Source organism: Dicentrarchus labrax, unplaced genomic scaffold (genome assembly GCF_905237075.1).
Source record: "Dicentrarchus labrax unplaced genomic scaffold, dlabrax2021, whole genome shotgun sequence".
NCBI lineage: Eukaryota > Metazoa > Chordata > Actinopteri > Moronidae > Dicentrarchus > Dicentrarchus labrax.
The window spans coordinates 23,877,207-23,949,295 of NW_026136721.1; the positions used below are offsets into that span (position 1 = coordinate 23,877,207).

General features: G+C 40.9%; 2 protein-coding genes across 6 annotated transcripts; one reads left to right on the top strand and one right to left on the bottom strand.

Moving 5' to 3' along the window:
• Positions 1-6,091: 6,091 nt before the first annotated feature.
• ndst3 (N-deacetylase/N-sulfotransferase (heparan glucosaminyl) 3) lies at positions 6,092-45,732 on the top strand. 4 transcript variants are annotated; one of them, XM_051384995.1, is made up of 16 exons: positions 6,092-6,548; positions 8,100-8,191; positions 8,313-9,601; positions 18,727-18,814; positions 20,391-20,545; positions 21,888-22,073; positions 27,760-27,888; positions 35,357-35,539; positions 36,169-36,265; positions 37,342-37,465; positions 38,028-38,202; positions 38,636-38,806; positions 39,502-39,611; positions 41,998-42,100; positions 43,246-43,356; positions 44,589-45,732. In XM_051384995.1, exons 3-16 carry the CDS (start codon positions 8,603-8,605, stop codon positions 44,616-44,618), a joined length of 2,661 nt encoding a protein of 886 aa, XP_051240955.1. In that variant the 5' UTR covers positions 6,092-6,548; positions 8,100-8,191; positions 8,313-8,602; the 3' UTR covers positions 44,619-45,732. The 4 variants fall into 4 exon arrangements, with proteins under 4 accessions (XP_051240955.1, XP_051240956.1, XP_051240954.1 ...); XM_051384996.1 differs by lacking the exon at positions 8,100-8,191 and having other exon boundaries at positions 8,313-8,437; positions 8,540-9,601; XM_051384994.1 differs by lacking the exon at positions 8,100-8,191.
• Positions 45,733-49,668: 3,936 nt separating this feature from the next.
• On the bottom strand, positions 49,669-70,819 carry prss12 (serine protease 12). Of its 2 annotated transcripts, none has more exons than XM_051385414.1 (13): positions 70,405-70,819; positions 68,745-68,883; positions 67,506-67,678; positions 67,143-67,293; positions 66,350-66,528; positions 65,706-65,847; positions 65,389-65,609; positions 62,158-62,299; positions 58,352-58,557; positions 57,646-57,724; positions 56,968-57,090; positions 52,949-53,244; positions 49,669-51,038 (listed from the first exon to the last, which is right to left on the bottom strand). In XM_051385414.1, the coding sequence occupies exons 1-13, from the start codon at positions 70,736-70,738 to the stop codon at positions 50,707-50,709; spliced, it is 2,517 nt and encodes an 838-aa protein (XP_051241374.1). In that variant the 5' UTR covers positions 70,739-70,819; the 3' UTR covers positions 49,669-50,706. The 2 variants fall into 2 exon arrangements, with proteins under 2 accessions (XP_051241374.1, XP_051241373.1); XM_051385413.1 differs by having other exon boundaries at positions 58,343-58,557.
• Positions 70,820-72,089: the final 1,270 nt, after the last annotated feature.

The following is a 72,089-nucleotide window of genomic DNA, read 5'->3' on the forward strand; positions in this document are numbered from 1 at the left end:
GAAATAAAAGGACAAATAATATTTAAAATGTATATATATATATATATATATATATATATATATATATATATATGTTTTGCTTTACTTCAGGCGACAGTGGCCTATTCCAGATGTATGCACAGCTGCAATAAACCATTCAAGAAAGCATGCACCTCTTCCTTTGCTTTGTTAAGTGTTGCTAAAGAACATGCTTTTTGCAGTAATGTTAATATTGATGATTATGTGGTTAGGCAGCAGAAACACGTGTTTAAGCTAGTTATGGTTAAAAAAACAGAAAACAGTTATTGAAAGTTTCTTCTCCCAAATGAGAGTCTACATTCTCATACGCCACAATGGCCTCCCCACCCTTACTTATCCCCCTCTCTAAACAAAAGCCGCTCTTTTTTCCACTTCAGCATTGAATGTTGGCACTGAAGGTAAATCGTAAGGTGCAGAATTGTCCAACATAGATTTAATTTCTAGGATACTAGAGTTTGTAGTGAACCATGCCTTTATTATGTTGCTTTGACTGGGTGCTTGTATTTCTTCTGCTAAATACAAATTGCCCATAGTATCAAGAGATCACAGCCTCCAGACATCAAGGACAGCGACAACATTTTAAAAGCCATAAACATTTCTACAGACCCAACCCACTCCTGCTAACTCATCTTTGTCTGCAGATTGAGATTCAGGAACCGTTTTGTCCCTGGAGCCATCACCTGTCTGAGCACTGCCCACCACCCGTTAACTCTCCCACCACATCTGCCACCCAGACAGACTAACTAAAGCACTACACACCCCACGCATACTGTGCTGGACTCAAGTACTACCTGTTATTGTTTCATATACAGCATTCATTTCTTTAGTTGCCAGCTATGCTAAATATTCTGTGTGTGATTTACATTTTGTTACACTATACAATACCACTTAATGTGATTTAACGATAAATATGACATTAGCAATAATTAGATGTGGTGCTTGTCTGTTTTGCATCACTTTCAGTTAATGTTCTGTATATGCAGTGTCTAGTTATTTCCCTACACATATTTATAAGATATAAGGCTATTTACATGCAAAAGATATTACTTTTACACAAAAAAAACAATAATTTTAGAATCTATTCATACCTACTCAGGACATTTTGAATCTTGACTGTTGTGAACACCTGTGTCAGTCCACCAAAAAGACAAATCCAAGACAAAAACGTCCAAGACATAGCTTTGCTGGAAATGATCTTTGTTTGGTCAGTTTTTAAACACACCACAAAGTTGTAATAGTTGATCATAATATGAAGACACTCAATTAGGTTGGGGCATATAACATGTGTGGGAGACAGTTTTAACAACAGTTAATGGAATCGATCACAAGACTAACTTGTAAAATTTGGATATATTCTTTTAAACTGAAAGGTGCAGATAAATGAATGTCAAATTAACCATTCTGTCTCCCTTATGCTGACATGATATGCCACTGGACACATACTCTGTCTCTCTCTCTTCTGTCACACACACACACACACACACACACACACACACACACACACACACACACACACACACACACACACACACACACACACTCATCAAGTGTGCATGGAAGTGTGGGGGTGTGAGTGAATATTACAAGTCAGCAATTTTGAGGTGTGAAAATTGCTCTTGCTCTCCAGGATATTTTTAATTTCCTATTAAACATCATTACACTCGCATGATTACGCATGAAAACCACACCCCTGCAAATACACACCCCACATACACACACACACACTCACATATATAGGCACCTTCCGTCTCTCGCTGTCAAAGGCAAACTTACCAAGTTCACACTGCGTGACTGCCCATGTGATGCTCATCCTTGTCCTCCATTTCATTAGACAGGGGCCCGAGTGAGCTATTCTGGGAGAGAACGGTAACTCTTTGTTGGTTGCTCAGCCGAAGAGACGTCTCCAATAGCAACTGAGACCTATGGCCTCCCCCCCTGTGGCGTCCAGCTCTCATACTTGTGGCTGTGAGTGTCCATATCTGTCTGACTGTGTGTGTGTGTGTGTGTGTGTGTGTGTGTGTGTGTGTGTGTGTGTGTTTGCATGGGGTTCAACCTTCTGTGTGTGCAGCCCTTAAGTGTGTACCTGTGTTTTGCATGTGTGTTTGTGTGTGCACAGACGAAACAGGATGTGATCTATCACTCACAGATCTATAACAGTGGCACACAGCGAGGGATGAACACGTTAGTGTCAGTTGCAGACGTTGGAGACGAGCAGAGGAGAGGAGTGATGTGACTGTTATTGATCCTGCCTGGTAATTACAGCGCGATTTATTACCAGAGAGAGAGGGAGGGGGAGACAGAGAGAGAAGGTATCATATTTAGTTTGGGGTTGTAAGTCAGGTTTTTGGCGAGAGTGAACAAGGTCAGAGGGAGACAGAGATAGATCACTTTACCCCTCCCTCCCTTGAGTGCCATGCGATCTGATCACTGGTGTGCTTTCTGACATCCTCCTCCGTCCTTTTCTCTCTCCACTCATTCCTATTTTTTTTTAAATTCTCATGTGACCATATGATGCTGTGAACACTTCGGTTCAACACAAGCAGACTCATGTTTGCTTTCTTTGACACTCATGCATACATTTAGCCTTTCCATGCATAGGGCCTTTTTGCCTCTCAGAGGCATCACTAGTAATCAGTGCTGAGACAGAAGTGTTGATATGATATGAAATGAAGGTGCACTCAGTCACTCTCACAACAAGCCTGACAGTGTCTGCGGCTTGTAAAAGTGTGGGAGTGTTGGGTTGTTTACAGAGATGTGTGGGCGTTAAGCATGATCTTGTGGGTATGTGTGTGCATTTATGTGTGTTTCTGTTTGTGCTGAGAGAATATTGTTCCTGAATATGTCAAAAACTATGTTCTTATTGGTGAACCACATCCTGTCTTTCAATGAGTCACACAGAAAAACACACATATACCAAAACACACTACTATGATCTTACTTGCGTATGTTTGGTGGAACTGTAGGTATGTGGTAATTATTTTTTTCTGACCACTAACTGTTTTATAAATATTTCTTGCATAAACACTGTTCATCTCTTTGATATTGTCCTGACTGAAATCCCTACATACTGATACTTGTTTTCTTACTTTGCTTTCATCATTGGACAAAAGCACACGATGCATGAAAGTGAGAGATTTCAGTGAAAAAAATAAAAATATATTGAAATTGTTTCTATTGCAGTTCTACTTATTTATAAACAGGAACACACGCATATGGATACTAAAATATAAGCACAAAGACAAGACATACAATATTAATAACTAACGGATGAAAAACTAAACACAAAGTGTGCAAAATAATTTGTTTCTAATATGTTTTGTTTATTCTGTTATATTTTTCAAACTTATTATTGTTACTGATGAGATTTTTATGTATGAATTTTCAGGGTCCATTTTCACTCTAAATGCTTTTATCTTTGTTTTTTTCAAAGCAATGCAGCCTGCTACAGGAGTATCATGTTATACTGAGGGATGGATTAGATTAAAATTAGAAGTTTATCTGGGACTGTTAAATAAAGAATACATTTGATATTATTCAGAGGAGAGTATGGTTTGCTGGTGTATGTTGCTATGGTAATCCTGCTACTGGCAGCATTCCAGTCATAGATTGATTTGGGTCTGGTTATCCTATACACTAGAACCCAAAATGGAGGAAGAAAATATATATTTATTTTTGTGTGTGTGTGTGTGTGTGTGTGTGTGTGTGTGTTGTGCATGTGCGTCTTTGCCTTATCAATCTATAGCTATATTGATTGGCCAAAAGATATTCCCTCTAATGTGCTTGGGGATGAGGAGTGGGAGGGAGGGTGTGTGTGTGTGTGTGGGGGGGCAGCTTTCACTTAGCCTCTGAGCTCTTAAGAGAACATCTATCTATCAACATTTCCAGGCATGGGGAAGGCGGGGTCAGGAGCGGGTAGGTGGTTCGATCACAAACGCACACACAGAAGAAGAAGCAGGAATCATTAAAATAGCAACAGCATCAAGCAGCCAACACACCTAAGCAAAGCTCGAGCTTGTTGTTGTTTACACTGTGGGAGGCAAAGAGCTGATGCATCTCAGAGAGCTGCTAGTTTGAGCCATAGATCCTGTGCTTTGTGGAGACAGCCAGGAGAGAAGAGTATCATTATAAGTGCCAGGGCTCAGGGTCTAGTATGTATTCAGTGCAAGCATGCAACAATCTGTCCAATGTTTTGTTTTGTTTTTAATTAGGAGTGGGGGTATAACGTGAACGTTGCACTGTCTGGCTGCCTCCTGCCCTGATTCCTGGAATGATGTGATGCATCATGATGATAATGTCTTTCCCTGTTTTTACACTCAAGCTCCATTTGCTCTCTTCAGGCCGCGCACAGGACTCACAGAGCCACCATTTAGCTCTCAGCAGGGAGAGAGAAGAGGGGGGAATCAGTCGCTCCTCCTCTCTTATCTCTCACTTAACAAAAGCCTCTGATGAAGACAACAGGCATTCTCCCTCTCCCGCTCTCTGTCTCTCTCTTGCTCTCTCTCATTTGTCTGTTGCTCGCCTCTGTTTAACTGTCAGAGTGCTAGTTGAACATGGCAGCTCCGACACTTTTCACATCTCTAGTCCTTTGTTGTATGCGCTCTCACATGTGCGTGAGTGTGTGTGAGTGGCTGCATCCTTGCGTGTATTGTTGTGTAGCGCACAGGTTTGAGCACTTGCTTGCCAATGTTTTTGTATCCTTGCACAAGGCCTGTGTGTCAGTACCTGAGTCTGTGTGTGTGTTAGCGTCACCATATGCTTACACATGTTTGTGCATTATTGATTTTTGTTTTTGCTTATTTGTTTATAGCAGTGGACATCTCTGTAATTATCATTAGGGCTAACACATATGTATGGAAACACATACAGATTGTAACCTACACAGTAGCCTGTGCGCAGCTGTCTAGTTTTCATTTCTGGCTTATTGTCTCCAACTAGCACCATAGCAGAAGTGGTTCTTAGCTTGTGATGTGGAGGAAATGGGTGAACAGCCTCTCTAATTACACTTCACCCACTGACACTAATTTACATACAAACACAATCGCACTCCAATCCAAACCTTCATTATCTCTGAATTCCATTCTGTAGGGCATGATATTCTGGCTGTTATATTTCATTCAAGCTCTGCTTCTCAGCGCCACTTCTTAGTCATTACACTGAGGGACACAAATAGGGACGCTTCCAACAAGAATGTGGCCCAAGAATGTCTAAGTGTCCCAAACTAACTAACAGGTAGCCTAAGTAAAAGGAACATGATACTTGTAAAATGGTCTCTTTCTTAGTGTTCAGTGTTCATCATGTGCAGTGTCGGATGGATCTGCATGCTTAATGCTGTATGCAGCCCTCAGTCAGCCCTAACATCACCCTTGGCGAGCGGACAGCACAACTCTGTGTCTGTCTTTCTCTGGGTTCATACATTTTCTTCACACTTTTGAGTGTATGTGCTCTCTCTCTCTCTCTCTCTCTCTCTCTCTCACACACACACACACACACACAAAACACTAAATAAGCTCTATTGTGAGGCCATTACAATGTGAATGAGGGGCCCACCAGCTCCATTGAGTCATGTGTGAGTGAGTGTGTGTCAGTGCAAATAGGTTAGAGAGATTGATGAACTAGTAGGAAGGGAGAAGGGAACACATAATCAAGTTAAAAACACTGTATGATTGACATGCTGTGCTTGGCTGATTGACATTCTACAGAAGTAGGTTTAATGGGGCTGATTCACATGTGCATGAATGGGTGTATTTTGAATAGTGAATATTAGAAATGTCTTTTATTCATTGCCCTAATTGATACCAAAATTCAGTTTTACACCAGCTATAGTGTTCCTGCTGTCATCTGCCTCCTTTTATCCTTGAGTACCACAACTTGTGCAGAGAGCGACAGAGAATCAGCAAGGCGCGCCATCAACTTGCACTGGTGCGTATCCGTGTGTGACATCTTTCATCCGACTAACTCCAACTAACGGGCCGTGAGCTTTTACCGGGCCCGTGATCGCTGATGCCCGAGAAAAGGGCTGTTTGTGTCAATCAAACCCAGCCCCCTCCCCTTCTCTCCTTTCTACCTCTCCCTCTCCCTCGATCGCTCGATCGCCTCCTCCACTTGTGTAGGCGCTCTTAAACCAGAGCATTTACGCACGGCAGTCAGTCGTTAACGGGCAGCCCGATATCGGTGCTCCTCCGTACTACTCGCTGCCTATCTCCACCTTGAAGAGCAGAGATTAAGTGGGCAAGTGGGCAGAGCGGGAGAGAGGAGAAGACAGCGGGGGAGACGAGAGTAAAGAGAAAGAGAAGAATGATGAAAGGGGGGAGGAGAGCGGATCATTCCGGCTGCCCGCATCTGCTGCTCTAGTGGAGGGTAGAGAGAGAGAGAGAGGGGGGAGATGGCACAACGCCTCAGCATCCAAAACACACGGGAGTGGTGCGCCACCGAGACCGGAGCCCCGGACCCACCCGAAGCAGCAGCATCACACTCACCGCTCTCCCGTCACGCCTCTTCCCCGCACGGCAGCGCCTCAGCCTCGGTTAGAGGTAAGTGGGCGAGTCGGTGCTCGTTCTTAACATAAACTTCAGCGGCAGAATGAAGCGGGGATGGAAAACTCTCTGGAATATACTCCTGTTAGTTTGAGTTCTCCTTTCAGCCTCTTAATGCTGCGGCTTGCTTTCTTTTTCGTTAGAGCATTAACAGAACTGCAGACTAGATTCATTTGCACTTTTCCTATTTTTTTTTTGTGTGTGTGTTTGTCGTATACTAAATACCACGACCATTTACTGTTAACCTAATTGAATTGATGCTGGGCGATCTGGTTGGCTTTCAAGAATGATGGTTATGAATAAAAACATATTATGATAACAGACTTCAACACAAAAAATGTTGGTTTGCAACTTTGTTCATGTAGCATTTCCTCAAATCCTCATAAAAGGCAGCGTATTTAGATTTATTTTATATCTCATGATTTAGAACACCACTGGGAGTTTTAGTTATGAAAATGACAGAGGAAAACTTCCCTGTGAGGTCTCTTGTGTTAAACCCATTCCAGCGCCCTCCTGTGGCTCCTTAGTGAGACACGTGCATAACTCTAGTAACAGGTTAAAGTAGCTCTCACACACAGTTGAGACACTCAGCTGTGTGTCTGATTTAATATTTTTCCAAATTTTAAACCTTAAAAACACCAGTTTGACTCAAGTCATGTCATGCTCCTCTTCTTTGTCTCTTTCTGGCTGCATTGAAACTGGCAGAAGGTATATATATATATATATATATATATATATATATATATATATATATATATATATATATATATGTGGTCATTCAAATACTAATTAAGATGACACACATTTTATTTAATAAAAAATGCTTCTTTCTCCTATGTGTTGGCTATAAGGACATCTATTTTCCTTCTCTTTTTCATTTTCTGGTATTATATTGAAGGAATATGACTACAATCCCTCCTCTATGACCTTCTCTTTGCGTGTGTTCTCTAAAGGCAAGGAACAAGGAGAGAAGGACGGGGAACGTGAGGAAAGACTATTGATATTCAAACAGACAGAAAGAGAGAAAGAGGGGGTGTAGAAAGAGAGAGAGAGAGAGGGGGAGAGTGAGGCGTAGAGAGAAAAGAGAGAGAAAGAGATGCTGTGGGATCTTTTCTTCTCCCTGGCTCCCGGCACATACATTAAGATGCTAATCCTGGTCTTTTTTGTCTCTTTCTATAATTCATTGCATTTTGTTCCTCTCTCTGCTCTTTTTTTCTCAGTCTTTCTTATTCTTGCACTTTTCTCTTGCTCTCCATTTCCTCTGTACTGTCATGGGCTCCCCCCAGATTAGTGCTCCTGGCAAAAGGATTCCAACTCTAATTTTGTGGTATTTCAGATGATTAGGTTCAGAAATAGGACAGAAGTGCACAGAGTTTGGCGCAATTAGAGGAATTCTCTGCAGAGCTTTATGGGACTGATTAGTTGAGCTCCCATCCACCTCCCCTCATTGCCATATTAACACACAACCAGCTGTTGTTTATTTGTGAGGATTGACTTTTGCGTTGTGTTTGTGCTTTTAACTGTGGTGTCACTTTGTGTGTGTGCCAGAGGTTGGATAAGCCCTAAGGATGCAAGTTGTTTTCAATCAGCTCTGTAGTTACCAGCTGTGCCCTAACATTCCCCAGGGTGGCACAACCTAGGTACACACACACACACACACACACATGCCCAAGCACGCACACAGAGAACTAATGCATACTATTCAACCTTGCCCAACAAATTTACTCTTTCTTCTTTTCTCCTTGTCCCCTTTCTCTGCAGGCATTAATCATCTCTGCATGTGATTCCTCCGTGAGGACTGGAAGGAGAGTACCTCGAACCGCGTTTCCTGAATGAAGACCTTTGTTCCCCAACATCCGGCACAGCTCCATTCTCCACCTGCCATGGTGACATGACACACACCTGAGTGGCTTTGCTCCTTTTTCACACATACAAAGACAATCTTTTGGGCACCTCAACCCCCTAAACTTGTGCACACACTCTTCTAGGCTCCAGCAAACTAAAAAAGACATCTCCTCCTCCTCCTACGCGCAACACCTCCCCACTTCACGATGACGGTGGCTGTGCGATTCCGTCGCCACCTGCGCAGGCTCCTGCTCCTGCTGGCCTCCTGCTGTCTCCTCTCCCTCCTCCTCTCTGCTTACTTTCTGTTTACAAACTCCTCCCCTTCCATGCAGCTTGGACAATCCCCTGAACCTGCCTGCTCCCAGCCGCTCTCCATGTCCCCGTACCATCAACTTCCATACCCGTATCCTCCGAACCCCCCTCACACACATGTCCACACTGATCCGGTGGTGCTGGTGCTTGTGGAATCCCAGTACTCTCAGCTGGGTCAGGACATTGTGGCTATATTGGAGTCAGCACACTTCCAGTTTCGCATGGAGATCGCCTCAGGAAAGGGTGACCTTCCACCACTGACAGAGAAAGGCCGCGGCCGATATTCACTCATCATTTATGAGAATTTATTAAAGTATGCACACGCAGACACATGGAACAGACAGCTGTTGCATCAATACTGTACTGAGTACAGAGTGGGCATCATAGGTTTCTACCGCTCCACTGAGAACTCCCCACCTCTCCTCAAACTCCGAGGTCTCCCACTGGTGCTCAGAACCAACCAAGCACTTTGGGATTGCTGTGTGGTGTCCAGCTCACCTCTCCTCCACTTGACCAAGCCCGGCACAGATCGAGGGGCTTTACCTGGGGAGGACTGGACCTCCTTTTCATCCAATCACTCCACCTACCAAGCTGTGTTGCATGCACGGGCCAAGGAGGGAGCAGGGGCAGGTAGCGGTGATAATCCAGGGCCTGGCTTTAGTTTAGGCCTTCAGGCCACTGTGGTACAGGACATGGGACTATATGATGGGGTGAGGAGGGTACTGTTTGGCCAGGGACTTGGCTACTGGCTTCACAGACTCATCCTGGTGGATGCCATCTCCTACCTCACAGACAGGAAGCTTACATTGGGACTGGACCGGCACATACTGGTGGATATAGATGACATTTTCGTGGGGAAGGAAGGGACACGCATGAACGCCAAGGATGTGAAGGTATTGAGGGTGATGGGTGTGATAATGTGCATTACTGGGAGACAGAGTGGAATAGAGAGAATGAATTCATGTTGGGTCAGTGGTGTTGGATTAGATTTTTCATTCTGCTATCAACTTCTAAAATCAGTAATTGATGGCAGTGCAGTAGTGGAAAAAAAAGCAGTGTTTACATATTACCATGTAAGTCTACAGACACCTCAGCAAAAGATTTTACCTGGACTGTATTTCTGAGGATTTTAGCTTGGGCATGAGGGGCTATTTTGGAAAGCTCATGCGTGTGTGTGAGAGTGTGTGTGTTGTGTACCAAGTGCATATGTGTTGGGGTACAGCGAGAGGGTATTTATCTCAAATGGAGATTTAGCCAGAAGTAAAGAGGCCATTTAAGGGAACAAAGACTTGGAGTGAAAGGGAGAAAGAGGAGAGATGAGAGAGAGAAAGAGAGGTAGTGAATGAGCCAGTGAAAAGATGAATGGCACTTATTCCTCTTTTCCCACGTTCCTCCTCTAAGGGAAACTAAAGGAGAGTCAGCCATGCAGCCCGCCTCTCAAGACAGCTATTGTTTCAACACACACGCTTGCATGAGCAAACACACACACACACACACACACACACACACACACACACACACACACACACACACACACACACACACACACATATACTTAGATGTGCACCTCCATAGACACACACTCACATGCATACAAACCCTAATTTCTGGGGGAACTTAATATTTCTAAAAAGTGGAGAAACACCCCAGGTTTGCTGCAGTGTGGATAAAACGCTTCTGCATGAGGAATTTAGTTTTGTTTGAAATCAGTGGTCACGTTCTCCCACTGCGCCCTCACTCAGGGCCATTCAAGGGAAACAAATAGTGTTTGCTGGCTTTTCATGTGTGGGAATGTGTGTATCTGTGTGTGTGTGGGGACTTTAAGACAGGTGAGATTTATGCTGATTTGCAGTGATGTGCATGAGCTAAACCCAGAGGTGTCTGCCCATCTCTGTGCAGCCACAGGATGTACATGATAGGGAAGTGTGTGTGCGTATATATATATATGTGTGTGTGTGTGTTTGTGCGTGGGTGTTTTCTGAATCACTACTTTAGATTAGAATGTCACTTTCTGTCAATGGCTGACACCTGTCCCGTCAAGGACTGAAAAAACCCCAGCCACCTGTCTGTGGCTGAAACATGGGGGAGAGATGAGAGGAATGGGGAGGCTGAGAAAACAGGAGGGCAGTGGGTGGTGAAGTGGAGAGGAATTCCACCCTTGAATATAAAAAAGATGCTTGTATCCAAAAAGGATAAAAGAGTGCACACACACCCGTGCGCATACACATTCACAAAATGAGCACACAAGCGCTCTCTAGTTTGAGTTTTCATTTTAGGTCTGCCTGACTCTTCAGCTTTGTAGCATAAATATACATGAGGATGAACCAGTGCCATAACAGAAGGACAGGGAGATGGGGATGGAGGAAGAGGTGGAGAGGGGGAGATGGAGAGATAGGGAGAGAGAGGGGGGGGCAGAAAAAAGATAGCGATGCCATTTGAAACATTCACGCTCCTTCCACATTTTTCATCTCTCCTTCAGGATAGTTGGCAATCACAGAGAAGAAGAGTAGAGGAAAAAGAAGGAAAAAAGGGAGGAAGGGAGGGAGGAGAAGTTGGAGTATGGTGCCTAGGGGAAAGAGCTAGCAGCTAACTTTGCGATTTCAGAGAAACAAAATGCTGAAGGGAAATGGGGAAGCAGAGGAGGGATGGTAGAGGAGCAGGAATATGGTGATTTGTAGCAGCCCTCCCCTCAGAGAAGGAGAGCCTCAGGTAGAGTTGTCAGATTACAGTTTGAGGCATATTTTAAGTGACAAGTGTGTATACATGGGTAAACCACATATATTCATAAATGTGTGCATCAACCAATTTATTTTATTGTTATCTTTTCTAAATGTCAGTTATCTTTGTAGTGACGCAGGGGTTGTTTGATTAGAAAACACCATTGGTTAGCTTTCAGATGGGCTCTTAAATGTATTTCCCTTTTTAGCAGTGCCATTGAAAAAGCTGTTGAAATGATGACTCATATTACATGGCCATGTGTCAAATATACATCTAGCTTTGGATGAAGGTGACAGCTGAAAAGCTGAAGGCGAATACTGATAGAATCCAATGAACTATTTAATCATGAAAGGAAGATGTAAGGAAGTGTAGAGGTTGACGTCGTGTAAAATTGACTTATGAGTAAAGGTTAAATTCAGGTCAGGACAAACTGACTGACAGCCATAATGACACTACAGATATCTAAGAATATTTTATTTCTAAATTTTGTCGCACTGCAAAATTCTATAAGCAAACGTCAGTTACGAGCCACCACAGCACAAACATATCGCACTGACTGATTATGAATGACACACAAGTTATGTGAAAATTTAAATCCTCTCTCATCCGGAGTGCTTCAGAGACCGCTTATGTGTAACACTGTATCAAAGTATGTAACAGGATGTGTTATTGACCAATTAGTAGGACACGGTTTTTAGAGAGCCAGTGTTAGAAATCCCTTCTTACCTCTGTAAAGCCAACATTCAATCTCCTGTTCTCGCTGAGAGAAGAAGGGAGAGGAGTGAGACAGAAAGAGAGAGAGAGGCCAATTAAAATGCCTCCCTCCTTCACTCTGCACTCTTCATTAGTCTCACCCCACGAGTTCATCTGGTGACAAACAATACCTACACCCCCTCCTGTCTGCACACACACTCTCCCACACACACAGCTGTATTTCCTCTATTAAAATGATTCACAGGGAGGCACCCCACAGATGACATTTCTCAAAATGAGGTATGATGCCAGTCAAAAACTCCCATCAATGATACGCGTGTGCCAGTGCTTGTGTTTTTTAATTCATGCATGTAGGTTTTCTCTTCTTCTCTGCCTTGGAGTCGTCGTTAGGGAGGTGTCCGATTCCCATCTTTAGATCCCTCTTTATCACATCCTCCTTTCTCCCCTTCCTCCTCCCTCACTCACCTTTTTCCTCACCCTCTTCCTCGCCTGAGTCATTGATCACTATCTCCAGCCTATTTGTATTCCTCCCTAAACCTCTTTATCAACTCATTCTCACTCTTTTCCTCCCCAAGGTGCTTTCTGAAGCGGTGTCACCTAAGTTGAGAGGACACACACACACATGAACACACATATTGTACAAGCCAAGCCAAGACACACTCTCTTTGCACAAAGTGCTGCATTCACTTGAACTGACTAGGTATTTGGCGATTTAATCTAAAGGAAGGTAGCGGCTTGGTGATATGCACAGCTAGGAACCTTTTTGTGTAGCTGTGCTCGGTGCAAGTTAGATTGTCCAGTGATGGACCGTCATCATATTAGAGAAATTTGCCTGAATTTTGCCCATTTTATGTTGTGGCAGCCAGTCTGTTATATTCCTGAAAAAGAGAATTGGCTAAATAAGATTAAAACATGCATTTCCAAAGACTCAGTGGGGCCGTTTTTGCAATTTCATTACTTTGTTTAATTTGGCAAGTCAAATAATTGCTACTTTCATGTGGCCTAATAAGCCATAAAATGTTATTTCGCTGTTATGACTGAATAGGAAGCCAGTTTTAACATCTCCAGCTAGAAGGTAGTTATTCTACATATTACTGCATTGCACTGAGGAATGTGTGAGATAAACGGATAATGGGGGGAGGACGAATGACATGAAGAATATAAATGTCTAGTGTTTTTTTTCATATCCTCATGTTCACTTTGGTTTGGCAATGACCTAAAATTGAAAACAAAACAAAAAAAACGAATTACACAAAATGGGCAATATTCAGACTTCATTGAAGAATTTTGGCTTAGCAGTCTGGAATTTATTGTGCAGTCCTACTTAGAGTTAATCTTTAGAGCTAATTAAGTATGATGCATATTTGCCACTTAAGTCAATGGAACCAAGCTCCTTCCATATCCGTTTGTTACTTTGCCAAATTCTATTACATAAGTAATGAAGAAAAGACATAAACAGTGGAGAAAAAGATTTGAAAACCAGTGGAGAGAGATAAGGAAATGGGAGTTAAGAAGTAAAGAGACTGCTGTTAGTGCTTCTGTTGGCGCAACTATACTTTTATTTTGTCATTTAATACATGGCAAAGGCTGGCACCCTTGACACCTTAGGTGTTGGATCTTAATGGTTTTTAAAATGTTGCAGGTGAGAAAGGAAGAAAAGGAGACATATGACATCTAAGACGGCAGAGGGGAACAGAATATTGCTTTCAGCATGATGCTTTCCGACATCTGCTCTCATTCCTCCCCCGATTGGACAAGTGAAATTATCACAGTCAGCCCTGCAGGGAAGGAAAAGTTTTACAGTTACGCTATCAAAAAGGAAAAAGACTGTTACATGTTTATGTATCACAGGTTTTCATTTTTGTTTTACACCGGGGGGGCAGCCATTGCTGTCATTGTAGTGCATACATCTATCAACCAGAAAATTATCTTAATAACTTTTTTTGTTTAATTAACAATTTTTTTGTCAGTGGTCTTGCTTTTACTCCAGATTCACTCTGAGAGTTCGGCTGTGTGCCATGCATTTTCTTCCACAAAATGAGGCAGGTTTTTGCGGTCACAGCAATCACTGAAACTCAGAATCCTTGAGGGGCTGCCAAGTAGAATTTAGTGTAAGTATAGCGATGCCAAAGCAATCACAAGTACCTTGGATCCGTAAATGCAAGTGAATAGATGATTTTGTAAAATGCTCCAGTATAAAAAGCCACACTGACTTGAATCTGACAAGCGAGACTGGAAGTGAGACAGAAAAGGGAAGAGTAAGCAAAAGGAAGACTGGCATTAACTGGTAAAGCGCTCTTCCTGCTCATCAAATAGAGATGCCTGACCCAGTTAAATTTGCTGGTCTAGTGTTCACATTACATGCACAGATACACACACACACACACACACATTGTCACAAACACATGCATTCAAGTAGATGAATGAAGAACTTAAACCCTGTGAATGTGTTTAAATGTATTGCTCCTCTCAACCCGCCTTCAAATCAGTTTGGACATAAAATCCCACTTACAAATAAGTTATTTTATAATTACTTTTGTTCTTTTTGATCTCCCAGCCAGGCTTATCGCTGTGAAAAGAAAAGAAAAGAAAGCAGTGCAAAGGCGAGAATGACAGAATGGGGATATAGTGGAGAGGTGGTTGGCGTAAAGGGTTTGTGAAACACAGTGAATGCCAGCTGTCCAGATGCCTGTCTCCCATCTGTTTGAACCCCAACATCTAGCTGGCACCTATTCCAGTGCTTACCACACACACAAGAATACACACACACACACCCGCTGCCGCTCTCACGTACACAGAAACAAACTGGCATTGCTTCTGACACTAGCAGTGTTAGGCAGCTGTGGGATTGGGCACAGAAATGAGGGATATCGCTAACCGCTAATCACAGTGTGTGTTTACCTTCATCAGTAGGATTGTCAAGATCTCTCACATGCTACATAGTCCCACCTCCTGCTAATCCAAATCCCCTCTTCTTTCTTATGAAGTATCTCTTATGGCCCATTTTAAAGCCATCTCCAGCTTTGAGCTCAGTATCCAGTGGACAGATTGGCTCCATATTGCTCAAAGCCCTCCATTCTCCCGGATCTGACTGCTGTTACCCTCAGAAAAACAGCAGGAGAGGACTTCATTGTCCCTCAGAGCCAGAGTTAGGGTTTTGTCATATGCTCAGTATGTTTCTGACCAAGAAGTACACTCTTTTGTATTGCTGGGTATTGTTTGTACTCACAGTTCTGCCTCCTTGTGATCTACAGTATCCTACCATAACTGTCTAAACGTCTTTAATTTGAGGGCAATAAACTGCCACAGTTCACCCAGCACATTGTTTTTGGTTCACTCAGGTGTTAACAAAACATCCTGTTGCCATTTCTGTGGTTGTGGTATCCTGATGTGGTTTTGTTGTGCTGATAAAGCAAGCTTTTACTACTCTATTATTGCCTGTGACAGATAACTGGCAAGCAAACCTTATTCATGTTGTTTGGAGAACTTCTGCACAGGACACACTCTGACTCGCCTAAATAAGATGTTGTAAAACCAGGCAGGTTATGGAAATCACTAAGGGCCTTAAGCTGCCAGCAAACTTTTCAGAAATGTGTGTCGGATGGTTGAATGGCTTGAGAAATCCACTCCCTCACACCTTTCTGATGGTGGATTTGGAAGGCTTTGTTTGACAATTTCTGTAATTTTCCATAACCAAAAATCATTCCCACCCAATCTATGCTGTGATTAGCCAGCTATGCTGAGGTGAATAAGAAACCAGGGTTTGAAGGTCTCTCCCAGCTCTCTATTTTCATTCTTTACATGGCTATTTCTGCCACTTTTCACGTGAACAACCAATACAACTAAGACAATTCTAAGACTGTCTGAAAATGTGTAGAGTATATTTAAACAATAGCATGTTTCCCACCTCTCTATGATAGTTGGCTGTCTACTCAGCCTTCTGTTGTCTGACCACAATGAAAATACAAACTAGTTCAGTTAAGCACCATAAGAGGATAAAAAAAGAAAGTGTACTCACTGTTGTGAGTAATGCAGAATATATTGTGTATTATGTAATACAGCCTGTATAAGCTAAGATACAGTCTGATAAAGAAACCATGGATAAAGTTTGATAAGGTCGACTAGAAATCTAAACAAAAGTTTTGAATATTTTGTAACTTAGTAATTAGATAAAAGAATTGGATAAAGTTACTATTCACCACCAAATCCTAAGAGGAACATTATGAATATCAAACAGGTACAAAAATCAAAAATGTCAAATTAATTAAAGTATAGAGAAACAAAAATGTTATTTTGCCAAAGGTGTCCTTTTCATTGTACTCAATCTGAAATGGAAGCAGAACACTATGAAGTTTATCTATTTAATGTAGCCTATTACATAATACATCTTTAGAATGGTTTGAAAACCACTTTGCAGAGACGTGATACTTGCTTGAGAATGCTGATCCATCACAGTGAGCAATTTGTTGCCTGTGAAAGTTTCATAATCAGTGCTGCGGTTACGAACCGGGAGTGTTTTGAGAACTCTCCATGTGAGTGTGTTCTCTGTAAGATTTGGCTGCTGAACAACAACTTTAATGTGAGAAATGGCCATGTCCACATTACCCTTTTTAATGTTTGCTTTTTTGGTGTTTTAGTGCACAATACTTTTCAAGAGTCAACTATCAGTTCTCAGATGATGGAGCGTCCAGAAATGCAGCATAATGGCATTACTGCACAATGAAAACACACCTTTCCCAAAAAAAAAATAAAAGTGGGAAAATGTTCACTCTGATAGTAAAAGATGCAAGAACACCTTTATGGTCATTTGTGGCTCCGAGTCACTGACACATCACAAAAGTGCTCATCTGCTGTGGATGTTAGGTAGTAGAATACAAATGAGGTGTTTAAACTAATATACACGTGCACACTTGTACACACACCTACGCTGACTCTTACAGATACTAACACACACGTTAATAATGCATTTCGACCGAGTGCATCAGGGAGTTTATATTAAGTTACAATGCAAAGCACTCAGCTACAAACGTAATTTAATTCCTAAGTCTTTGTATCCACACGTTTGCCTGTGTGTGGATAGACAAACGTGTGTGTGTGAGTGTGTGTCTGCGTGTAAGATGTAGAGGATGTCATAACAGAGGGGACAGGGGATCAGATTAGGGAGCTGTGCACATCTGTCAGCATGCAGCCATCTTCAACACCATTAGATTAGAGCTAATGAAGACACTCTGTGCATGTGTCTGTATATTTGTTAGTTTGGGACACACACACACACACACACACACATACACACATACACAGGAGGAGAGAAGGTATAAAGAGAGAGAGAGAAACTGCCTGGAACCGATTCCTTGCTCTGACATCAGCTGCTCAGGTCTCGTAAATCAGGCAGGGTTCCTGGGGATCGATTAAAAGCAGCATGACAAAGATTGGCAATAGAGATGTGGCGCGTAGCCCAACAGAAAGACCAAGACAGACTGAAATATACAGAGAATTATAAGAGTTTTATAAATAAACAAAATATTTGTGCGAGAAGTGCAGCCATGGCAAGAAGATGGGGTAGGAGAGTGCAAGAGAAAGAGCAAGGCGAGAGAGTTATAGAGAGAGTGATCTTTCCTCCATGCTGCTTCAGCCTTCCTTTCGAATTAGAACAGCCCCGTCTCCTGAGAATGTGACATTTTCACGGAGCAGGCGAGGGAGAGATGGAGGTTCAGAAAAGGGTGGGGTGGGGGGTTAGGAGGGAGGTGGAAGACAAATGGGGAAAGGGGGGTGACTGCAGGTTCTCAGAAGCGGGGAGATGGAAGAATAGAGGGAGAACCAGGAAGAAAGGCAGCAGCACAGGGAGAGAGAGAGAGAGAGGGAGAGGGAGAGAAAGGGGAGGATGCAGGGTTTCACTTGGTAATGTTAGGGATGGATGGAGAGAATGATGAGAAGGGAGGAGTGTGTGCGGGGGTTATTAGTCCACCCTCCAGAGGCTACTAATGCACTGACCTTCATTAACTCGCATTACTGTCGGTGTGTGTGACTGTGTGTGCGAGAGTGCAACTCTCTTTAGTTAACACTCATTACAGAGTCTTTGTTTAAAGGCCAGTAAACTAATGAAGTCATTAAATAAGTGGAGAAAATCCTGATTCAAGTATTGAAACCAGAGACTGAGGTAACGTTAAGGACAGGAACAGCCAACCGGAACACACATAGAAAATATAATAACAACAGACAAAACAATGAAACCCACTGTTAACAGCATGTTGGTGACTGGCAAGCTGTAAAATACTGTAAGCACTGTTGAGTACACACAACCATCGTGATCACGAGTTCTCTAAGGACTTAAATATACAACAGAGAGACATAAGACCTGAATCAGACAGATCAGTCGTTTATCTGTGCAAGTGCAGGCTGGGGGAAAATGAACCTGATATACTGTGGGCTGTTTGAGTAGTTGAATAGGCTGAATGTGATAGAGTCACTAATGTTCTTTTTCTATCTATCTATCTATCTATCTATCTATCTATCTATCTATCTATCTATCTATCTATCTATCTATCTATCTATCTATCTATCTATCTATCTATCTATCTATCTACAGGCTCTCCTTGATACTCAGAGACAACTGCGTTCTCAGATCTCCAACTTTACCTTCAACCTGGGCTTCTCTGGGAAGTTCTACCACACAGGTGTGTTCTTTTGTAATTATTATATTATTTCCATGAATTAATGAACAAGTGCCAGACCTACTCAGTAACTATAAGAAATATAAATATAATTACTAAAACTATAAAACCTTACTTTGAAAACGTTTTAATCATTGAGACTCATTTGGTTTTAATGATCAAACATTGCTTCATTAATTTCAATGGGTTTTGCTTGAAATGTCATTTGTCAAAATGGCACAGGTTAAGGTTTTTGGGATAAAATAATTTGCCTTCATTAAATGAGTGCTATCCATTGGTATGGTAATGTCATGTAAAAATGTTTTCATTTTAATTTTTTTTATTTTTTCGATGGCCATGCACAGACCTTGTGGGGCTAAGCCTCCTCAACTGTTATTTGGTCTAATGATGAAGGATAAAGCAGAATTTTTAAATTGTAATTTTCACATTAATTGGCACCTAGCACAACAATCAATTAATGAAAAAAATGTTTAGATGTTCCCCAGTGTTGGCCTCAGCAGAGCATATTATTATGTGGAATTCTGAATGCACAATTCTTACCAAACAGTAAGGAGTTGTAATGAAAAATGCCAGATTTATTTTGAAAGATGGCAGGTTACACAGTGTTTTTTACAGTTGTTTTTGTTATATAGACTATTCTGTCATGCCTCTAAACATACACTACGTAGTCTGTGTGCATCTGTTAACTCTCTCCACCTTTAATAATAGATATACGACAATTACTTCATTGGTGAGGTCATGAATCCGTGTAAAATAAATGTTCTATAAAGATGAAAGCAAGGGCAGAAATTCTTTGATTTAGATTTGTGCATTGCATAAATGCAATTTTTTTTACAGTGACAAAAATATATTTGAATGAACCACATAAATACTGTTAAAGTCAGCACTAAACAAACTACCAAATAAAATTTACTGAAGAAAGGATGAATTTGCAGCACAGTGTTCTTAGCAGCAGTAATCAATCCTACACTGTTTATATAGCTTGTAGGGTGTATATGTGTTAAGTTATGCTATTCATCTTAAAAAAAAATCTTTTTTATCTCATAGTCTCTCTTGTAATATTTATACAGGCATATTTCCGAGGTGGTGACATACTGCTGTGCATGCTAAGCTCTGTTGCGGTTCCAAGGACAGATTTTATTGATTTTCTAGTTAAAGTGTCTAAATCTGCAGCAAGAGAACAAAGAAGTAGGATATACTGGAAAAGAAAAGAATAGAAGTGAGGCTGAACATAATTATAATTAGAAGAAATCTGATACAAAGTAGAACATATTAACATAGCATCTGTTATTGCTATGGTATCACTTTTCATCACCATGGTATCAGACTGCCTGCCACCTTATTTAGCAACACGACCTTAAATCAACCCAGTTGCTTGGTAGTGTGCTCTAACCTTATGCCAGGGATGAGTTCTATACAGCAACATTTTTTGATGTGCATCTGAATCTGCATAAAGGGTGCATTATATTTCTTGTCCTTTTGTCCGTGTGTGGTTACGTGTGTGTTTGTGTGTGTGTGTGTGTGTGTGTGTGTGTGTGTGTGTGTGTGTGTGTGTGTGTGGGTGTGTGTGTGTGTGCAGGTACGGTTGAGGAGGATGAAGGAGACGATTTGCTATTGAAGTATGTGGATGAGTTCTGGTGGTTCCCCCACATGTGGAGCCACATGCAGCCTCACCTCTTCCACAACGAGTCTTCACTGCTGGAGCAGATGGTCCTCAACAAGGAGTTTGCTCTGGTGAGATGCACGCACCCGCACACACATTTCTTGCAGCTGTTTATTTCGTTGTTGCTTTCTTCTTGTGTGTCCTTTTAATCATGCTCGCTTCCCATGATTGCATTTTTTTTCAAGGACGTCTCTTGCTGTTAGTAATTGTTATTTCCTTGCCACAGCAGATTAAAGACATGACAGGTTAACACGCTGGAATTGTAAACTTACTTTACTCGGAGTAAGAATACAGTTATGTTACATACATTATTATATTTTATAGGAAACATAATTGCATAATTACATTGTTTACAAAATGTGAAATTCTTATACCACAGGATATAGATACCAAAAAGTATTGTTTCATGTCCTGTGTCTTACATGCTGTTAAAATGTAGTTTAGTTTCCCAGAGCCAATACTGTAGTAGAACCACATGAAAGATATTGACTGTGAATGTTTTGCAGATGTGTACAATATAAATATATCCTTGTTTTGTTGGTAAAAAACATAATCATTGTAGAATTACACTTCCTGCAGAACATGTTTGATAATGCAAATTAGCTGCATATGAACATATTTTTAAGAGTCTACAACGCAGAAAGACAATATTGTATTTCTGTCCGTAAAAGCAATAAGAACACTTGTACAACATTTACCATAATGTACTCATTTTTTAAAACAAAACAAAACAAAACAAACGTAATGTAATATACCAGTTGGGGAATGATGCACTTATTTTGATGGGCGCACCTGAGCCCTGTTTAATGTCTCCTGTTTAATCTGAAGTCCACAAGGTCGAGTGCTTTTGTTGCTCTGTTCTGACTTGTTTTCTTGGGCTTTGTTAGTATGTGTGTGAGTGAGAGGAGATGATTTGTATGTCCGCATTGGAGTGTTGTGTCGCACATACAATACAGTGAAGGGGGGGGTTGCTGGTTCATGTTGTTGAAGGTGAACGCGATCATAAAGTGTGATCCCTAACCTCTATTGTACACACACACATACATACACCACTCCCTCATCCCCTGACCACTGATGCTTAGCTTTGACAGTGTGTGTAGGTGTGTGTCAGAGCGAAGGACAACACCATCAGTCTGTGAGATGCAGCCAGCAACCATCCACCCTCACACTCCCATACATACACATGCTCGCACAAAATATATATTTTTTTTAATTTCCAACCCTGAAGGCCCGCATCGTAACAAACACAGCACAAAACCGTCTTCTACAAGGTCAGCCTGTTAGGCTCTGTATGTTTATGTGCCACCGTGTCCTTTGTCAGAGTTGTAAATGTGCTATAACTTCTGTGTTAATGCATATAACCCTCACACAGAGACGTGTCTGTCTCCGTGTTTGTCTGTCCTCCACCTTCAGGAGCACAACATCCCAGTGGATATGGGCTATGCCGTGGCCCCTCACCACTCAGGTGTCTACCCAGTTCACCTGCAGCTGTACAAGGCTTGGAGACGCGTGTGGAACATCCAGGTCACCAGCACCGAAGAGTACCCCCACCTCAAACCGGCCCGCTACCGCAAGGGCTTCATCCACAACAACATCATGGTGAGGAGACAACACTGTTCATCACTTTGGAGAAAAGCTTCAGGGGTGCATCAGCATTGCTGCAAGTGCACACATATGCTAATGTGCTCATCCACGTGCACATCCATAAATACGCTTTGATCAATTGACATGTTTCTGCACATACATGGAAACTGATTAGCACCATTACAACTGCCTACTGGATATTTAGTGTTTAACATATAATTCTGTTCAGCTGGGTACCAAAAAGGCTGCCATTTCAAAATATATATTTTCAAGCAAGCCTCAATGGTTATTTCATATTTTTCTTTAATACCTTTTGCTTCTACTGCCTCGTTTATCTTCTGTAGGGCTAGAGGTACTAATAATTTAGCTAGTGTTTCCACAGCTGGTGATTGTGGGTATCCAGATACAAGTCAGTGTTGGTTCTGTGAGTAGACACATTTTATAAAATATGTTGGGCTGTGCAGAAAAAGCATAGGTGTGTGTCTTGTCTGACAAAAAGAGGTGAGTCAGGTTAGTTAGATAAACATGATAAATGTCGCAAACAAAGTACATCATTGGAGAATTCCTGCATGTTTGCGTGTGCTTTTCTTAACACAACATCATGGATCATGCAGAAGCCACGAATCAAACCTAACACTCAAAGCACATTAGCATCCTTGGCCCGCCAAGAGGAAAAATGATTTACTTTATTCATTTGACTGAAATTAAACCATGAATTGTAAATTCTTAGAGAAAGTAAATCAAAGCAAACTTACATGCAGAATCATTTAGTCACCAGAATCTGTTTGGATGTGTTGCCTCGCTGCTCTGTTCTTTTATCTTACTTTGCAAAACAGTTTTTATCTACTGTCTCTTTGTTCAAATAAGTGTTTGCTGAATAGTAAATTGTGTGCTGATTGTTTCTTGCAGTCTTAAACAGAAAATCAATGATGTTGTGTGTGGAGTATAACCTCCGCGTGTGCACGCCTATGTGTGTGTGTGCGCGTGTGTGATATGAATTCTTTGACCTCGTCTCACCACAGTGTGCTCGGCTCCATGTTGATTCAATATTTAATGGCTTCCCAATGCGGCTAAAGGGGTGAACTTCTCTGTGTGTATGCGTCTGTGTGCATTTGTATATTTGTATATGCGCAGGATGTGCATCACAGAATGAGGATCTAGTAATGAGGGCATTTTTACACTTTCATGCTCCAATAAATAATTCATCAGTCACTGTTTGAGACAGCAATAGAATAAAACTCTTGTCACCCATTTCACCTAAGCAAGTTGTCTTCTTCCCTCCCTCTGTCTATCCTCCTCCTCCACCTCCTCTTCATTCACTTGTCAGTCAGGTTCTTTGTCAGTGTGCACAACTGCTCCCTTATTGACAAAAGAACCAATCACATCTGACACCAAAATTACCAGCCCATGTTGTTCTAGCGTATTTTGGGTCTTGAGCAAACAATTTGAACAGACAGCTGTGTCAATTTCCTAATCACTCCTCGAAGTCTGCCTTTATTTCTTGACATCTTGTCACAGCATCATAAAAGACAGCTACTTAATCCTACTTCCTTTCAATACAATAACAAGCTGACAGTTTGACAGCCTATAATGTGTTATTATACATTATCAATAGTAAGGTATTGAGAAGAATCAGTGAATCATTGAAGTAACAAGCAACTAAACAAAAACATACTTTACAACATGATACATCACAAAGCAAGTCAGAAAACAAGAGAAACAACAAAGAACAAGCTGGAAGAAAATCTAATTTGTTTGATACAAGAATAAAAGATTTTTTTAAGAAAAGCTGAAGAGGAAGTAGAGGCTGAAATAAAATTAAATCTCCAGCAAGAATTACTTACCATTACTTACAATCGAGCTGCATCCAATGATAGATGCAGCTGTTCTCTGAACATTGTTTTTGTAACTTTTGTCCTGACTGTCTTTCAAATTAAACTCAGGACAATAGTTTATATTTGTTGGTCTAAACTTCCTGTTGGAAGGTTTGCCAATGCACCAAAATAACATTGGTAGGGGAGCAAGGACACGTGCAATGTCATTGTTGAAAGCTGATGATCATGTAGAGAGTGAGCTTTCATCAGCAGAGCTTTCCTGGTCTCTCAGTTTTGTCAGGAAATGAAGGGACTTAAAATGCCTCGAGGGAAACACTTGTCACTACTGGGTAGAGACTCTCCAGAGAAGCTGCCCTGCTCTGCTGCAAGCTAGTTTGGATGTTTACTAAAGAAATCACATGTAAAACTGTTCAGTAGAATCAACCATTATTTATTTATTTATTCATTCTCTGAGGAAAATGCTATGATGTACTAACCTCTGGGAAGCACATCTGGACCTCAGAGGTCTCAGAGGAATCCAATATGCTGCATCAAATGAACTCCTACCTTAAACAGTGTGTAGCACACTACAGTCCTCCGTCTTGGCCAAGCAGAATTATGTACCTTAAAAAATTCACAATTTCACAGTTTATTGCTGATTTTGGATCAGCAGTTGAAATCACAGTCTCACCTCAAGGTCCATTTAGTAGCTGTTTGAGTGCTTTCAGTCATATCACATGATCTTCATTAGCAGATGTAGTTTACCCAGTTGTCACAGAGACTTGTATGTCCAAATTCCCATTTGTTCTGAGCTCTTTGAGGATGTTAAACTTAATCCTCAACCTCATCAAGAAGATTTTAAGCTAGCCCTTTAAGCCAACGTGACTGAAAATTCCTGTGCTCAGAAAAAACGGAATATCTAAAATTCACAAAGCAAACACCATCTGCTGATGAAGAACAATGAAATAGGATTTAAAGCTACACAACAGCGACTCAATGGACCTTCAGGTGACATTCGTCAAATTCCATTTCTAAATCTGTAGAAATGCACAAATATGTGTTTTTAGCCATTGTAAAATATATTAAGGAGAGAAATGTAAAAGCTGTGTTGGGAAACAGTGAAAAGGCTCATCTCTTGCTCCAAGACATTGCATGCTGCACTGACTAAATAGCAAAGGGAGGCTAAGAAAAAGAGAACAAATTCAAAACTTAGCTCATGGAGGCGGAACCTTTTTCTGAGAGGCAGTTTTTGTGTGCGTGTATATATGTGCACCTTTAAATCTTTTCACTATAAACTGGCCTGTGAGCTTTCAGATTGTGATAATTCATCTAGCCTACTGACCTCTCATAAAGTTACCCTGGGACATCACTCACAACCTTCCCATTTTCTTTACCTTTCACATTTTTTCACTTTCAGTTTTTCTTGCAATTTCTGTCTATTAATCTCTTTCCCCTGTGCTTCTCTCGCTCCATCTTTGTTTGCTCATAGGAGGACAGCAAGTTGTCTTAAGGCTGTAAAATTGGTGTTTGGGTGTCTCTGTCAGCAGATTGAGAGCCACCCACTGGACCCACAGTATCAGAACAAATCAGACTGAGATATGGGATTGTGCTGTGTGTATGTGTGTGTGTGTGTGTTAGAGAGAGAGAGAGTACACTAGCGCAAACATGCATACTTGTGTGTGTGTATTTCTTTTTAAAATGTACTATATCAGTTTGAGCTATAGCTCTGTGGATAATTGGTTTGGTGAAATAGTGCTGAGTGTCTATGGCTCTGGTGGCCTTCTCTCTCTCTGTCTGTCTCTCTCTTTCTCCCGTGTGTGTGTGTGTGCACGCGCGGGTGTGTGAACGACTGCCGTGTTTTATAGATAAACCAATATCTGCGCTTCCAGCCTTTACTCTCTATTTCACACAGAGAAGTGCTCCACAAGGAGTTCACAATAAAGACCTTCTTCCCCTCTCCTCTCATCTTATTCTCTTCTTTTCATTTAATTCATTTGATGACCTAATGAAAAGCGATTAATTCATCAGCTGTTAAACACATTTATCTAGCACTCTGTTGGAAGTTTATATCTTTTTGGGCACATTAGTTTGCAAATTTTTACGACATAATTTTAAATACATACTTGACTCTTAACTCGCTGTGGATACTTTTTGACAAATGCTGCTACTACTACTCCCTGATTATTCTAATGTTAAAATGCAAAGCCAAAAACAATTGATGTCACTTGTAAAACCCTTTCCAACCAAAACATTGCTGCATTCACTAGTTGTATTAAAGACAACCTGAGATATTGACATCTGCTTCATCAGTCAAGTCACAGACTATGTAACTCACACAAGTGTTGGTGTTGTTGATGGTGTTTTTCGTGGCCAGTGGTGCATGGTGCACCTGCTCGAGGTGGGATTAAAAGTAATCCATTATCATCACCTTCTGCTTCGGTAAACAACAAGTCACCAAAATACCTAACAGGTGTAGGTGCCCCAGAAAGAATTAACTTCACCAGTGCAAATCAATGCCTGATGCTATGCACCTGCATAAAAACAAGCTGTCTGCTGCTGTGGTGAAGTAATCTCGGTTGGACAGCCCTGCAGGATTTGTGCCTCTAGCACAGCGGTAAATGGTGTGTCCTAATTTGACTCTTGGACCTAATAGACCTTCTTTACAGCGCACATGTTGGCTTGTCATCACAAGAAAGGCACAAGTGGAACCAGTAACATTTCATAATGGCTCCTTTGTAAGTGTCTCAGTAAGCCATGTCAGTGAGCCAGCATCCAGCAACAACTAAAATGGAGCAGAACTATCATGTATGTTATTCAATTACACCTGTGCTTTTGACAAGTCAAAATGCCATTGGTTAAACAAGTCTGTTAGACTCTGCAAAGGATTTGACTTGAAACATCTGTAGAATTGGCACCTGTGCTTCTCCACTGTGATAGGTAACATTACCATATGCTGGATGACACAACGTCAGATATCCCTGACCCGCTCTGCTGTCTGCTTCTCATATTTAAAAACCGCAGTGTAGAAAAACTTGACTCTATCGCTGTACATTTCATCCTTACATCTGTCATCTTTTATTCTTCCAGCTGAATTCTTTTTATTTTTTAAGTGATCTTTTTACCCGGTTTGTTTGTACTTTGGCCCTAAAAAAATTGCTGTTTTTAGTTTGCTGTCTAATCTCAAATTCATTCATTTTCCACTTAAAGGGGAAATTCATTGTTTTTACACATTAAAGTCTGTTTACAGGTCTTGTGGAGTGCTTCTGCGTATGGAAAAAAGTGTGTTGTTCCAGAGGGAGCTAAGCAAGCTGTTAGAACTTAGACTTAAGGCCAGGATTTAGTAGCATCTAGAGGTGAAGTTAAAAATGTCTCATTCTAACATAACAAACACACTTCATCTTATTTTCTGGTGACACTAAAGTAAACATATAATATTACATTTCTGCAATAGAACCTCTTCAGTGTTACAAACTGGACCTTTAAGTGTCCCATGAAAACAACAAGTTTGAAAATGAAGCCCACTCCTCATCTCTACTTTAGGCTTGTGGCTGGACGCTTCTTAGCCGGTGCTAGCATAACACACCTGAATCATGCCAAGTTTTGACAAGAAAGAAAAATGCGCTGAATGAAAAAGACATTATCTCTGCTTCTTCTGCATCGATCTTTATCATTTTTCTAAACTGTCCATCGTGAGTCCGACAATATTATAGGAGTGTAATTAGGTTATGATGATTATGTATGATTATATTTTTTGTCTTAGAAATTAGTACTTGCTGATCATACTTTCCTTGTTATCATAAACTATTTATTCATTGGCACTTCCTGTGTAAATTAAAGATATGAAATATATTAACAACTTCTCTTTTTATGTGTATGTGCCTGTGTAGGTCCTGCCTCGTCAGACGTGTGGCTTGTTTACTCACACTATCTACTATAAGGAATACCCTGGTGGACCTAAAGAACTGGACAAAAGCATCCGTGGGGGAGAGCTGTTTCTCACTGTGCTACTCAACCCAGTGAGTCAGAGAAACCACACACACACAATCAAACACTAACGCTTGCACATGCAAACGGATATACAGAGTGAGAAACAGGGAGGACTGTTACTTTCTATTTTGATTTTTGCACCTTAAAGAGGCACCAACTGGGTTTCCCGCTCTCTCTGCAAAGGTAACTTCCTCTCTGTCTGGTTCATTCTTTTTCATTTTTGCTTTGTGTGTGAGCGCATGTGTGTGTCTGTCTCTTTTCCTGTCAGGGGCTGCTTCTCACAGTGGAGCTGTGTTCATCTCCCCACTTTAAATTAGGTCTCACCACAGGGGGGTTGCTGTCACACACACACACACATGCACGCGTCCTCCCCCTCGCGCTTACCCCTGCTGTGTATGTCAGCTCAACTCGATTCTGCTTTGAATTAAGGAACAGAATTAGGTTTTGGTGGCAGTTAAGATGCTCATCCACTCGCACGTGCTCACAAGCACACGCAGGCACTCAGTCAAAAGTAGGCATAGACATTCCCAGGAATTATCCCCAAACAATCTCTCTCTGACTCAAACTGCACAACACACAAAAAGATGCTCTAAGACCTGCAGTAGACTGTATTGAAGTGTCAGGTAGAGGAGTGCTGAACTAGAGGAGCTGTCAGAACTCAACGAACATCATAGAGGCAAGTCACACAACACCCCAATCTAGCCCTTTCTTCTTTCCCTGCACCACTTTGTCTCTGTCTGTCTTTTTGCTATTCCTTTTGTTTCTATTTCATGACAAACTTCTTTTGTTTCTTTCATTTCTTTCTATGTTTCATTCTGTCTCTGTGTCTTTTTATTTATTTAAATGTTTTTTTTGTTCTATCTGTCTTCTGTGTCTTCTCTGGCTATGCATGTCAGTGCTTCCCTGTTTTAAAATGATAATAACACATGACATTTGCATTGATATATTGTAAAAGCTTGTTGTTCTTGTTGTTCACGATTGACACAAAAAAAGGAATCTGTTTATATCCAATTCAAAAGAACTCTTATAATTGCCTAATTTTGCTGTTCCCAACTTCTCTGTATGAGGTAGCACTTTCATTGAAAAGAAGTCCTTTGGTACACATGAAGTGAAATGTTTTACATTTCCCCTGGCAGGGACAATGGTTTTCTAATAATAGACCAAAGAACTAGGTGGTTAGCATGGAGTAAAAACTGGAGGGAGCGTAATTTACCTTTTTCTATCTAAAAGCTGGAGTGATTTCGGAAGCTGAATTGCTTGTAATGTATTGTTACAGCAAGGCGTCAGCGGGGAAAACATGTGAGTTGAATGGTCACCTGTGCCTATAAAAGTCCTTCTCACAGTCTTTTTGAACATGCGTCATTGAAAGAATTGTGATAGAGACTAATACATACAGTATGTGGCCTTTAGCATGAGCAGGACAAGCCAACATTGCTGAACAAACATAAGCACTGTTGAGGAAAGACAGTTGTGTTTGTTTGTTGAGGAAAGCCAGATTTTTCCTTTGGGTTGAGGATAACAGGAGTAAAGACTTCCATAATTGTCTTGTAAAAGGAAAATGCCAAGGTTTTCAATTCCAATAGGGCACTATAACATGTTTTTTTTTTTTGTTGTTTTTTTTTAACTGGAGATTTATAGGCATTGAACCATGCAGTCTGTAAAAATGACTGACACATTCAGTTTGAACCAAATTAAAATCACAGACTTGCTCTTATAAAAGTTACATTAACGCAGTGGTCACAGGTTGCCTTTTGGTTCCTAAAATCACCTGAAAAGACCAGGAGCTTCTTACATGACTACATTGAACACCTCCAGAGAAAACACTCCCGGTCCACAAATGCAAGGCTCCAAATTATCCAATAGAGGGTAAACACAGTGCAAATGCATTGAACCCTAGCATATTTATTCTGCTTCTGCTTTTTAACTGTTACGAAATGCTAGTACGTAAAAGGACAACAACATTGATAATTATCAGAGAAATGCTGTAGAAATAAACTAAATAAACCAAGTTATATAGGCAACATAGTAATAGTAAATTATATTAATTAATTTGAAAAGGTGAGAAAAAAAAATTAGAAAATGAACTGATTGTATAAACGCGTTGCTTTGTAATAAAAATATAGTGCAACACATAATATACCCAAATTGCAAAATATATTTTTCATCACTAAAATGCCTCAGTTTCCTAACGGTATGCGGGCTAAGGTAGAAGCAGTCTGTTGTTTTCTTGTGGTCTTCATTTTATTTAAGAAAATCCTGTGAAGTTTACATAGAATTTATCTCATATATTCTCCTCCATCAAAACTAATGTCACTGAGCTGTGTGTTCCTGTGGTGGTTTGAAGTTTGTGGTGGTTTAATTTTTGTATGTGTTTGTGTGTGTCTGTGTGTGTGTGTGTGTGTGTGTGTGTGTGTGTGTGTGTGTGTGTGTGTGTGTGTGTGGGGGGGGTCTGTGTGTAGCTGTATCTTTTTATAACTGAGGACAAAGGACCTAACTACGTGTTTTGCTCTCATCACCAGTGATGTCATCTCAACATGAGCTCACAAACCAAGAGGGATGCCTCGGCACGCTCACTGTCCCTTTCTATCATTTTCACACACACACACACACACACACACACACACACACACACACACACACACACACCTCATATATATTACATAAAGGATTTAATTTCTTCTTGAAAGCCAGAAACACACAGAGGCTAATTACATTTTTCCTGTTTCAACAATCTTTTGTCCTTCTCACTGCCTCCCTTTCTTCATCAGTGTAATAAGAGATGAAACCCTCCTCTTGTTGGATCTCTTAATGAAGAGACCTATTACACATAAAAGCATTTTAAGCACTAAATGAGAGCTGTCTACCATGACGTGCGTCCACACACACACACACACACACACACACTCACACATACATACAGGCCGATGATTTATTTTTGCTTCTCCCTGCTATGTTTCCATTTGCAGACGCAAAAGCTTTCATTAGTGAGTGCACTTTGTGCGTGTAATCAATAGTGTTCTGTAGCTCACTGCTTTAGTCCCCTAGGGGTTTCTATTGTTTGATGAGCTGCACATTGGTAACATTGTCACTTCCCATTCAATGACTTTAAATCACATTTGGCCTGTGGTGGCAGTTCACCACTGACAACACCCAACATATTGGAAGTGCACGTGCATGTACTGTATATGTGTGTGTGTGTGTGTGTGTGTGTGTGTGTGTGTGTGTGTGTGTGTGTGTGTGTGTGTGTGTGTGTGTGTGTGTGTGTAGACGTTTGTGCACGTGTTTATGTGCATTTGGATACTTTTGCATCATGCCAGGCTGCATCAGCGATCATTGAGCTCCCTGTCTCACATAAGCTTGACAATCGATTGGACGACCTAGACTCTGCAAACAGCCAATAGAGCACAAGTATTTCCCAATAAATGGCCAGAGAGCTGGTGAGAGAGGGAGGAGAAGAGGAGATAGAGGGGGGAGAGACGGGGAGAGCTGGGTGAGAAGGTGGCAGACAGATTGAGATTTAATTTTCAGGTCACGGCATCTTGTGTCACTTGAGAATCCAGACACATACAGAGAGGAAGCGATGCACATACAGGCACACACACGCACAAACACACACAAACACATATGCTTGTGTGTCAGCGTCTAAATATCTGCGTATGTGTGCATGTGTATGTTTGCATAAATGTGTGTCTAGCTGACATAAGCAGAGCTGTAGACATATATCAGGGCTGACATTTAGCGCTTAGCTCTGCCACTAAGCTTATTAGCCAAACACCAAATATCAGCACAATCTCCCTCCCTCCCAGCCCACTGTTTTACTCACCCTCACATCCCTCACCTTTCCTCTCCTGTCCAAGGCTGTGGTGGCCTCTCTCTCTCTCTCTCTCTCTCTCTCTCTCTCTCTCTCTCTCTCTCTCTCTCTCTCTCTCCCATCTCTTTCTTTTATCATTTTTTTTTCTAATTTTCAACCTGTTCATGTTGACTTTTCTCACACGTGTGAATCATTCTACACTTCCTTTTGTCTCATTTTCACTCCTTCCTTCCTTTTCTCAGGACTCCTGCTGATTGCTACTGAAGGTTTTGGCAGCTCATCAACACATACAGGCTTACAGACACACACACACACACACACACACACACACACACACACACACGCACACAATAAGCTTCAATCCAAACAGGAGGAGAAATTACAAAGTGAGAGCAAAGCAGTGAAAGATGGCAGAATGGAAAGGGCCAGAAGATGTTGACTGGAGCAGGCAGAATAAATTGAATCGAAATCATTTGCTGTATTGACGTTCAGCTTTCAATTATCCACGGATGAGACAGAGACAGCGAGATGGACTCTGAGAAAGAAAGGAGGGGGAGAGAGAGAACGATGACGATGAAGGAGAGAGAGAAAGAATGTAACGGGGAGGGGGTGTAGGCTTCTTTTTAGTAGCAATAACAATTCAATCAGGGAGAAATGTATGTGGAACTAAGTGGTCTGTAATGGGAAACAGGCTGCTTACAGCTACACATTGAAGAAGAGAGAAAGCAGCAGAGAGGGCAGAGACGGACGGAGAGAGAGAGAGAGTGGTAGAGGCAAAAGGATACACAGGAATAGACAGAGAAGGACAGACAGACAGAAGAGTGTGGACAAAAATCCATCCTCAACCAAAAGCCAGTAAAACAAGTAATTTATTCAAAAATGCAATCATGTTAGAGGGGATTGGAACATGTCACAAACTGAAAAACACGACTGGTGGCTCTTTTAATCTTGCAAGACATGGCATTTGTGTGTGTACGTGAGTGTTAGTGTGCATGGATTTTGAAGAACATCACTACATGTTGGACTGACATGCTTCATCAGAGCATCTAGGTCAGCATGAGATCGGAGTAACAACATAAAGTGACTTTTTGGAGCAGATGAGAGAGTGGGAGCATGCACTTTAAAGGGATGAGAGAAGAAGGAGGAAATTAAGCTGCGTAGGAGAAATGAGAAGAAAAGACAAGGGACTAAGATTGAAAGAGGGAGGCTATGGGGTTGAGTTTATTTCTCTTTTTACACTTCTCTCCCAGCCAAGTTCCCAGTATGATTTCAGACCAATTCTGGTGTTAAATTATTAGCACAGTATTCTTTATTAAAGGCACATAGGGGACTCCAAGCAATCCAATATTCAGGAAATGAGACGTGGCAGTGGATGCAGAGAAAAGGTTTATATGGTTCAGTTAATTGAATTCTCAGCCACAGTGAGTTTTTCTACCAAAAGGGTTTGGGGCCCACACTGTGTCGGGAGATTAACACTCTCTCAAGTGGCTTTTTTGTTTTTTAATTCAGACTCACCTGCCAAGGTTACTTTCACTGTCTCTCCCTCTGTACTCTTTTCTTTCCCTTTTTTCTGCAGTTCTCCAATTACAAACACAAATCATTTTCCCTCTCCCCCTTTGTTTAATTTGGCAGGCAGCGCTTAAGCTCCATAATGAATGTTTCCATGTTCAATAACACTCAGATTCTCTCCCTCTCTCTGTCTTTCATGCACACACATACATACAGTACACCACGTCCCCTCACAGCCTGAGTCAGACATCATAGGGTATTGAGTGGTTTGAAGGGAGCATAAATCACTTTTTGATCACCTTGCCTGCTTTCAAAAAAGCACAAAACAACGCAAAAAGGAGAGGTGGGAACGCTTAGAAATGTTTTATATCATCTTATTTACTCGTATTCGTCTGCATTCAGTGTCTATCTGCCCCCCCTCCAAAAAAAAAAATCCCCCTTCCCCCCGTCAGCTACCGCAGCATGCCGTGGGAAATATTCCTGCTCAATCACAAATATGAATAGATGTTTCCGGTGAGACGCTGTCAAATTTAATTTTACACATTTCCAAGAGTAGTGCTTCAAGCTCTCCATTCATGCATTGAAGAAGGAAGTTTCGGGGTTTTGACATTACGAGTCATTGGAGAGGAGGAGCAAGCAAACATTTCTTCCTGGCTTGTGTTTCTGTTTGTTCCTGGTTGTTCCTGGTTGAGTGCTTGGTGATGCTTTGACAGGGGTTCCACATTGTTGCTCGAACATCCACTAGATTGATATGAAGCAGGCAAGGCTGGATGGTGCACTGCTGGTTTGCTCAGAGTGAACACAAGATAAGAAGGCGGAGGCAGATGCACGCAATTGCGCCGCCGTACACAAACGCATAAACAACGCATAAACAATTATGCAGACACTCACACACGCACACACATAAAAAATGACTCTGACATGCGTACCCTTGCTACACTCTCTTCTTTCTCTGTTGCATTCTTTGTTACAAACAAAACTTGCCACACACTTGTCTGGTTCCTCTTCCTCCCTCCCACAGTGTATCTCTCTCTCTCTCTCTCTCTCTCTCTCTTCCTCACACACACACACACACACACACACACACACACACACACACACACATTCCTGCCATCAGTATTCCGAGGCGATCAGTATTCTGAACAGCTTTCCAGGTCGGCCGGACGCTGATCCATCAAACCCCGACACTGTGTCGCTTTGTATCTACGGCAACCTTCAGCGTTAAAGAGGAGCACCGACAGTCCTCTGTCACCAGGGAATTCACTGTGTGTGCTTGTGTGTGTCTTTCTATGTGTGCGAGTGTTCAAGTTCATTGGCATTCTCTGACAAACAATCATCCATGCACACACACATGCCCACATCCACCAAATAATTTATATCTTAATGGCTGATGTTGCCGTTTCATCCAGACACTTCACGTTCCCCAGCTCCCCTCCAATCACAAAAGAAACGTGTGTGTGTGTGTGTGTGTGTGTGTGTGTGTGTGTGTGTGTGTGTGTGTGTGTGTGTGTGTCGCATTTGTCTGTAGCAGCTATCTTAGCTTGTCTCTTTGATCAGCCTATAAAAGCACTGAGGCGTGGACAGATAGCCTGGACCAACACACTATCGCTCCTTCACTCCCTCTGAGCCTCTCCTTCTCCCTCACACACATTAACCGTCATGAACACACACCCGACACACTCTGAAACACTTTCCCATGGGTAGCTGCATCTCTCCCATCACCCGGTGGCTATGAGGAGTATTGTGCTGCCTCCTCAGCTTTATCTACCAGGAGTGGTGAATACATCCATTTCAGTTTATCTGTTTTCCTCTTTATACTTGAGACTGTATTGTGTTGAAAGTTAATGTATAATCATACATAACAAAAAGTGAGTGTGTCACTTTGCAAAGTGATGGCAAATATTGATAACCAGTGGACAGCTGCTCTGTTACTGACTTTAAAACCATCACACACTGAGAAATAATCTGTTTGCTTTCCACTGCAGTCACAACAACAGTAATTAGATTTACTGCGCTGCTTCAGTTTTTCACAAACATGGGAACTTGGGAAATGAGATTTTGACTTTATCACAATTTTGCACAACACAATAAGTATGTTTTTCCCTCTCTCCATTCCTGTCCCTTTTCCACTCCACCCCCTACTCTGTCTCTACTCTGTCTCTGTTTCTCCACCCTAGATCAGTATATTCATGACTCACCTGTCTAACTATGGCAACGATCGACTGGGTCTTTACACGTTCGTCCACCTTGCCTCCTTCCTTCGCTCATGGACAAACCTGAGACTGCACACACTCCCACCCCTACAGCTTGCACACAAGTATTTCCAGCTTTTTCCCGAACAAAGGAACCCACTCTGGCAGGTGTGTGTGCATGGGTATTTGCCCACATGTATGGGCTTGTGTGTTTTCTAACACTTGTCTGTACATTTTTACCATGCATTTCTGTGTAATTCTTATTATGTAGATTCAAAAATAGTCAGAAAAAAACTAATTGTGTGACCTGTGTGATGTAGAAAGTGAGTCCCATTTTTCTTTCGTACTGTAAAAATTATTATGATTTTATTATTATTATTATTATTATGTGAGTTCATTTTTTTCACAATGGTAACTTTGTCTCAACCCCAAAAAAGGCAGGACACACTATTAATCTTGTATTTACTCCTCTAATTAATTATAGGAATTATTTTTGCTAGAGGTGTTGTAGACAACAACAGTATGAGAATTTGATTGTAAAAGTTGCTTTTCCATTGTTTGGTCTTGTCGTAGTATTGTCTGAAAATATATATGCTCCACTCTTGTTCAGGCATATATGAATTTGTTGTGTCTTCTAAGCCCATGCAGGCTGGGAATATTTGTATGAATGACACAATAACAATAACTTCATTCATTCAGTGTAGTATATTATCCATACAAAGGATGTATGGACACGTCGATTTTGTATGCATCACATGTATATCATTAATTCAACCTCTAATCCTTTGTCTGTGTAGAACCCGTGCGATGACAAACGGCATAAAGACATCTGGTCTAAAGAGAAAACCTGCGACAGGTTACCCAAGTTCATGGTCATAGGACCACAGAAAACAGGTAAGCCTCACACAAATGCACACTCAACCAACACATGCAACAAAGAGACTCCTTCTGTGTGCTCAGGTGTCTAGATCCTCAACATCAGAGCCCATTCACTTAATCCCCTTTGCTCCTTTGGTCCTGTCAGAGGGAGACAAAGGAGGAGGCTCTTACCTCCTTTCTTCCACCCACATTCTATCTACTTTAGATGCATAGAGATACAGTACTGAGCTACCACCCTCTCTGTCTTGTCTTACTATGTCTCTGTCAAAGGGACAAAAAGAAGAGGATATTTTAAAAAAAAATCTGTACATGTACCGAGGCTGAATCCTTTGCTGCGTGTCCCATTCTGTCACTCTTCAGTTGTCACTATTATTAAAACTAAAACTAAAAATAATAATAATCAAATAATAATAATAATAATCTCGAACACTACATGGATCCATAGTGTTGCCTTTGTGTGATTTCAAGAATTCTAATTGCTGGTGTTTGGTGTGAGAGGTGAGGAGGTCTGGTAATGCTGCTAATTAACCAGGTGATCATTTTCTAAATGGAAGGAAGGGTCACTATAGCAACATTGGCAGCCGAACAACAACTACGATACATTTCATTAATTTTATTGCGGGTCAGGCCTCACATGTCAGAGATGTTGGAGCAAACAGGAAACAGGAAACAGAGTGTCTGTTTGTTTGGTTTGTGTGTGTGTGTGGGGGGGGGGGGGGGTAACAGGATGTGTAGGAGAAAGTGTGTAAGTGTAAGGGGAACAGGGTGAAAAGAGAACTGCTGAGGGTGAGACAGAGGGCACGACCAGAGCCCCAGTGCTGATTGGTGTCAAATGGTTTTGAATCATTTGATGGGGAGGCCTGTGATCTTTGCAGACAGACACACACACACACACACACACACACACACACACACACACACACACACAGTGTATTCTCAGCAAGATATAAATCTTGCAGAGGAAAAAATCATCCAGTATGGATCAGTGGATGACAGCTCTCACACATACTGCTGCACACACGCACACACACAAACTACCCTCTGCTGAGCTGAATTAACGAGCCTGTTATGAATTATGCCCTTTCTTCCAGGAACGACAGCACTTTATCTCTTCCTACTCATGCATCCCTCCATCTCCAGTAACTTCCCCAGTCCAAAGACTTATGAGGAGGTCCAGTTCTTCAACACTAATAACTACCACAAAGGAATTGACTGGTGAGAACACACACAAACAAATGCACACTTACCCTAACTTTCCTTCTCTCTCTGTTCGTTTTTATTAGCCAGAACCTAAGGTCAAATGAAAGATTATAAACAACTCTGTTTCATTTTGCAAAGTTGTTTTAGACTACAATGTGCCTTGCAGTCTTCAGTGATACATTAAGCGGTTCAAACCAGTTCAACAACGTCTTCAAAATGATTTTTTAAGCCTGCACACATAAGCCAAAAGACATATGGCTGCCTAAATTGACCCTTAAATGGGTTATTTAGCTGGCAGAGACACAGCTGGTGCAGTCTTCGAAGTCATCCAGAAAAGAACAAATTCTTCATGAAACGCGTTCAAATTATATCATCGAGTTTATTTTAGGCTCATTGTCTAAGCACAGATTAAGGCCATAACTTTAACTTTAAAACTTGTATCTGACTTTGAAAAATGTGTAAAAAGTTAGCAGTGTACACTCAGGGGGGCTGAGTTTGCAGTAAAGCTGTGGTTTGAGGAAATGTGTATCGTGTATTTTATATTTCTTCTAAATTTTCTGTGTGTCTGTTGCCCCAGGTACATGGACTTTTTCCCCGTACCCTCTAATGTTACCACAGACTTCCTGTTTGAGAAGAGTGCTAACTATTTCCCCTCTGAGGAGTCCCCACGGCGAGCTGCTGCCCTGCTGCCCAAAGCCAAGATCATCACCCTGCTCATCAACCCGTCTGACAGGGCCTACAGCTGGTATCAGGTACACAAACACACAGAATATATGCTATTATTTTTAGCTCTCTACAGGGAGTAGATTGTTGTTATGGAGTTCTTTTTCTATCCAAGATGGTGAGTGGATGTGAGTGTGGAGTTAATGAGTCTGATTTATCTATACGTCTCAATGTGAGAAATGTCAGGAGACCCTGAAATCTTCTGTTTACGTCTGTTTGATTAATGAGACATGAATGTCAACAGCATGCCAGCTTAAATGTCAGGCCATTGTCCGCAATAAAAACAGTCTCTCATACAGAGTATACACTTGATGTTTAAGCATGTATATCATGTGTGATGCTAAACCAGCTTAGAACTAGCTTAAGCTGGGCGCCGGCACCCAGGTGGGTTTTAACAGGTTAAGAGGACAATAAGAGTGAGCTCTTTGAAGCTTATGTTGCTGTGTCTGCTAACCTTCCCAGCATCAAAGAGCTCATGAGGACCACGCAGCCCTGCAGTTCACCTTCTATGATGTCATCAGTGCAAGACCGGGAGCACCAGCCGAGCTCCGCTCCCTGCAGAGCCGCTGTCTCATCCCCGGTCTCTACTCAACACACCTAGAGAGGTGGCTCACATACTACCCTGCCAACCAGGTATGCACAGGCAGATACGGATACAGACAATTGCACTCTGTTGCACTATATATATATATATATATATATATATATATATATATACACACAATTGCAATACCCAACCCATGCACGTGTCATACAGTATGTAATGTTAAAGGACCAGTGTGTGGGATTAAGTGGCATGTAGCGATATAGTTGCAGATTAAAACATCCTCGCCTCACCCTCCCATTTCAAGTGTGTAGGAGAAACTACTGCTGCCGGAAAACCATCAAAATACACTAACTTCAAACAAATTTTACACTCTTTTACTCAGTGGATCTTTAAAGTCTCACACTGGCTTTGTAAAATGAGATTTGTTGTTCACAACTTTTGAAGAAAGGAAATGAAAGATGAGATTTATTTTTTGATGAACTGCCTTTAATGATCTTTATTGTGATCAGGGACATATTTTTGTGTTTAGATGTGAACTGTATACATTAGCTCTTTGCACATTGCTTGCAAGCAATACACCATAAACAGAAAAAAATAATGTGATATATTACACCTGCTGTCAGAGTTTTGTTTTCAACTTTTATTATATACTTTCATTAGTGGATCATGTTGCACTAAATAAGCTTCCCAGTGCTTTATACCCCACCTTAAATGAGTTGTAATGCTCTAACTAATTAGTTAATAGTGCCCAGTGTTACAATATGAATGTATCTGTGTGTAGGTGATGATCATAGATGGCCATCAGCTGAGAACTGACCCTGCAGCCGTGATGGATGAAGTCCAGAAATTCCTGGGAGTCACTCCTCACTTCAACTACTCCCAGGCCCTTACGTAAGTCTCCCTTGCTTTCTCTCTTTAGTCTCTTCTATCCCTTGTCCTGTGGTAAGGGGCACCTTTCACCTGTTGTGCACTGTGACAGAAATGTAAAGTACAGATTCAAGCTGTAATGAGACTCCACACCCAAATCTGTGTGAAGCCTGACATCTACTGGTGAACAGCAGGGTACTAAACTGCCCATTTCCTCTTTGCCTGTGTTCGGTGCCAGGTGGTCATTCTCTGAAAAATACAACAGACCAAAGATTAGCCAATAGCAGATGGTCAGTTTAGTGCTTGCTTAAAGCCATTGTATGCCTGTCTTTAAACAGTTTGGGCTATTGTCAGTATTTGAAGGAAAGACAAAAAAGTAGTATGTGGTTGCTACAGAGAGGGTGGAGAGGATGAGATGATGATCAGACAAAAAAGAGAGAAGAAACAGATATGAGTAAATGGTGGAGGCATTCATTTCACTTCACATTTAAGTACAGAAGACATAAATTATGGCAAACTAACAAAACAAGACAGTGAAAATGTATTAGTGTCAAGAAGAAATTACTTGATGAGCCTTATTTATTCTGACATTATTACATTGCTTATATAATATTGCATATACAGCTTAATATAAGTTCATGAATACTATTTCTATTACATAATAAACACATTAATTTGTTATCGCAATAACAATGCCTGCTCTTGCCAAAAGACAGTCAAGTGGTGAAGTCTCAGCCCCCTGAGCTGCTGGCGTAGGATCAAATCCCAACAGAGCGTTAACTGTCTCACTTACACTGCCTGCCTGTCTGTGTTAATGCCTGTCTGAATAAATAAAAATACGAAAGGTTAGTGCACTACAGTGTCAATCCAAAAGAACTAAAACAGCAAAGACACCATTGCCAGTAACATGATAAATAACTAATGCAACTTCTGTGAACTAAACATTTTATTTGATTTAAAAAAGGGCGTGTGCAGAAGGGAGAACTAATGTGTTTGATTGTTAAAGTGGTGTATGATGTTTGCAGCCACAAATACAGCATATCCTGTCAATATAATAAAATGTACCTAAAAGAAGTCATGTGGAAATACAGTTCCTTTAAATATCGTGCAGCTGTAACTGAATTGAGGCACATTCTGCTGTTGTTAATATGTTTATTCTGCAGTACAGAAGTAATATACTGTACAACCAATATATTCAGATTTTAATGTGTCTAATATGTTGAAAGGGATGCGTTAAATATGCAGGTCCACAAAATTCTCTCTAGTTCTAGTACAACTCGAGACGGCCTTGACGCTCTGTTTCTAACTCATTCTCCATTAGAGAGTTTGATTGTGAGTTTGAGAGGAGTGGTAAAATGTTTATTTCTCAAGCACCACTCATCAGAATGCAATCTGCCTTCAAGCCCTCAAATCTCCAGACAGAGACATCCAGAATTTGTAACTCAGATTGGGACAGAAAGTGTCTCTGTCTTGAATCACAAGCCCGCATGCATACAAATAATTTGTAAAGAGATGCATTTTGACAGAATAATAAGGAGGCTCTGTGTGTGTGTGTGTGTGTGTGTGTGTGTGTGTGTGTGTGTGTGTGTGTGTGTGTGTGTGTGTGTGTGTGTGTTTGGTTGTGAGTGTCTGTGTGTGTTTTGGGTGAAGACCGAGTTACACAAAAGCCTAATCTTTCTTTTCTCCTTCTCATTCTTTTGACATGGCAGCAGTCTGACAGATCCTCAACGCTGCAGCCTATTTATTTAATCCCCCTCTCCTTTCTTCCTCCTGTCCTGTCAGAGGAAAACTGAAGGAGAACCACTTAACTCGTTTTTCTCTTTTATTCACCCACTGATGCATGCAGATAAAGAACAATATTTGCATCTTTCAGTCACATCCACATTAGCCCTTATATTCTGGCTGCCAAATAGCAGTTAACAATGATGTATATCTTTTTACCTTTTCTTAAGCTGTGCTTTGTATATCTATACTGCAAAAGTAAGGCATACATATATATATATAAATGCATAGAAAACTACAAAGAAATATACATTATATATGCAATGGATAAACATGAATGCAAGTAAGCAGCACATGTTCAGGCATATATAGAGAGGCTGCACAGTGGAGAGGAGGGACATGGAGAGGGAGAGCGATATAGACACAGAGAGATGAAACGAGACAGTGCAACAGTCAGATAGACACCGATAGCACAAGAGTAAGAGGCAGACAGAGAGTGTGTTGAATGCACAGTGACATTTATGTCTGGGCTGTGACTAAAAGATGGCCCCACTTTCTTCAACTTTCATTCAACTGTACCACATTATATTCAGACAAATACTGAACTTACTACTCATTAGATTTTTTTGTATTAACATTTCTCTTCTTTCTCCCTTCTGCCTATCTCTCTCTGTTTCTCTTCTCTCAGGTTTGACCCTCAGAAGGGCTTTTGGTGCCAGCTCCTTGAGGGAGGAAAGACAAAATGTTTGGGAAAGAGCAAAGGGAGGAAGTACCCTCCTATGGAGCCAGAGGTAAATGTATACATTTTAATTAAAATTGATTTCTGCTCAGTGAAAACTATGACATATGCATTGAATGAATTGTTAGAAATAGAGACAAATAAAAAAGAAAAAGCAGCAGTCTGACAGATAGTGACAGCCCACAGTGGCCCCCATTGCTGTGGCAAAATTTCCCACAGGACTCAGCATTGGGGTGGAAACTGTCAGCCAATCAGATCCAGCCAGAAAGTTACAACCTAATTATGAGGACTCAATAGTGACACAACACCCGTGAGAGAGAGGATGGGGAGGCGGGGGGGGAGCGAATTAGGATGGAGGGAGGAAGGTAGAAGTAGAAAATCCAATCCATAAATCTTTGTCCTGGCGACTGATTCCACAGAGGAGAGACCAGACCTGCAGACAATGAATCATACCTTTGCTCGCACATGAAGACAAACACACATAGACACAATTTGTCTTCCTACATGTGCTCACACATGGCTAATGGCTGCGTCTCCGTGTCACCTATAATTAAACCGTATTTGAGTTTCCACCAGGGGGACAGAAGGAGAGGACAGGTGAGGAGGGAGGAGATGGAGGGAACACCAGGGAGGAGAGACAAGAGAGGCGGAGAAGAGGGATACACTCAGGAGGGAGGGAGATAATGGATCTCATGCATCCTTCATGTTATTTTCTCCCTCTCTCTAACCTCTTCTTTCTTAGCTCTGTTCATACCACTCGGCACTTAGTGGCCCAAAAGTCCTATTGAGGAGAAATAAACTAATCTAAAGATGGTGGCACATCATTAATCTCTCTCAATATCTTGTTTGCCCCCTTCTCCCATGCTGTCTATTTTGTTTTTCTCCTCTAAACATCCCTTCTTCCAACCCATTTTTTCACTCCCTGAACTTCTCACCTCTTTCCTCATTCTATCCTACCTTTTATCTCTTTACGCATGTCCCTCTCTCCATTCCTGCCTATTTTCACGTCTTTATATACTTCCTGTATTCTCCATCACTTATCAAATCCTGACTTACCAACTTGTTTTCTTTTTCCCTATTTGTTTTATTTCCTCACTACTCCCCCCATCCATGTCTGCTCATCTTCTTGCCTATTTTGCTCTCATCCTTCAACTTCTTCCATCCCCCACCACCCTCTCTCCCCTCTCCTCCCTTCAGGCACATGCATATCTCTCCAGGTACTACAGGGAACACAACGTGGAGCTGTCAAAGCTGCTGCATCGTCTCGGACAGCCGCTTCCCTCCTGGCTTAGAGAGGAGCTTCAGAAGGTCAGCGGCATTAAACTCTGTGACACTCATCTCACCAGCTTATAAAAGTTGAAGTGTTGAATTTACATCAGTAGATAGTGGGGGAAGATGTTCTGAAAGCCCTTGAAAACATGGTTTTAAATCTTAAGTATTTTATTAAAAGATTACATTTATGTGACTAAAGCAACAATTGAAGTCTGAATCTTATTATTTCAGGGCTGTGTTGTTAGATCAGAGGCCAGCTTCCCCAGAAAGATACTTAGTGTCTTAATGTTACTTGTAATGTTACTGATTTTAAACCTAGAAAGTCAGCCGCCCTACCCCCAGGCCAACCTCAGAACTAAAAGACTCACGTTTCCATGGTAACAACCAGTGACACCTGCTGACATGTGGCAAAGAGGAAATCATGGCTCATAAATTCTGCTAAGAATGTTGTGAAGCAAGCAATGAGAAGGGAAGGTGTTAGAGGCCACATAACCCCATTGAACTTCACTACCGTTCGCCAGTTGGTTTTTTTTGCACAAGGAAACCACAACAACAGTCAGTAGGTTTTGATTCAGCCGTTGCTAAACTCTGATTTGTTTACGGAAATATGAGTTATCACCTTTTTCAATAGAGCCCTGCCCACTTCAAACCAGTGAGGAAAAAAATGAAAAGCTCCCATGACTCCCAAAACTGTTCTGACTTTGGCAGGATGTTGTGTTCATGTACAACCCCATCGCTCGTCTTAAGAATCTGAGTGATAGAATATGTTTTCAGGGCCTTTAAGCTAAACCATACAAAACAAAAGCAAAATGTGTGGATAGATTATCAATGGACAAATCTAAATGCAAATATTGCTGGCTTGTAAAAGAAAAAAAGATATCTTCTGAATTTGAGTGTCGAGGAATCGTGTCGAGGAATTCAAAGCATGCACTTGAATGAGGCTTCGTAGTGTAAGTGCTGTTGCTGACTCTGTCTCACCTTGATCTCTGCAGAACCCTCTTTCTTTTGCAGTGCTCAACACACAGTGTTTGTGTTTTTGTCTGAGTATTTGTTGTTTTGTTTGTCACTGTTCACGAATCAGAGGGAGCCACTTGACAAGTCCACTTAGGTTTTCCAGCCCATTCACAGCAATCACAGCATGTTTTCTGTCCTTTTTAGTTTGGCATTTCAATCAATAGGAAAACAAAATGGAATTTAATTACTTTTTCCCTTTTCTCTGTGTTTCCCTCTCCATTCCCTCCCTCTCTTTACCTCTTTCTGAAGGTTAGATAACCTTTGCATCCATGAACCAGGGTTAAAGGTTAAGGGGTCGAGGACCAGGAAGTGACCAGGAGACCTGATCTTCAGATGCACAGTCTGTGGCCTTTTAGGAAAAACCCTGAGGTGAAGGCAAGGACAGGGTGCCTTGTTTCACCTAGGAGCTGTGTCACTGCTGACGGGAGCAGAGGTCATAACAGCGCAAAGAAACTTTGCTGAACTGAACTCTTGAAAGGATGAATGAATGGATGGATGGAGGAGTGACTAAGACCGCTCTGAAGACAGTGGGACCACATTAGAATAATGAAAGAGAACTATGGGAGACAAGGAGCATTTGGCAAGTCTTTGATGCCCAAACCCTGTTCTGAACTGTGGTGAACTCTCGTGCAGACCTGCAGTGACTTTGATGGTTGTTACTACTATTATTACTATTATTATTGTTTTATTTTCACCTTTGATTTATGATACCAGAACAGCGCTGGTCAGCTGTGCGTGGTTCCTATAGAGATGACTTTGCACTAAGTTCTGCTCCACGTATTTCCGAGACAGAAAATGCACCCTATATTGTTTTGTCTTACTTTTTTGTTTTTTTGTTTTTATATATATCACAATGAGAGTGAATAAGCAGGGAGGATAAGTGCATAGACTCAGGGTGAGTGACAGGCTGTTACTTTCCATGATAGGTTCTCATTGTTTTGTGAGTTAATTTTTTTAAAGTGAAGCTAGTTTCTGGTAGATCTGGTAGCCTTGTTCACCCTTAGAGATGTCACTTGAGGCTTTCACTGGAAAGTATGGACTGGAAATTATGCATTGCCCGCTCATTATTTTACTGTGACTTGCCATGCAGAAGAACGCCGTGTCCATTTAGCAGAGCATGAGTACTGATTCAGATTTCAGCACTAAGGACTAAGGAGGCATGTGGGAAGGAAAACTGACCAAAATGAGCCTAATGGATATGACACTTAATTCCAGGACCCTTTAAGTAGCTACTGTAACCGCAGGCAATTTTTGTTTTGTCAGTGTCTCATTTAAGTCTCAACCTCCTTTTTTTTTTCCTTTTTAAAACCAGTGGCCTACGTTGTTGAGCTTCAATTTGAATGCAAAAAACCCCCTAAATGTCAAACACAGAAACCAAAATTAAAGAAATGGATATTACTGACAGGATAAGATGGTTTTTTTAATGAATTTTACTGTCAAGGGACACATCTGCAGACATATTTAAGTGACGTGATCTTTGGCCCAAATGGTAGACTGTTTGTCCTCAAAGGTAAGTGGAAATTGTGTGCATGACAGTTTGCTATTCAAAGAATGTATGGCTGTGAGGTATTGCATCAGTTACCAACTAACCTACCAAACAATCATGTTCAAGTTAAACAGGAAGGTTATTACAGCACACACAAACATGTTTTCATGCCAGACTGTAAAATATAGACTATACTGTTACACAAACTTGACATGACAATAAAAGACAAACAACACAATAGCAGACTTTCACTTTGGAGGATACCCACTGTGGATTTTCCTCCCTCACTTACATTAAAAGTGCATTGGGAAGGCAGCTTACTATTGTTTTAAGACAAAAAAGACCTAATTCTTTATGGCACTAAAGGGTAATCAGATACACATTGGTCCCTGTTAGATGGTGTGGGTAAGTATTTTGACATACTGCGGTGAGGGCTGCTAGGTGAGATTGTATTTGTCAATCTGCTGTTGAAATATTTCTCTGATCATAAAATTTTGAAAATTTGCAATAAACCTTGAATGTGATTGAAGCTTCGATATTACCAGAGGATGCAGAATACAACCTTCAGCCATGAAGTCACAAAAGGCTTTCACCATCAGTTTTATGGCTTGAAAGGCATAACAGCGTTGCCCAAACTGGTCTGAATGATCAGAAGACTCTTTGAGAAATCAATTAAAACACCCATTACCAGTAAGGCAGGAATGAAGGACAAATCCAAAGCATGTGAATGTTGGAGAAAGAACACGGTGTATCTTTGAAATCAATCATCAATCAATTTTTTACTAGTTTTAAGCAGTTTTTTTACTCTCAAAGAACCCCTTTTTGGCAGAAATATACAATATTGCTCCCCATAAATCATTGTCTTTATCTACAGTAGCTCCATCCCTGCACTACCCCATTGTGTTTGTAAGGAGCCAGAACCGACTGTGTAAAGGGACGAAATAATTTTAGGTATTCCAGTTATGGCTCATTTACAGCAGGGTTCTTTTCTATAGAGTTAACAGGGCGGGTAATAGCAGGAAAGCAGTGTTTTTACTAATTAAGTCTCCAGTGTGCATATATTTGAACAAGGATATGATATTATGTATGTAATGGATTTATTTTTTTTATCACTTGAGATTAAACAAAGAAAGGTGTGAGAGTGTATAGCAATGTGGTTGTTGAGAAAAGGGTATATTTAGTTATAAATTACATCATTGTTGACAAGAAAGAAGTTTGTGATTGGGATATGAAAAGGGGAATTTATTTACAGCAGCTGCATAGCCGAACTTTCAGCCCAGTGATAAGCCACCAGAAATTAGTTATTGCACCATAATCTTCAATAGTCCCCAACAACTTTTTAAGATTATAGTTTCAAAAAAGACCTTGTTCCAGATAAAGGAAGTACACTCAAGTTTTCTAGATATAATCAGTCTAAAAGTAACACAAATCCCAAATCTATAAACCTTCAAAAGCAGCAGGTTGAAGAGGGACTTCTAGCATCCAATTTGATGTGCATGAGCTCCCTCTTATTCAGGTTTAATCATTATCCTTAGATCTTTCCCAACTGGTTGTCCCAAGTTGCCACACTTTAAGGGATGGAAACAGATATGAGTAGAATTAAATTATCGTGTATAATGAGACCTTCTGTTCTGCACCACCTCTGGTGACATCGAATATAAGCTCATTAGTGCAGAGAGCTATGGAGGTTCAGTGGGAATAGCAAAAAGGAAAAGACAAAAAAGGGCAATGCTGGATGGTTCCTCTATTAATTTTATCTGATTTATGTTTAGGCACAATATTTTGATTATGATTTTTGTACCAAAACCAACACAAGAACAATGCAAAAATATGGGCTATATATGTATACACCGATCAGCCATGACATTATGACCACCTGCCTAATATTGTGTAGGTCAGCATGGGCACTCTGACTGGTCTGCAGCTATGCAGCCCCATATTGTGTGTTTTGACACCTTTCTATATAAATTATATTAAATCAAAATTTTATATATATACATTCTGATATATCAGAATATATACATAACCAGCATTAATTATTTCAGGAATTTGAGCTACTGTTGCTCGTCTGTTGGACTGCACCACATGGGCCAGCTTTCTCACCCCACGTGCATCAATGAGCCATGGCGGCCCATGACCCTGTCTCCGGTTCAACACTTTTCCTTCCTTGGACCACTTTTGATAGGTACTGACCACTGCAGACCGGGAACACCCCACAAGAGCTGCAATTTTGGAGATGCTCTGACCCAGTTGTCTAGCCTTCACAATTTGGCCCTTATGCTGCCCATTTTTCCTGCTTCTAACACATCAACTTTGAGGACAAAATGTTCACTTGCTGCCTAATGTATCCCACCCACTGACAGGTGTCATGATAGCAAGATAATCAGTGTTATTCACTTCACCTGTCAGTGGTCATAATGTTATGGCTGATCAGTTTATATATATATATATATATATATATATAGGATGTATATAGGAACAAGCAAAGAGGTTTTTATATTCCGTCTAAAAAGACAATGCCACTGACATTGACATACTGACACATTGACATATTGACATATGAACATTATAAAATTCAATTCCATATGTTATTATTTATTTCAGCCTGACAAAAAAGAACACTTGCCATGTACATAATCATGGACAAATGTGTTCTGGCTGATAGCAGTTCTTGGAAGATCAGACAATCAATTTAGCACATGTAAAACAAGATCAATTATGATGGAGTTGCAGGTTTACTCCCATAAACATCCCCCTGCAGCCTGTGTGCCTTCTGGGCTCATTTGTTTAATGAATTATCTGCCTCTGTGTTCATGTGTGTGCAAAATACCTTTGCATAAATACCATTATGCAAGAATCATGTCTGGTTGACAGATAATTCAATTTTGATTAAAAACTGTTGTGCAACTGTGCTTCATCAAAAGTCAAAAGCACAGTCATATTTCATTTTTAGCAACATGTCTCACAAATTGCTCATTAATTCAGTATTTTAAAATCAAGTGAAAGCAGAGTCAAAGCAGAGTTGGCACTCTTGGCTTAGGGTTTTGTATGCATTTTCATTTTCAAATCCGTTTGACAACAAATTATAAAGTAGGTGACAGTAGCCATTATCTAGGTTAGTATGTGTGAGTGGAAGTCGACATAAATCATACAACAGAAAAGACAAATGAAGACACAAATTTTACTTTTGCAGCAAGATGTGCAACTGCAATTTAAATTATCATCTATACAGATTATGGAATACAGTCTAGGGTGACGGGTTAACCACAAGATGGTGCTATTTCATTGGATGTAAATACATACTGTGCTGCTATAAACTCTGTGGAGGTAGTGTTTGGCTTATAAGGAGAAAAAGCATGGAGTAAATAAGTGTTTTGATGGAAGGAGCAAAAGTATAACAATAACCTTTCAAAAATTAAATAATTGCACTTCACGTGTTTTTGAAAGACACAGGGAACAAAAGCTGGAAAGATGAGAATACTTTTAATTATGTTGCCATGCTATTTCATACATATTCTCACTCAAACAGCTGGTCCCAGTTCTCAAACGTGTGTTGAGTCAATATGACGTGTTTGCCTTGTAAATTGAGGACAACTCAGAAAATGGCTGCCATTCCTGCAGACACTGTGCGTGGGTGTGTGTGTGCATACGCATTGTCTGACATAGTGGTGCTCACTTTGACAGTTTGCAGTCAGAAACAAACCTGAAAGAGCTCTGTCGTTCTTTTCCGATGTGACAGAAAGTGTACTATAAAAAGCAACAACCACTTAGAAAGCATATGCAGTAACACCAAAACATTTTAACATACATAAACAGATTATTAAATGTCTTAATAAACACACTCAGACTTTTTACAAAAGGTACGTTTATGAAGAAATGTTACAGTACATTAAAACACGTCAGTCAGTAAACACCAAATAAGAAGGCATTGTTGTGTCTGTTTTTTTCAAGTGTACCAGATTGTCTCCCTTCAGTGGTGACAACACTAAATTGCCCCACTAGAACAAAAGAAAATGAATTAACAGTGTTGATATGACAAATCAACATTGTTATGTGCTTTGATTCACAAACACTTCAGTCTCCTCCTTTCTCTGCAAATGTCAAGCAGCACTGAGTCAAAGACAAATACTGACTGGATATAAATTATAAATGCCTGAGTAAGTAATAAGACCTGAAATCTGCTTTTTACACACTAGAACAAAAAGCACAATGGAGAAAATTACATGACAACAAGAATGAAATGAGGTTAAAAGACATATTTAACTTTGGCAAATGTCAATATGACTTGAGTGCTTGAATATCATGCATTAAGTACCTGGGGGGGGTCGTAGTGCAAGTCTGCAAATTCCTTTCATGCCATTACCTACTGTGTCTGCATGACTGCATGCATTTATACTGTACATTGGTTTTCACACTGTGGTCCCTTTTAAAACATGTTTAATCACACATTTCATATCATAAATTACAATATAACAAAAGCAAGCACAGAAAACATTATTTTGAGAAGACATTTTAGTGTAGTATGAAATATCACAAGAAACAACAAAAATATATTTAAGTTATGGCATTTTCTTGAGTTGAGATTTAACATCATCCGATATCTTGCCATTCATGAGAATATTAAATCATTAAAATAAGTGCTAATGACTTAGATGAGAGAAAAGACATGCCTTCATCTCTCCTAAAAATATAAAACGTTTCTAGAGGAGAAAAAGGCCAGCGTCGCCTTGTCCTCTTCATTTAAAAGTCAGGTTATAACTTACATCACTGGATAATCAGGTCACAGTACAAGGACATCAGTTATTCATCAGTTGTCACCTGACCAAGTAAGTCTTTTCAGAGTCATTCTTCCTGATCAAAAGGTCATATCTTTCATCATTCACCTTTTATCGCCTTTTTTCTTTTCTGTCGCTGCGTCCAATCACCTTGCGTATCCAGGAGCTGAAGGCAGAGACTTTGGTGTAGACCCCAGGGGACTGTTGCGTCCGGCATGCATGGCCCCAGGACGTGACCCCGTAAACCACCCAACCCCCTCCCGGACGCTCACACACCAAGGGACCTCCACTGTCGCCACGGCAACTGTCCACACGCCTCTCTGGCTGGATGCTGCCAGCACAGAGCATGCGGCTTGTGAAGGCACCATGGAAATGCTGCTGGCAGTGACGACGGGGAAGTAAAGAGAGCGGCGCCTGCTGTAGGGTCTTGGAGTATGAGCGGCCTGATAAAGAGAGAGAGCGTAGAGTTTAGAGTGATAGGTCTGGAAGAGTGTGTGTGAGCATCTATGACTTTATTATTGTTGTTATAAGTTGACCACCAGTGTAATTGCAGATTTAAAAAAAAAAATGAATTTCACTCTGAAGCTACAAAACTATTTTTTAGCCATTCTAATAACATGACCTATTGATCCTCTAGCGCCACCAGCAGGCTGACATTTTTGGTTCAGAGAGAAATTTCTGGATTGCCTTGACATTTGGTCTATAGCTCATTCATGATCCCTATGGATCAATTGTAAAAACTGTGATCCTTTGACCTTTCATCTAGTGCCATAATCAGAAAAAAATTCTGTTTATTCAAACACTTCTGAATAAACATATTATGTTTATACAGTTTATGACAAAATACCTACAAAACTAATGGCATTCCCATCAGTTTCAGCTGTAACTTTGTGTTTAGAGCTAATTAGCAAATGGTTGCACACTGACAGACTAAACTAAGGTGGTTATCATCATCCCTGCTAAGAAATAAACATGCTAGCATAATTAGATTATCACTGTAAGCATGTTAGTATGCTGACTTTAGCATTTAGCTCAAAGCACCTCTCAGCCTTACAGAATATGGCTGTGGACCCTTGTTTGTGTGTGCGTGACTGTGAATGGCTTTATGTAACCTGTAATCTTTTTAATTTTTACACTATTTGACATTAGTGGATGTAAAAGCACACAGCAATCACCTGTGCATGACTTTTTCTATGTTTTTTCTTTTTCTTTTAAAGTTTGCTTTGCCTTGCCAGTGGGCAGAAGACTCTCCTTGACTTAACGTCATTTATCACATTCTTAACAAGGGATAACTGACTTTTTTCAGGCATAACAGGGATCTAATTCAGAGATTAATCAATTTCAAGGTTTCTGGAACAGTCTGACAGAAGTTTTCTTTCATTCCATGAAGCTTCCCAATACATATGCAGCCAGTGCTTTACTTTTAGCCTGGGGAGGTTGTAGAAATTACCTTCCTCTGATACACAACTGACAGCAAGGAGATTCACCCTGTGGCCAAAACGTGTGCAGAGGTTCAAACCATATCCCCATATCCCTCCCCCTTCTACTGGACCAGTAGCTTTGGGTGGTATGTATGTGCAAAATTTGCTGTGTGTGTGTGTGTGTGTGTGTGTGTGTGTGTGTGTGTGTGTGTGTGTGTGTGTGTGGCTGATAGCCAAATGCAAACAGCTGTACAAAGCAGACATCTCGCCTTAACATCCTTTGCCAACATCACACACTCTAAATAGCCTGTGTTGTCATCACACGTAAGTAAACTAATAAAAACACTCTCTCCCACACACACACACACACACACACACACACGAGAATTCAACCGACATTAAGGAAAACAGACACACTAACTTCTCAATAGGGAGTACATGTTTTTGCACAAGCGTGTACTGTGACCTTCTATCCTTTGTGACCAAGTTGCTATGATTAATGACATCAGCATGTAATTTAAAGATTACTCACAGATGTGTGTCCCAGTAGAGTGTACAAGGGTAATTACTTCTGGAGGATTATTTTTCAAGATAACAAATGGCAGGAATACTATTGTGGTTGCAGCACATGCCTGTTTCACTGTCTGTCCAAATGTACAGTGGAGTTTACCAAAAATAACTAGTTCCAGTGTGACAGTATACAGTGATATATTGTCTACCTTTCCATTGCCCTGGTTAGATATTTTTTGTGTATTTATGAAAAAAACACTATGATTTTGCTAACTATGATTGTGTAAAACCATTTCATTTGAATGAATAGATGCGACTTAAAAAATCATGAAACACAACTAAATAAAAAATAAAATGATCTCTGTTTTGCACCTCAAGGGCCATCGTACCCCCCTCCCAAACACACACACACACACTCTCACCTGTGTCACCCCAGCCGGTAATGTGACAGTTGCTGGCTTGTTTGAGCACTCTCTCTTTCTTCATGGGCAGACAGGCGGGAAGAACATGACGGCTAAATGACACACACTCTCCCGGCATCTGGCCCACTGCCCCCGGTGACAGATGAACCAAGGCTAGGTCGTAATCATTGCTATGGGAGTGGTAGCTTGGGTGGAGGACAATCTGCTCAACGGCGTACTCCTCTTCATATTCCTCAGGGACGAGGGAGTGGTAGTCGCCCACTCTAACTTTGTACTGCTTGGTGCTGTTTCCATACCTGCAGACAGAAATAAGGATGGATCGACAGAGGCCATTAGTGAAAGAGTGTGTGTGTGTGTGTGTGTGTGTGTGTGTGTGTTTGTGTGTGTGTATCCCACTGCTGATACTGTAAACCACACGCAGTAAAATTATGAGTTTACCTCAGCATGAGGTCATCTAAAGCTGGAAAAAGTACAAGTATGTACACGGAGCACACACAGTCATAAAATCTGCACATGCTGCCTGCAATAGATTCCACCATCCATTTTTTTCTTCAGAATTTTTAAGGCTTCATAGTGTTATTCTCCACACAATCATTTTGATATGTGAAGTTTTTCTTTCAATAATATATTTCATACCCTTGTTGATTTTTTGTTTTTGATGAAGTTTGTATTATGTTTGTGCTCCCCTTGAGGACAGTCCTTCTTCAGTTCTTTGATACATTCTATCACTTTAAATCCTAACTAAGGGGGGCTGGGCTAAAAAACTGAAAACCTGGACAGGGAATGAGCCGAGGCAAGAATGATAACAATAAATCTGTCATTGTGTCTGTCTGTTTATGCTTTGTCTGACTCATAGGTTGACAAAATGAAGTGTTTTGCACACCTTCCATTTGCTTATTGGAGATGTTTTGGAAACTGAGTGGGAGAGAGGAGCAGGGTAAGTCAGGGACAAAGACAGGACCAAAGGAGAGGTAGGTATGGAGGGAGGGAGGGAGGGAGGGAGGGAGGGAAGAGAAGGAAGAGGAGAAGAGTGAAAGAAGGAGGCCTTTCAACAGAGCCAAGTATCTGTGTCCAGTTACAACTGGCAGAGTGTTTCCGGAAAGATCTCCTGACCTGGGAATGCCACTATGTTCCTGGCAGAGGGGAGACACTGCTGACCAGTCATCTACGTACAGTACATACCCATCTACACGTACACCTACACATACACATACACACACACACACACACACACACACACACACACACACACTCACGCACACACACGTTTGGGGCTAGTGTGATTCACAACTAGCAGGCTTGATCCTGTGCTAAAGACAAAATATCAGGAATAGAATGGAGTGTGAATGTGACACCTAAGTTACTTTTCACATGTTGTTGTTGTAAAAGTCTGCTGGAGTTTTGTTACTGTTGGCAAGATCCCAGCTGTACAGCTACAAGGTATAAATAGATTTAATATGTTAACAGCATGTGACCACTAATCAGTAATGGTAATGTAAGAGACAAGGTAATATGATCATATTAGTTACATTTGGTAGTTGCACCTTAACACGTCATTCAAAAATAATCTGGGTTTGTGTGCAGGATTGGGTATGCCAGCTTGTGTATGTATTTTCTGTGTATTGCGTGACTTCATTTGTGTATTTGTTTGTTTGTTGCTGTGTGTGTGCTTGCGTGAGTACCCTATTTTGCTCACCATATACGAAAGGTGACACTGTAAAGACGGAAGTCCCTATCTTGGCCTGCATGCTCTGGCTTGCATGTAGCAAATTACTTTTCAAAGCTGTCATATCTGGAGCTAACAGGCTGGAGCACTGAAGGCTGATATGTGATCAGGCAATACTTGGTAGTGTCTGACCTTTCTTGTCTGCTTGTGATATCTATGATAACACATTTCCTACTTACGGCTAAAAATACCTTCTATAATTTCTGTAATATTTTTGTGTGAGTCTACATTATCCTTTGAGCCAGAGTAAACACACAAGAACTGACTACTAATACTATTAGTAATTTGTTCTGTATCATGTGCCAACCTGCAGCAGTCAGCAGCTAATGCAGGAATGGTATTCCTCTGGCACTGACAAATGAATTCCACAAGCTACAATGAATCATTAAATCTCATTCAATATAAAAAGCAAAGAGTAAGGGCAGTAGGCGGGTAAGCCCAACCCAACATAAAATAATTTACACAAGCCATGACACAGCCACAATAACAATCGGTTGAACAATAAGAAGTTCATAGTCATAGTCATATTTGATGGCAACAATTACAGCTAGTATAATGCCTACTGTGTGGTTTTAAATGACTTACCATTGTCAGCAGAGAGTCAATTTGCAAGTACACTGGTACAACTTATCACACTGTTTACATTAATAATTTGTACAAGTCCTGATTGCTACATCCCAAGTGTTTCCTGTGTGCTTGATTTAAAAGAAAAGTACAGGAAGACTCACATCAGAGAGGAGAGGTTCCTCTATTAGGAGTAAAACTGGTAGTGGAGATGGCCTGGGAATTGCTTGAGAAATGGTAGTGGAAAGGATTTAGTGAATGACCTCTTCCTTTCTTTAATGTGGAAACATCGAGATTTATAGTGGTGGAACTGCTGGAGTCTGTAAAGAGTTCTGGTTTTCCTACCAAACCCAAACATTGGAACTAATACCTGGTACTGCAACCAAAAGATATTATCTTTAAATTACAGCCAGACAACCTTACATGTACTGTATAAATATCAAATGCAGACTTTAGGGTCAGTGCCCTCACAACATTTAACTTTTTCAGTTCTTCACAAATTGGCTACGTCTCAGTTCAGTTCATTTTCTTTTCTTTTTTTGCAAATGTCTTTCCGCTGCCTTCTCTGCTGTATGCATTAGGTGATAGATTTCATGTTGGTGCTGCCATGTGGAGGCCCCCAGACCAGATGAAGTTGAGATGAAGTAACTCTGGCTGTCTCCCTGCCATCTGCACCACAGCCAAACCACTACTGATTATACTGCTCACATTGTTGTGGTTCTCTCTGTCAGACTTGAATATACTGAGGAATTAAATAGGTTGCGTGGCTCGGGTGTAGCTCAAGCTACAGGCGCAGGCAAATGTTTGCATGAGCACGTCCACATTCCCATGAATAAAGATAAATGTTAGAACTCCAACATATGCAGAAAATCTAAACACACAGTGTGAAAGGCACTTGTGTTTGCAGTTTATTTCACACTGGGTTTAGAGCACTGTTTTTTTGCATGTTTTAATTTAATACTTGCTGTTTTAATTGCTTTTTTTTTTTCTCACTGTATTGATTTTTTGGAGCAAATTTTAATATTGTTTGTTTGCCCTGCATATAATATGGAATGTGATTTTCAATTACCCACAAAAAGAATGTGACCACTCCCTCAAAAGCCTGTCACAGACGTTGATACGAAGAAATGTAGACTGACCAGCATTGTGGACACGCGAGTGGTTGCCGGGTTGAGACATAAGATGCGTGCCTATTGAGTAAACAGTTAAGTGAAGGAATGTTATTATTTCCTGGCTGGCTGTGCAACAAATATTCCCCCTCTCTGGGTTTTGCGTCATAAAACTGTCTATGCTGTCCAGTAGCACGGACTACTGGGCAGAGCTGAACTTGAAACTTTGGGGTACCCATTCTGATAGTCAGGCTGTGACACAGGTTTTATTTGCCTAGATTGAGTTTCACTGTAATCTTGATTGATTTTTTTTTACCTAGATATCTTAGTCTGTTTTATCTTCTTGGTTTAATTTATTGTAGACTTTTCCTATTTACCGTTTTAACCAATTTTGTAGTTTTATTCCCTTAATATTTAATTCCATTATTCTATTAGGTAATAATTCTTAATTATATTTTAGGCTTTGGCAAAATGTTGTTTTCTACTTTGTGTAAATAAACTGTTTTATATGTTTTACCTCAGACTGTGAGTGTTGTCGGTCCAAACTGCTGTATGAGATTATTCGGCTTAACAAACTGAACATGTGTGAGTAGATGATCGTGGGTGCGTGTGTGTTTGACCTCTTGAAGCAGTGTGCCGAGGTGAGGACCCAGCAGGTGTCAATGAGAGTCGCTCCACACACCAATCTTCCGTCTCCTCGAGATCCTCGCAAACGAATCGCAGCTTGCCATGGCCAGCCACCCCTACAGACACACATACATACAGCCAAGCATGCACACAAACAAACAGCAACTGTACTATAAAGTCAGCATGTGTAGCAAAATGTATATTCTATCCAAATATAATTTATGTGATTTTATGGAGGACACTAAACATTGGCATACCTGGCTGGCAGAATTAGCTTTAGTTTATATGCAGTTATTTTAAGTGTAAACATGCAGGATATCATCTAAACATGCACACACACAAATAAATATTCAGTAAAGAAAAACATTTATTGGTACCCATAAATATGTCCGCACATACTGGGTTGTATACAAATAAGCATAAATGTTGCCTTTCTCTCTGTTTATCCCAGCCTCTTTCTGTCTTTAAAGAGTTTTTCTGTGTTGGCCTGTTTCTCTCACACTCACATTTAACACTGACATTCTTACTCACTTGCATGCTTTCATATATTGTGTATATTCATGTTCTAAGACTAGTTGATGTGAAAATGTGTCCAATATTCTTTATCCCTGTGTGTCTCTGGCAGGCCTTCTATATGCTTTCATTAATCCCTTCTGTGCCTTCCAGCTTACCTCAGAGAGTTTTCTCCTCCTATGATTCTTCGCTGGCGAGTGTGTTTGAGCCGCAGACCACAAATTGACTTGACAGGGTCTGACAGAGACAAAAGAGGAACCATTGGGTGTGTATATGTGAGAGTGTGTGGGAGGGCGATGATTGTTAAACCATACATTTAGGATTTAGACGGATTGAAATTACAATAATGTTTGAAATTCATCTTTTAACACTTCATATGAACCTGAAATGAAGTAAATTAAATAAATTAGGGATCATTTTCATAGTGTGTGCATGTGATGTTAAAATCTACAAACATCAAGTCCTTTTTAGAAGATGTAATTTATCATACTGAAGAGACAAAACACGCTCCTGCACTGGTTTGACTGTGCACGTGACAAATGGAAGTAATAGCATATGTGCAGGTAACAGATAGCATTGTGCCCTGATGTCTGACAGACAGGGTGAAGCAATAACATCGCTCTCTCCATTTTACCATCTGGATATACACACACACTGAAGTCCTTTTCCTCTCAGAATCTAAGCTTGTGGCGTTTTTTTTTTTTTGTCATTTGTTTCTCATTAGTTTTTCAGTGTATATGACATATTGGAAATGTTTGCTAAACACACTATAGTCTCATGCAGTGCACACTCAGATGCTCCAAATAAGTCACTGGAGCTTTTTTTTTTTAAAGCAACATTAGGTGAAAAACAGACCTGACTGACCTTTGACCTCTTTGTAGATGGGCTGCGATTCACCGTAGTCACAGATGACCCCAGCGTCCTCACTGTGGCGACAGTTGTGCGTGCCGGGCGCCTGTTTGATGCAGTCAGCTAACGAACGCTCCTCGCCACTGCACTTCACATTGTCCACGTGGATAGGTCCTGTCCCTTCCCCGAAGTACGCCATCACACGGGACTTCGCCACCCCACTGTAGAGAATGGACAGGACACAGAGACATTTCGTTGCCATTGCCACCTAAATTAAATTAAACTGGAAAACTGTTACAGCTGTTGGGACAAAATGCTAAAATACTAAAATATAAACAAAATCGTATTTACAAAACATAACATCAACAAAAAAGCAAAACATCAGTTAAGAAAAACAACAGAATTTATGAAGCTTTCAGTTGCATTACCTAATAGTAAGAGATTCCTCAACATTTGAGTAGAGAAATGTGCTCCTTGCCCTTTGTTTTTGATAAAAGACAACCTACAGCAGTTAAAACCATTTGCAGATGTGCTGCAACTAGTCATAGTTTATGTCATTTTAAATTTGTATTATGCGTAAGCCAGATTTGATTATTTATTCTCTTTGATTTAAGCTCAATTTCTATTTTATTTTTTTATCATATAAAGTAATTTTTTGTATCTTTTCCTAAATACCTTTAACCATGTTAAAATTCAAAAGTTGCTCCATCCTTCTGTCTGTAACACAAGCATACAGGCGGTAATGACATGTTAGATGTTATGGTTTGACATTTTCTGGCTGTGACGTAAACGGGTCAAAGCACTTTTCCAATCTGATAACAACAGTATTTGTATCATTATCTCACCTCTGACTTTAATTAGCAGTCAGCTAACACACAGAGGGAAGTATGTTGTGGTTGTGTATGTGTGCCTGTCTAGGCTGCAACTGTGACTTTAATTAAGATTGATAGATAACTGACTGAGAGGAGCTCATGTTGCATCCCTGGGGTTTGATGGGTGGCAGGTCTTGTATCCCCCACTCATCCAAAGGGAATCTCATCTCTCTTATTGAGACATCTACAATTGTGTCTGTGTCTCCAATAGCTCCCTGAGCGGTAGTTAGCATGGAAAGGGTGAACCTCCAAGTCACTTGGAACTAAGCCTATAGAGAATGACATCAAGCCTGCTTTGTGTGTTTCTGTGGCAACACACAGTAACACAACATCAGTCAAAAATGAAATACAATCTGCTTTGAATCGTAAATGCTCAAGTTAGAAAGGAAAGCCAAGTGTTTTTTCAGACATCATATTTCATGTACAGTCCATTTGCCATGAATTATCTTTAAAATTCTAGGTAACCATTTTTCAAATGGCATTTTTGTTAGTGGGTCTGTTCTAAATATTGCATGGGAAGATGGAATAAAAGATGCAGAATAGGTGACTTGGATAAATCATGAGTTGCAGGCATTTACTAATTCCTCAATCTAAGATGTGTTCTAATCTAATCTAAATTGTTTCTATCATTTGCTTATTGTTTTGTTTGTGCTTTTGCTTATAGTCTCTGTAAAATCACTTTGGGTTGCCTTGGGTATGAAATGTGTCATATAAATAAGTTTGCCTTGCCTCGCCTAAGAAAAACCTCTTATTGTTCCATTCTTGTCACATGGTGACACATTCACAGTGTGACTCACAATATGTTATGTTATGATTGCCTTTGAAATTGTTTTCAATTCATTTTGAAGTTCAAGTGTTATGTAAAGCACTTTGTATATGACATACAGTATAGTTGTACTATTGTATTGCGTTTTTTCCTTTTGCAACATGTGCTCATGGTGCAGCCTCGCAGAAATACAACATAAATGGTTGGAGGTGGATAAAAAAGTTCCCTTTGTCTTCCACTTAATCACTGTTTACATAGTAATAAATTGTAATCGAACTTTAATTATGGCTCCATTGGTTTTTCTAAAGTAATAGTGGTATCTTGTATGTTTTAAGTATGGTTCCGTACGATTCGGTCCACATTACAGGCTTCATTTAAACCACTAGCTCATTAATTTGTTGTCAAACAATGCTTTAAAGTTTTACACTGGTAGACTTTTCTCATGTGTGTAAGTTTCATGTAGGTCCTCATTCAGGGTGACTCTAGGTCAAACTGTTGACTTTGAATATAATTTGTGTGAAAGGGTATGTGTCTGCATATATTTTGTTTTATCACCCCCAGAACAACCTGTTACCCTTGGGGACCTGCTGTGTATGTAATGGCCTTTCACCACACCCTGTGCGAGACAGAGTGATGATCCTTACATGGTTTTTACACGCCTCCAACACTTCCACGCTTCCTCTTTCTCTCTCTCTCTCTCACACGCTTATGCGCTCCAGATGTGGCTTTCATCTACGCACAGATGTGTCACAGAAAATTGGGTGGCTATGGGATGAGTATCCCTTGCTGACAGTTTGTCACGGTGCAGTTTTCCCTTGCCATCCCATTGTCATTGTTATGGAAAATGGGACAGTATCTCAGGAGAAGAGATAATGGGAAACAGAGGTGATGAGATGAGGTAGTTTGCTTCGCCTCAACATATCTGTCATTGTGAATGTGTCACTTGCACAACTGGCCTGTCCTTTAATTGGATGTTTATCTTGGCTCTGCGAAAGGGCACAGCTAAAACCCCTAATAAAAGCAGCTGGCAACACACCAGAGGTGGCACCAGAGTGCACTATTTTTAAAGATTAATTAGGGAAATATGGTAATTTTAAACGATTCAAAGCATGCTGTAGTTTTTCCATTGTAGGTTGGCTTGAAACTCGAGAAGGGTTAAGAGATGGAGAGATGAAAGACAGACACAGAAAGTGGGAGTGAGTATAAGACAGATGCCAAGTCTGAGAAGTGGAGATTGATTTTGCGAACAGAGTAGGCAGTCTGGATCCACTTTAGTGAGTGTAATGTATAAAGTGATCATATTGCACTGGCACAGCTCACAACTGAGCTTTTATCCAGCATTTTACCTTGTTCCTGACCATGACTGAAAATAAAAAGCATGTTGAAAAAGAGCAGGACAAGAGGAAAGTTTTGGGAATAAGGGATGGTGTGGGGTTAAGAGTTAAGTATGGGTGAGAAAAAGAGTGCATACAGTGTCCTGATGTTGGAGACAAAAGTTCCCTTCATCATTGTATCTCATGAAACATCTATGTGAAATTTTGTCATAATTAACGCTTCAGTTCTTGAGTTGTGACCAAAAACGCATTTTTGGGATGTCACAGTGGCTTTGATGTTTGACCATCAAAATCTAATCAGTTCATCCATGAGTCCATGTGGACGTTGACGAAGATTTGAATTGGACGGACAACCCGAAGACATAATGCCTCCGACCACAGTTATCGCCAGGGTGGAGGCATTTAAAAAACCAAATGCAAATGCAGCCAAGAAGGCAGACTGCAATCTGAAATTCTTTCCAAATATTAATAAGGTATGAATGCCCTAGACTTGAATTAATCAATTGAGGTGCATTGATAGTTAATTATCTTTTCATCATTTTCTTCTCTCACAAATGTGTCCTTCTATCAATATAAACCAAATATCTCTGGGGTTGTTGGACTGTTGTTTGGACAAAAAACTATTTAAATAGGTCATCTTGGTCTGAGCATTTTTCACAATTTTTTATCCATAAAATGAATATCTTTAAACTTTAATCTTTACTACTTTCAGCTGAATCTAGTAAGCAATGTGTTGAATTAGCCACTTCCAACAGCTTCATCTGCAAGTCACTGTCCTTGTATCACATTACCCAGAAACACAAGGCTATCAAAGTGGCTACTCCAACAGACAAGCACACACTCGCATACCTGTATCCCAACTGTCGGCACACCACCTCAGCGTCACGATCAGTCCATCCGTCATCACACACAGTCCCCCATTGTCCAGACAGATAGAGCTCCACCCGGCCTTCCCTAGGGCTCTCTCCTCCCACAAGCCTTAGTGGCAAACCTGAAGAACACACAAACACGATTTAGACACACTGTTGGCTGAAGTTACCCAAAACCCCTGAGTTTAGAAATATTCAAAGACACTAACACACACATTCCCTAACAATCCTGATCTTCTGGGCTTCACGGGTCTGATGAAGGGGGCATGTGTGCTCATATTCCCTGGGAAGGAAGTAGCTTGAACACCTGTCTGTTTTCATGCATGCAACCGCTTGTGCTTCCAGAAGGGGAAATTGTTAGACTCCTGTCACTATGAAAAGATCATTTCTTTTCATTGCCTCTCTGTTTTTCACACGCTCCCTCTCTTGTTCTTTCCTTTTAAAATGGTATTCACTCACACTGTTAATCAAATCAGTCTGGCCTTTATGTTTAAACAATCCATCATCATTTGTCTGCACACAGATACCCCAGACATGCACACACAAACACACACTAATCTCATTTAGGGGAATGGCAATGTCTTTTCCATGTGTGGACAGTTTCAGGATCAGTTAACACTCTTGCCAAGTGTCAGGTATTTTTATGCTGTTATATATATAGTTGGTTGTTGCATTTTGTCTCTCATCTATCATATACATTCTGCAAATATCAAATCCTACAACAACTTCAGCAGCTGCCCGTTTATCCTGAAATAAATCATTCAGTGTGACTGTATTTAGTTGAATGACGTGGCACATTCAAACATTGTGTGTGTAGAACATAAGAACTGTAGGAGTGGGAGATTAAGACAGGGGGAGTTAATTGTGGGAATGTTTACTTCTTAGTTGGTGTTGGCTGTTGAGGAAATGCTCATCTTTGTCCTCTCGCTTAGAAACACAAACACTGACACCCCCCCCAGCAAACACACACATACACACATACACAGCAGACACAACCCTAATGCGATGGTCTCTAACAAAAGAGAGAAAGAGAGAGCGAGAGAGAGGGAGAGAGTGGGAGGTAGACAGACAGAGAGATGAAAGCACAGTCTGGCTTATCAGCTTTTTCTCCTTTTCCAAAAACAACATAAACCAATCTGCTTGTGGCATGTTGAGGGGGAAGGAGGGATTTACGTACACACATAAACACTCAAACAAATGCACACAAAACAAACAGACACACACAAACGTAAGGTAGTAATGACATAATTCTTCAGCTTCTTTCCAAGCAACATAAGCTACCTAAACCCAACTTATCATCACATACAACATTAAAACATGATGTATCCTTTCTGTGACATTCACCAGAATTATCAGACTCATAGCTTTTACATTCAACATCGTGACAGAAGGCAGAGAATTGAACAGTTATATACAGTATGAGGTCAAATCTGAGCCATTACTGGTTTCATCCAGCTCTATCCTTACACGTGTTTATTGGTGTCTGGAGGCGATAGACATAAGCTTGATTAATGGTGCTACCATTTAACACTTCCTCACACTTTCAGCATGTAGTAACACAACTGAACCCTTATGTGTCTTCCTATAAAGAGTTAACAAGTGCAATAGCACTTATTTTGTGTTATGTAGCAACATGTCGCCCACTGCTACCTCATAGTTATTTAGGAACAGTGAGGAATAGGAGCATGATAGAGACTTACTCTAGGTAAAGTATTGCAGTAGGCCCATTTAATCTTCATGACTTCACAGGCAACCCAGTTAATAAGGTAGGATAAGCCAACTAACAGCTGTTCCCATTAGAGTTAGCATGACTTACATCATCCTCTATCTGTCTCTTGGAGAATGTTGGCTTTCCTCTTCCAAGTAAGATGAGATCCAATTGAATGCAGGTTGAGATCTTAGAAACAGATTCCAGATCAGCTTACACTTCTATCACCTGGTTTTATTAAGTGAAGGGAAATTACATAGAGACTTCCACCATTTGGTTTCCTATTTTACACTGCCTATAAAGTATGTATGCTCTCAGTGAAAAGCTGGGCTTCTTCAGTTAAGCTAACACTGTTACTGATAATAATATTAACATTTTATTTTTAATCCTATTCTTTTTTAATTCTTCTTAATATTATAAACAGCTTAACAAGAAACAAAAACATTTTTGTGAAGTACAATTTCAGTAAAAGTGGTTCTAGAAAACTTCATTGTCAAAGGGGATTTTAAACAAAATTTAAAATAAATCTTATCTGGTTAGTTCTTCCAGAGTTGAGGGGCCCAAATGGCTCATATAGTTTTCCACCCACTAAAAAGGAACAATGAGAGGATCTCGGGCAGAACTCAGCTAATAGGTTGTTAAAAGGTCATTGGTCAGAGGTGAACCGCCATATGAGCTATAAAAGTGATTAAAATACACATTCAGGTCAACTGTGAAACACATGTAACCAGTGCAGAGATTCTAAAATAGTTTTATGCACTCTCCTACTCGCAGCAGATTCAAGTAGTAAAACTTGTGAGGAGTTTTAAACAGGAATATTGAGAATTTCATTAATCTGATTGAGCATTGCAATAATCTAGATTAAATAGAGCTTGTGCACCCCTGCAGGAAACCGGACTGATTACTGAATTCATGTGTTTATCAAAACTTAATGTATTGTAAGAACTGACACCCAGAGCAAGTCTACTGAGAGAGAAATTTGGACAATGGATAATGAATTTTGATTTACTGGAATTAACTAAAAGATGGTTTCTTTTATTTTTGTACAGTGAGGTTGCTGGAATCAAAAGACAAATAGGTCTTCGTAAAATCTTCTTAAAATGTTGTTTTAAGATTTAGACACCCCATAATTCAAAAGGACTGGATGATTTTCAAACACAGATGCCCACTCACTAGTTCAGTTGTAAAAAACAAAAACAAATGATCCATCATCCTTATTGGGATTCAAATTTGCTAAAATATCAATAAGAGCATTTTGAGAACTCTAAAACTTATGAAGGGAAATACCAGCATCGGTGGCCAGCAAGGTTTAAAATCTACAAACACCCCCCCACAGACACACATTTCCAGGTGTGCCGTTTCAAGCAGCACTATGGTATCTGCTATCTAGATGCATAATATCAGTGTCTAACCACACACATAACCCACATAGCTGAGCCTCTCTCACCCAACCTAACCTTAACCTTTTACGTAACCTCACAGTAAGATAAAATTCAATCTTACTGGTTGGAAGACTTTCTCCATGACGCTCAGGGCTGCATGCGATGTTAACATCTTCATGGTGTGTGCAGTCATGGCGGAGCCACTCCCTCCTGTTGCACAGCAATAGGCTAGGCTCTTTCCCTGTGCAACTCACATCATCCAAAAGAATGGGACCTGACCCCACCCCGAACCGTGGGACTGGAGTGATGTCTAGTCCTTCAAAAAGCAGAGTCTCACCTAATCTGCAAAGTAGACAAGTAAACACACAAATAACATTTTTACATATTATTAAGATGTGAGCCTACATGTGCCTGGGGGGCATGAATGTGTCATATTACCTGTAACCAAGTTGTCGGCACACCACTTGAGTGTTAGAGTCTATCCAGCCGTCATCACACACTGTTCCCCACTGACCACGGTAGAAGACTTCTAAACGTCCCTCATGACTGCCTACACCCCCTACCAACCTAACAGTACCATCTGGAGAGAAAGACAGAGAGTTAGGCGATGCCCTTGCTCACAAGGCCTTCTATTGCATTAAATAGCTATATTAGCGATATTTTCTTATGGCCTTGCACATTTTAAATTGTTATTGATCAGTGTTCAGCTTTTATGTTTCTAGACCTAGCCACCCTGCACTGTCCTGAAAGCTCTGCTAGCAAAAGGGGTAGCAAATGTGGGGAAGGTAGCATTGTTACCTTGCACCCTTCTCTTTTTCTCTCTCCTGAAACCAATTTGCTGTACCTTTTTCAAAGAAAACATTTTTACTTATCATTGCAGGAAAAGCACAGGTGCAACTAAAAACATTAATGATTGCTCTATTGAATTTAGGAATTCTATTAACCCCCCCACAATCCTAGCACCAGAAAATGTAAATAGAATGCAACTGTTATTAATGATACATCTGTGTTGGCTGCTGTTTGCCGTATTTGACCTGTATGCATGTATTGTGGATTGCTAATGCAAAGGCAGGTGTCACTACCTGTGAGAGGGTTGCAGGACACTCCTGCATCCTCAGAGTGCAGACAGTTGTGTTCCCCCCAAGCACTTTTTGGACACTGCTCCAGAGTGAGCTCATTGCCTGTGCACCGCACCTCATCCAGCCACACACGGCTTGAACCCTTGCCAAAATGTGCCTGGCCCCATGCCCTCGCCACACCGCTACAGACAAAGGAGACGGTACAGAAGAATAGAGGGTTTGGTTTGCAGTAATACCGATACAATTAAAAACAGATGTACTGACTGGTCCTGACTTACAAGATACTTGTTGTAAGTTGCAGTATTTGTTTAATCTGCAAATTGAAAGGAATAAACCTACTGTGTGTCAAATCAGTTTTGGAGAAATGGCTTGCCACACACATCTGTGCATACATAAACATTGCAACACCAACACCACAGTGGCATACACAAAAAAATGCACACAGGAACATTTGCAGAGTGTAGTGTTGCTAAATATGCATATCTCTGTGGTACTAGAATTCATGCAGGAACAATGAGCCTGATTCATTATCTGACCCCCAGATGTTCTTTACTGCTTGCTCCTCTCTCTGTGTGTCTGAATGGAAAGAATACTTCTCATACTTTTGGAGACAGAGGGAGAAACAGACGACAGGACACCCACATTAACTCATCTAAGCTTCCCACTCTGTCACACTCTTTCTCACATTCACAGTGTATTTCCTCTATGCTAATTATCAGTTGGAATTAATGTAAATATGAACATTTATATCTGCCTGTGTGTGTGTGTGTGCGTGTGTGTGTGGGTGCCCCTTCACCTCAGCCCTAGTTGTCGACACACAACCTCTGCATCACTGTCATCCCATTGGTCGTCACATATGGAACCCCACTGCCCTGCATGGAAGACCTCGACTGTGCCCTCTGATCGTGATCGACCTCCCATAAGCCGTATAGGGAGCGCAGCTATCTCTGAAAGGCGCACAAGCATTAATATACACATTTGCATAGTCTACTTTGAGATTCTATGCAGGCTGAAACAAAAGGACTTCTTTTAAAGTATATACTGAGGACAATTCTAAAATGAAGCAGGAGTTATAGAATTGTAGAGGATGTGTAAAGTCATTAGATCTCATTATATTCATCCATCTCAGCCCTATAATTCCCCAAGAGGAGTTTCCTACCTGGCTGCTGGGTGCAGGTGATGGCTGCAGCCAGAGAACACTCCCCTCCATTCCAGGTAGTCTTAGGACACTGGAGCAGGTCTGGCTCCTCTCCCTGACAATGGACCGCCCTCCAATGGAGCTTAGCCATCCCCGGACGAAACAGAGGAACTGCACGTGCACTACCTGAGATCCTGGAAAGAAATCAAAGAGCAAAAAAGTTACTTTTACTCATTTAAAATATATATATATAATGTATTTTTAACCCACAACTGATACCAAACAGTGAATCAAGTTTCATCTAATAAGAGTTGGTCATTAAGAAGATTAAGAGAAATGCAACCTAATTAAGGTTGCTTCATTTTTTTTATCATCTGACATAAATCCTGAGGCCAAGCTAAGGCAGCCAATCTCAGAGTAAAAAGTAAAGCCTGGTAGCAATAACCTTGAGCCATCTGTATGTTCATCATCTGCCATTTCAGGGCCAATGCGATCAGCAGTTTCACAACAGCTTTCAATATCGAGACACATGAAAGTCATCACAGACGATTCTAGCTGACATGTGGCTAACATTTGCCCTTTTCCTTTCCGCTGTGGACTTTCATTGACTCCTGTGTGAATATGCACACACAGGCAGGCATGTGTTCATGTCAGCATGCATGCCAGCGCTGGTGTTAGTGTCAACATGCGTAGTGAGTGCACACAAAACATCTCTGTTCTCCAGGGAAATCAGACACCTTCTCAAATAACTACACCCGAGCTTATGAACACTGTCAATATGTATGATGTGCCTACAGGCTCCCTCGAGACCTGGCTTCTAGCATGAAAACATCTCATAATTTGAGACTATAAGACACATTTGCACATGTGTGTGTGTGACAGAGACAGACAGAGACAACGAGAAAGCTGGTAACAAGGTAAATAGCTGAGCACTTAAGGTATTTAAATACCTCTGGGGAATGGGGGGTTGGAATGCAAGGGTCACACAAGAAAAGTACAAAGACTGTGGAGAGGGCGCATGCATGTGTAAGTCTGAAGCGTTGTGAAAGTCTGTAACATTCCCACCGAATTTCCATCACACTCTTGACATCTGTCAGACCTCTGAAGGCAGTTTCACATTCTGAATTTATACGACACATGGTGATTGTACTTGCACCTGTGTCTGAATATGTACGTGAGAGGGAGAGGCAGGCGGAGAGCAGCAAATAGTGCATGTCTGAGCACATGTGTGTGTGTTTGTGTGCGTGTGTGCTCACTCACCCCTTGCCCAGCTGTCTGCAAACCACTGCAGCGTCTTCGTCCCCCCACTCATCGCTACAGACCGACCCCCACACTCCTCCCAGATAGACTTCCACCCTGCCATCAAGCTTGGAGCGGCCTCCTTGCAGGCGCACAGAACCTGGGGTGGAAAGCGGGTTAAAGAACAAAAGATGTATAATACTACAGCGCATACAAAATGGGGGATAAACAATAGTATAAAAGATTGTGTTGTACTATATCTGTATATATTTAAATGAGTAGAAACAAAGAGAGAGAGAGAGTAAGGCAGCAGAATGAGAGGTTGCTCAACCCAACTGGAAAAAGAAAAGAAAGAGGAAGGCAGGCTGCATTTTGTGAAGATGACAGGTGACCACATATACCAGCACACAACTGTCTTATAAATGAGCTGGTGAATCTGTCTACATCCAAACGGCTGCAAGTTCTCATTTCACTTCAGTTCATGACATAACGTTTCATATGTGTGTTGTCGCATTACATCTAGTCTATGAAAAGAGAAAAACCATAGAGAGAATGTGGCTATTTTTCCCACTGTCCCTCCACACAGAATTTTCTTTCTTTGACCCAAGAATAAAAAGGATTTTTATTTTGGAATTGAGTGTTTCCTAAAATGTACATATTTCCTCATAAAAAAACATGGTTACTGTGTGTAGATGTGTGCTGTTTATTGTTGGAGTAATCTGATTACAATATGTGTACCTACTTGATAGATTTGTGAGTGTGTGAGTGCCTGCCTCTTATTGCCATCAGCATATATGAACTTAAATTAGAGAGAACATCCATATGGAGCACCCCTGAGGACAAAAAAAGAGCCATGTGTGGATACCTTTTTTTAAAAAGGTCACACACATAAAAAAGACCCTTAAAGGTGTTTAATGATCCAAACATCTTTAATAGCTGGATCAATGTATGTCAATTCCATGTATCAATTACCGGAAGATAATTTACCCATGCAGTGCCACACTCCAAGACTAAAAATACCACAGACTGCTTGTCTTGTGCCAAATGGAAATCACACACTCAATTCCTTTCGCCACTCTTACTCTCTGGCTTCTCTACCTTTCATCCATCCAGAGAGGTAGGATCTACTTTGTCCTCAGTTTTAATTTAAGTAACACTTAGTAGCTCAAGCCTGTGTACTTGATAGGTATTGATAATGTTAAGCTCGAGCTATTTTTATTTTGCTATCCTCAGTTTGCTCTCATACACTGGTGATCCATTGGACATGTGTTCACTGCCATAAACACCACATAAGCAAATACCTGTGTCCTCATTACAGCACCAATGTGCTTAGACTTGCCATCTGCATACACTATAGTCACACCTGGGAATGGGATACTGAAGGTGTGTCCTGTCTCATTACTTCAGCATGGGCTTCCTGAGTGGAGTTGACTCAAGACAAGTGGGGCGAGATAATTCTTAACACAGTTGCACACAGCAAAAAAACACTACATTTCTCTGGCCTCCATTAACCCAAATAAGAATTGATTTAGCATATGATATGTTACTGTGTCTGGGGCAGCCTGCATTGACTTTTAAATGATCACTGAGTTTATTTTGGTATTTTCTCCTAGGTGTATACTGTATCATGGATCCCTACTAAAGACGGTATTGTTGTGTGCCTATATGCCTGTGTGTTTACCTTGTTTACAGTCGCAGTACCCCCAGTCCACTCTGCCTCTGTGGTTCATGAAAAAGCACCAGGGTCGGATCCTGCCGTCCGGGTTGCGGCAGTGATTGTGCTCTCCTATTCCTTTCCCCGGGTAGCGCTCCTTGAAGCCGGCCACTTCGGTCCAGTTCATGCACCGGGTGCCGGACTCGGTGACGTCTATCGCTCCCCGGTAGAAGCCGTCTTTCCCACGGCTCTGCACGCAGTCAGTGAACGGCAGGATGAATGAAGGGAGGCTGCTGGAGTAACCGAAGCCGCTATTCGCAGCCAAAAGCGCGGCTGTGAGAGCAAGATGCGCCACATTCATGTTAGGTCTCTGATCGTGTGCAGCTGAATACGGGGGCTCCTCTTACCAGCAGCTTCTATCAATCAGCTGAGGAGACGGTGTTCAGCCAGCCTCATCGCCCTGCCGTGGGACGAGAGTGAGAACCGAGGAAGGAAAAAGGGACGCGGATCAATGAAACTCCTATTTACAGGGGCTAATGGGGCAGACAGTCCCTCAATGAAAATTCAATAACATATTTATAATTTCCCACCAAACTGCAATTCAATATAGAAATAGCAATATTATTCAATATATAGGCTAGAATCGGATATTTTTTATGGTATGTGGAGAAAAATGAAAGGGAGTAGGTGGGGGGGAGCCCACCCAGTAGGCTATAATGTGATGATGACTGTAAATAGTAGGCTGTGTATAATCCCAGAACAACAGGGCTCCCAACTGATTGAGACAACATGACCATGACCAAGACGTTTATTTTAACAGAAACAGCCTATTGGGTTTTCTCCAAAGTTGGTTTTGTTTATGGTTTCTGATGCTATACGCAATGTCCGTCAACCGCGGATCCATAATTAGGTATGCAAGTAAACATTTTATTTGGTTTCATTAAGAGGGGAAATTACAGGGTGTTCCTTTTTGGAGCCACAACAGAACTAAGATAGCAGTAACGATGAATGCGCCTAAGTCTCTCCTTGTCTCTCTCCACATCTTTGTTTTTTATCGCACATCTGAATACACTGGGACACTCTGACACGTGATTAGGTGTGTGTGTGTGTGTGTGTGTGTGTGTGAGAGAGAGAGAGAGCGAGAGAGAGACACACACACACACACACACACACACACACACACACACAGATGGCATATGGCGCCTCTAGTGTCTGAACTACAGTTAAATTCAATTTCTTTTAATTTAAATTAATCAAACATGTTACCACAGCAAAAAGCTACGTAAGAACAACAAAACAGCCACAACAAAGTATAGTATCTTACACTGAAATATGTCTTGCTCTGTGACTTGCAGACATCATGTCATCAGGTGTATGATCTGATTGTCGTCTGATATGCTATGTTGCGGTAAGTTGGCTGTGAATGCATGAATGTTTTCTGGATATAGCTACATCTGTGATTGCATCAATGGGCCTGTTTCCCAACACGGAGCAGTACATTAACGATGTATAATCTCAGGTTTTTGCACATCATATTCTAGTCCATTGTGCATTGTGCAACACCCTCTGTTGATCCTTACAGGTATCGCAACCTGCCAGCCCAGCCCTCCACCCCCCTCCCTCCAGTTGTCAAAAATATAATATAACCCAGCCTTATTTTTAAGTTATTTCATATCTATCGAAACTCCTCACAATTCTATATAATTCTATAT

Bases quoted from the DNA above. Each gene is read 5' to 3' on its own strand.
- ndst3 (XM_051384995.1), top strand. From the start codon at position 8,603: ATGACGGTGGCTGTGCGATTCCGTCGCCACCTGCGCAGGCTCCTGCTC. The intron at 9,602-18,726 runs GTATTGAGGGTG...ATCTATCTACAG, and splicing joins TGAACGCCAAGGATGTGAAG to GCTCTCCTTGATACTCAGAG. The intron at 38,203-38,635 runs GTACACAAACAC...TAACCTTCCCAG, and splicing joins GGGCCTACAGCTGGTATCAG to CATCAAAGAGCTCATGAGGA.
- prss12 (XM_051385413.1), bottom strand. From the start codon at position 70,738: ATGAATGTGGCGCATCTTGCTCTCACAGCCGCGCTTTTGGCTGCGAAT. The intron at 67,294-67,505 runs GTAGGAAACTCC...TGCGCCTTTCAG, and splicing joins CACCTGCACCCAGCAGCCAG to AGATAGCTGCGCTCCCTATA. The intron at 65,610-65,705 runs GTAATATGACAC...TCTACTTTGCAG, and splicing joins TGCCGACAACTTGGTTACAG to ATTAGGTGAGACTCTGCTTT.